At 35.0% G+C, this 72089-nt stretch overlaps 4 protein-coding genes across 11 annotated transcripts; all 4 read left to right on the top strand.

The window, feature by feature from the left end:
* The first annotated feature begins 29140 nt into the window (after nucleotides 1–29140).
* On the top strand, nucleotides 29141–30796 carry LOC140982111 (uncharacterized). The gene has a single exon (XM_073448528.1). The coding sequence runs from the start codon at nucleotides 29141–29143 to the stop codon at nucleotides 30794–30796; it is 1656 nt and encodes a 551-aa protein (XP_073304629.1).
* Nucleotides 30730–36649, top strand: LOC140983474 (uncharacterized). Of its 7 annotated transcripts, none has more exons than XR_012176440.1 (10): nucleotides 30730–30760; nucleotides 30870–31500; nucleotides 31602–31883; nucleotides 31973–32724; nucleotides 32831–32890; nucleotides 32983–33303; nucleotides 33451–33592; nucleotides 34586–34652; nucleotides 34814–34921; nucleotides 35068–35191. XR_012176440.1 is itself a non-coding variant. In XM_073450540.1 (10 exons), the coding sequence occupies exons 4-10, from the start codon at nucleotides 33217–33219 to the stop codon at nucleotides 36591–36593; spliced, it is 1170 nt and encodes a 389-aa protein (XP_073306641.1). In that variant the 5' UTR covers nucleotides 30730–30760; nucleotides 30870–31883; nucleotides 32831–32890; nucleotides 32983–33216; the 3' UTR covers nucleotides 36594–36649. The 7 variants fall into 7 exon arrangements, 3 of the variants coding, with proteins under 3 accessions (XP_073306641.1, XP_073306640.1, XP_073306642.1); XM_073450540.1 differs by lacking the exon at nucleotides 31973–32724 and adding exons at nucleotides 36099–36215; nucleotides 36306–36649 and having other exon boundaries at nucleotides 30870–31883; nucleotides 33380–33592; nucleotides 34586–34678; nucleotides 35003–35266; XR_012176437.1 differs by having other exon boundaries at nucleotides 31973–32890.
* Nucleotides 36650–47698: 11049 nt separating this feature from the next.
* LOC140982609 (TOM1-like protein 9) lies at nucleotides 47699–54433 on the top strand. The gene is made up of 10 exons (XM_073449186.1): nucleotides 47699–48065; nucleotides 48272–48350; nucleotides 49530–49628; nucleotides 49715–49828; nucleotides 49942–50102; nucleotides 51477–51558; nucleotides 51771–51856; nucleotides 52583–52774; nucleotides 52907–53319; nucleotides 53643–54433. The coding sequence occupies exons 1-10, from the start codon at nucleotides 47965–47967 to the stop codon at nucleotides 54245–54247; spliced, it is 1932 nt and encodes a 643-aa protein (XP_073305287.1). The 5' UTR covers nucleotides 47699–47964; the 3' UTR covers nucleotides 54248–54433.
* A 1832-nt stretch (nucleotides 54434–56265) lies between these two features.
* On the top strand, nucleotides 56266–59987 carry LOC140983396 (protein PEROXIN-4-like). 2 transcript variants are annotated; one of them, XM_073450441.1, is made up of 6 exons: nucleotides 56266–56380; nucleotides 56550–56615; nucleotides 57672–57791; nucleotides 57894–58022; nucleotides 58728–58857; nucleotides 59582–59987. In XM_073450441.1, the coding sequence occupies exons 2-6, from the start codon at nucleotides 56610–56612 to the stop codon at nucleotides 59668–59670; spliced, it is 474 nt and encodes a 157-aa protein (XP_073306542.1). In that variant the 5' UTR covers nucleotides 56266–56380; nucleotides 56550–56609; the 3' UTR covers nucleotides 59671–59987. The 2 variants fall into 2 exon arrangements, with proteins under 2 accessions (XP_073306542.1, XP_073306543.1); XM_073450442.1 differs by having other exon boundaries at nucleotides 56276–56376; nucleotides 56546–56615.
* The last annotated feature ends 12102 nt before the right edge of the window (nucleotides 59988–72089 follow it).

The raw sequence follows: 72089 nt of genomic DNA, 5'->3' as shown, positions 1-72089 counted from the left end.
AAAACATCTGACATTGAGGAAATGCAATCTTTGCTGTCTGCTGATGGGCGGAAAATTAAAGTTTCCGATCCTAAGAAGGAACTGAAGCATGAGGTTCAGTTATTAGCCGACATTGTGGCGAAGGGCATATTGGCTAAGGCCGGCTCTTATGCTGCCCTTACTCTTGAGAAATTCCAAGCGATGACCATCATCATGGGAGAGAAGAAAGCTAACTGGAGGCACATTATTTTCAATATTCTAATNATTGGAATGGCAAAGCCTCTTGATTGTTTGGTAGATTGAAGCATATTCATTAGAATATTGAAAATAATGTGCCTCCAGTTAGCTTTCTTCTCTCCCATGATGATGGTCATCGCTTGGACTTTCTCAAGAGTAAGGGCAGCATAAGAGCCGGCCTTAGCCAATATGCCCTTCGCCACAATGTCGGCTGATAACTGAACCTCATGCTTCAGTTCCTTCTTAGGATCGGAAACTTTAATTTTCCGCCCATCAGCAGACAGAAAAGATTGCATTTCCTCAATGTCAGATGTTTTGACTTCAGAGAAGCTGACGTACCCATCAGTTGGCAAAGAGAAAATTTCTCCGAAGGTCTCTTCAGATAAGATCAACAGCTGATCATTGACAGTTACAGAGATCCTTCCATCAGTAGTGACAAAACCCTTCAGATAGAATTCATTTACTTCCTTGGGGTATATCTCCTGCGAAGATTGTCCCAAAAACATCCTGAGACCAGCAGATTCAATCTTCAGAAAGACGTTCTTAACATAAGCTTCTTGAACTGATAAAACTGAGTCAAAATCAATGGCCATAGCGTTCAACACGTGAGCTGGGATTTGATTCGCCATTTCGAAAGATAAAATAGTCTGAAATTCGTAAAAGATAAGCTTTGGAATTAGTATGCTCTTAGGAACTGATTGTATGCATAAGAAAGAAAACTGAATTGAAGCAGGCATAGTACATTTGTTCGTGACTGTTCAAATTCGGGACACGTGTTAGTCCAAAAAATTTGAATAAAAATATGTGTACGTGTGCTGTAAGGGTGTGTGCAAAAAGTGAGCGGTTTAAAATAGGCCACGTTATGAAACTGCAGTCACGTCAGTTGATTTGGAATATAATGAGTTTTTTTAATTTGTTATCTTATGTGAGAAGATTTGTAAAATATCCAGCTGAACAATCAGTTGGGAAACTGATTCATTTCAGTTGAGAATTCACAAACAATTGTCCTCTCAGTTAACATTTTCAAAAACTGATATTCCCCCTTAATCGGTGCATAGAATAATTAAAGTGACGATATAAAATAAATTTAAGGGTCAGAAAGATTATCGTTTGCTGAAACGTTGACGGCCCTTCAGCTTCCATGATTTTCGGCTATAAATAGAAGTAACACGGTTAGTTTCAGTCATATTGGTGAAAATATTCAAGACAAAAAGAATGGCAGATACGAGTAGCTCAAGTGCTTAGCCGTTTGCTCTGGAGACCAGGAAGGCTGTTATAGAAGATGAAGTCTTCTATAAGAGTCTTCACTACTGGGAAAAGTTACAGAAGCCTGAGTACTGTATAATACTGGGGAGGCTACCACTCCTAAACGGGTGGCAGAGTTGAAAAAATTGCGGGAGCACTTGAACATAGCTGTGTGGGTGGACGTTTTTGAGGATGGTCATATCTATCAGCTAATGCTTCGAAATGAACTGAAAATCCTTAAGCGCATAGCTGTTTCTCAGAGCTTTGTCAAGACATCTATCGCACCTTTATCCGCTTGGTTGAAAATGTGGATAATTGTTGTAGAGGAAAAATATGATGATGTCATCCGTGCAAACGTTTATGGTTGAATGAAGTATTTATATGAGCTTAACTTTGTTTTTCTCTTTCTTTTATCAGTTGACTATGAACTGAAATCAGTTAAGCATTAAGTAATAAATGACAAACTGATATCAGTTGATAATGAACAACTGATAAATAAGAAGAATGGGTAAATGAGAAAAACGCTTCGGTTGACTCGAGACTCTTTAGCTTCTTCAATATTTAATGTCATCTGTCTATAAGAAAGACGATAGAGATAAAATGTGAGATAATAACAGTTCAATATGTCGGATTCAAGTAATTCTGATGCATGCAGCAGTACGCATATTCAAGTTACTGAACAATTAAGTCCTTATTTCGAAGAGTTGAAGAAAACGATGGAGGAATATGTCTTGATGAAAGTGATGTCAACATGGTTCAAAATTCATGATTTGTAGAGGATAAGTAGTAGTGGTGCTGATCCTTCTCGTGCTCAAGCAGCAACAGCAAGAAAATACATTGATCGATTTGAAGTTAGGCATGTTACAGACCTGGTTGATGGCAATGTTCTGTTAGATGCAATGCTATGGAAGGAATGACATGTAATTGAGAAGATTTCTACAACTGAATCATTTTCTAGAATCCAAATTTATGAGTTGAATAATTTGATTACAGAATGGCAAGATTCAGTTGGTTCTAAGTTATCTTCTGTAAGATGGAATCGATTTTATTCTTAATAAAGTATCATTTTCAATTTGTTGTTGTATTCTGATTTTCTGCAAATAATTTTAGTAGTAAAACAACATCAATAATAATTTTAAGACAAGTCAATTAAACCAAGAATATTGCGAAAGTAAGAACACTTAGTCTCGGGTAATGGTTTGGTGAAGATGTTAGCTGCTTGTTGCTTAGTTGAAATATACTCCAGTCTGATGTCCTTCTTCAAAGCATGATCTCTAATGAAGTGGTGCCTGACATCTATATGCTTGGTCCTTGAGTGAAGAACTGGATTATAGGTGATGGCAATTGTGCTCGCATTGTCACAAAATATGGGCGATTCATTTGTAATTACTCCATAATCTTTCAGTTGTTGTTGGATCCAGATCAGTTGTGCACAACAACTACCAGCAGCAAGGTATTCTGCTTCAGTTGTTGTGGTAGCTATGGATGTCTGCTTTTTGCTGAACCAAGAGATCAGTCTGTCTCCTAGAAACTGTCAAGATCTACTTGTACTTTTGCGATCAAGCTTACATCCTGCATAATCTGCACCTGAATATCCAACTAAATTGAAAGTAGAGTCTTTAGAATACCATAACCCAACATTTTGTGTTCCCTTAAAATATTTCAAAATTCTTTTAGCAGCTGAGAAATGTGATTGCTTAGGATTTGCTTGAAATCTAGCACACATACAGACAGCAAATACAATATCAGGACGACTGGCATTTAGGTACAACAATGAACCTATTCAACCTCGATATAATGTCGTCTCGACTGATATTCTCCCTTGATCAGTTTCCAATTTTACTGATGAGCTCATGGGAGTATTTGCAGCTGAACATGATTCCATGTAAAATTTATTCAGCAGCTCCTTTGTATATTTAGTCTGACTGATGAATATACCAGTCTCCAGTTGCTTCACTTGCAGTCCAAGAAAGAATGTCAGTTCACCCATCATGCTCATTTCAAACTTATCCTGCATTAACTTAGCAAAATTTTCGCATAATTTGGGTTTAGTTGACCCAAATATGATATCATCAACATAAATTTGAACTAATAAAATGTGATCATTCTTAGCAAATTTGAACAAGGTCTTCTCAGCTGATCCAACAGAAAAATCATGATCAGTTAGAAATTTTGAAAGATTTTTCGTACCAAGCTCTGGGAGCTTGTTTAAGGCTATATAAGGCTTTGTTCAAATGATATACATGATCAGGAAAGTTGTGATTTACAAAACCTGGGGGGTTGTTCAACATATACTTCCTCTTGTAGTTGACCGTTCAGGAATGCACTCTTTACATCCATCTGATATACCTTGAATTTCTTGTGTGATGCATAAGCAAGAAAAATTCTGATTGCTTCCAGTCTTGCAACTGGAGCATACGTCTCATCATAGTCAATTCTTTTTTCTTGCCTATATCATTGTGTCACTAATCTTGCTTTGTTGCGTACAACTGAACCATCCTCGTTCAGTTTATTTCTGTATACCCATTTTGTACCTATAATAGTTTTTGAAATTGGTCTTGGAACTAAGTTCCAGACATTGTTATAAGTGAACTGATTTAGCTTTTCTTGCATTGCATTTACCCAGTTAGGATCAGCAAGAGCTTCATCAGTTTTCTTCGGTTCTAGTTGTGAAACAAAAGCTGAATAGATAAATAAATTTAGCATTTGATTGCGAGTTCTTACTGGATCAGATGGATTTCCTATTACCAGTTCAGGTGGATGTGATTTTCTCCATCTGTACTCAGTATTTTTTGTATCAGCAATTTCTTCAGTTGGTAACTGAACACAGTTTTCAGTCTCAGTTGGTGCTTCGTCAACTGGTATTTGAATGTTATCATTATGCTCTGTCAACTGATCATCAGCAACGACTTCCTGCACATCTGATTGGTCCAGTACTTCTGGTTCAGGTGTTTGAAGTATGTTTTGATAGCCATGACTTTCATTTTTGTCATCATCTTCCAAACTGATATCTGTAAGTCGATCAACTAGCTCAACTTGATCAGTTGGCTTATTAGTTAGTTCAGTTTCATCGAAATCAACATGAGCAGATTCTTCAACATTTAGGGTTTTCTTGTTGAAGACTCTATAGGCTATACTAACTGTTGAGTATCCAAGAAATATTCCTTCTGCAGATTTAGCATCAAACGCTTTTAAATAATTTTTACCATTATCAAGAATAAAACATCTGCAACCGAATATTTTGAAATAAGTAATTATACTTTTTCTTCCATGCCAGATCTCATATGGTGTTTTCATATGATTCTTATTAATCATTGATCTGTTCTGAGTAAAACATGCAGTGTTTACTGCCTCTTCCCAAAATCTTTGAGAAATACCAGAATCAGCAAGCATTGTTCTGGCAGCTTCTTTAAGAGTCCGATTTCTTCTCTCAGCTACACCATTTTGCTGAGGAGTTCTGGCTGCTGAGAGCTCATGCTTAATTCCAGCATTTTCTAGGAAATTTGAAAGAGTTTGATTGATGAATTCAGTTCCTCGATCAGATCTGATTCGATCAATTCCAACTAATTTTTCACTTAAAAGTCTTTTTAAGAGCTTTATTAGTTGCGAAGCAGTATGGTCTTTAGATTTTAGAAAAATAACGCAAGTAAATCTGGAAAAATCATCTACGACTACTAAAGTGTATTTCATTCCTCTTAAGCTCTTGACTGGTATAGGACCAAAGAGATCCATGTGCAACAGTTCTAAGCATCGGGATGAAGATTTACATCCCCTGTTTTTAAAAGAGGATCGTACTTGTTTACCATACTGACATGCAAAACTAGTTACAAGTTCATGTTTACTCAGATAGGCAATGGATTTAAAGTTTAAATGATTTAGTCTCTTATGTCACAACCAGTTTTTAGATGATTTGGAAGCAATAAAACAAACTGGTGCATAAGTTTGATCATTCCAACTGACTTTATATGTGTTTCCACAACGTTTGCCAGTTAGTATGATTTCATCAGTTGAAGTTTTGACTAAACATGAGTTTTTGTCAAATTGTACTGATAATCCACTGTCGCATAACTGACTGATGCTAATCAAGTTATACTTCAGGTTTTCTACTAATAGAACATCTTTAAAAGTAATGTTACCATGGATAAGCTTACCCTTACCCACAGTTCTACCTTTGGAATTGTCCCTGAAACTGATGTTTGGACCAGCGTATTTGATCAGTTGGGATAACGCACTTGCATCTCCTGTCATATGTCGCGAGCATCCACTATCCAAATACCATATTGAATTCTTGTTTGTACCTGTTACCTACAATCACACATATAATATAACTTGGTACCCATATCTATTTGGGTCCTGAACTGATTAGTCCCTTAGGAATCCACACTTGGATTAGTCTAACAGACTTTCCAGTAGCTGTATTCCAAATGGTTTTTCTCGGATTTTGTGTGCTTGGTGTGTAGTGTACAGATGATACAATATTTGTTTTAGCTTTATTCAACTGATTGTTCAGTCTATATCTCTTCTGAACTGGCTTGCAGTTATAGTAATTGAAATAGCTATTCGAATAGTTCTTGTGAGACCTCTTTGATGACTGACTTCGTGAATCAGTTGAGAATGTTTTACTATAACCAATCTCATATCTTCTAGCCTTGTTCATATTCTCAGTCGGTTGCTCAATCAGTTTACTGGGCTCAATTTGTTCTTGTATCAATTCTGTTTTGACAAAATGAATATACTTCCCTTTGTCTATTTTTGGCTTTGGTTGAGTATCATTTGGATATATTTCTCCTTGAGTGTTGAACCCTAAACCAGTTTTATCAGAAACTGATTTTTGTGAATTCTGCATCTCATTCAGTGCAGTAGATGACTTGTTCCAAGACTGAATGAGCTCAGTCTGTTTTGAGTTTTCAAGAATCAACTTCTGGATTAATGACTGATTTTCGTTTCTCTCTGCTTTTAACTCAGCAATTTCCCTTTTTAGACTCAACCCATCAACCGGTTCATCAGTTTTTGTTTTATTGTCTGTGGGATCAGTTTGCTTTGCTTTGATTTTTTCAGATGATGATGCAAGCTTTTGATACTCATTTACCATGTCATGTAGTGTTAGAATGAGTTCTTCTCGTGTGGAATCAGTTGAGCTGAAATCAAATACATGTTGGCTAGATGATTCTTCTTCTGCATCATTAGCCATTAAGCACTTGACTTCCTCATCATCACTAGAGCTGCATGAGCTTTCTGGTTCTGACTTCTCACTGTCACTTTCTGCCCATTTAGATTTGTTTTCTTCAGCTAAGAGTACCTCATGTTTCTTTCTGAAGGACTTCTTATCTTCCTTGGGTCTTCTTTTGTGCTCATGTGATTTCTTTTTTCTATCAATTGAGCCTGGACCGTCCTTCTTGGGTTTAGGACAATCAGCCATAAAGTGACCTGATATGCCACAGTTGTAGAAGACATTTGATTCATCTTTGGAACTGTTCCTTTGGTATGGCTTCTGGAAGTTTCCTTGATTCTTTCTCATGAACCTTCCAAATTTTTTAATGAACAATGTCATAGCATCACTGGTCAACTGATCAGCAGATTTCTCGACTAAACTGATTGGTTCTGTTCTGACAGCAGCTAGAGCAGTTGTGGCTGCAGGGGTAGATGGTTCTCCTTCTCTGGTCTGCAGCTCAAATTCATAAGCCTTTAAATCAGCAAACAGATCATGAAGTTCAATCTGGTTCAGATCTTTGGACTCCCTCATTGCCATGTCTGGACATCCCATTTTTTGGGAAGACCTCTCATTACCTTCAGTGCAATCTCTTTGTTGGTATGCACTTTTCCAAGTGCATTTAACTCATTGATGATACTGCTTACTCTTTCATCATACTCGTGCATTGATTCTCCTGCTTTCATTTTGATGTTATCAAACTTTTGAACAGCAACAGAAAGTTTATTTTCTTTGGTTTGATCATTTCCTTCACACAGCTGGATCAGCTTTTCCCAAATTTCTTTGGCTGACTTACACATCTTTATTTTGCTGAAGGTTACTTTGTCCAGCGTTTTGTACAGAATGTCTTTAGCCACATTATCAAGATTTTCTTTTCTTTTATCTTCAGTTGTCCATTCATCTCTGGGCTTTTCTATTCTTTGTGGTGCCCCTTCTGTTATGGCAACTGCTGTATTTGTTTTTAGAATCTTCATGGGTCCATCAGTTATGACATACCACATGTCATCATCTTGTGCAGCTAAATGAGCCTGCATTCTGATTTTCCAATCATCAAATTCTTCTCTGGAGAACATAGGAATTTTGTTGAATGAAGTCATCCTAGAAAGTTTATAGATCAAGAGTATTCAAGAACAAGATTCAACGGCTCTGATACCACTTGATAGGATCGATTAACGTAGCAAGAGTGTTTAGAAGGGGGGTTGAATAAACACTCACAATTAAAACTGATCTTTTCAAGTTTTGAGTTCAGTTTGGTGAGAAACTGATTCTTGGAATCTTGCTGGTCAATGACAATCAGTTAAATTAAAGTAGTTGCGGAAATTAACTGACTGAAAGATAGAATACAAAACTGAAATAAAATACACAAGGATTGTTTCTGGATGTTCAGAGATTTCAATTACTCCTACGTCACCCCTTCTATCTCAAAGATAGGATTTCCACTAAAAGACTTTGATCGAATTCAATATTTGTACTGACCCACTTCAGTTTGGACTTATCACTGCCAAAAGCTGAAACTCTTAGTATTACAAAATGTTCTCAGTGCGTAACTGATCTTAGCACTATCGAATTTAACGATTATTACAAAGTGATAGTGAGCTCAAATTGTATCCTTGACTGCTACGAATAAATCAAGTAAGGGTGAGCTAAGATTTTGACAGAGTGACAGTAAGCTTTGAATAGAGTGATCTGTGTATTTTTTCATCTGTTCTTCTGTCATATTTATAAGCTTCCCTTCCAACGGTAACTTGACATATGTTTGAATCTTTGTATCCGTTGATTGCCACTTCATCATTCCTTGGGCATTGTTTGCTTCATTTATTGTAATGCGGCGTTTTAATTGCTTTAGCCGAAATGCGTTGTTCTAAGCTGTATTGATTGAAGTGCGGCATTTAATATTCAGTTGCAATCTTCTATGTCTCTTTGTCGGTTGAATGTTCTTTCCCGAGACATGTTTAGTTGAAGGAAGCATACGACTGAATATATCAACTGATCGGTTTCCAACTGATCAGTTTTCTTTATTAGATCTGCTGGTTTCAGTTATTAAGTCCAGTTGCTGAATATAATTGCGCGTATCAGTTGGTTGATCAGTTTGTCAAACTCCAGAATTTAGAGTTTGGTTCATATTTTGTCAAAAGCCGGAATTTCGTTTCCAACACAAAAGATGAGAAGAAATCATTTAAAAAGAAACATGATCAAAAGGTGTTGATAAGTGATGAAAGCAAGTCAAAATGTGCTAACTCAGACTCTGATATGTCTGAATCAGAAGACCCAAGCAGTTCCAGTGATGATGAGAAAGCAAGAGCTTAATGGCTAATAATACTGAGCTGGAATCTACAAGTGAACATGTATTTGACTTCAACTCAACTGATTTTACATGAGAATACCTTGTCAACACAGTTTATTACGTGGTCAATAAGAACCAAAGACTTTCTCAATCATTCGAGAAAATTAAGTCTAAGCAAATTGACTTTCCAAACAACAGAACTGAAACTGACTGAGAATAATCTAGTGAAATGTTACGCATGAAGATATAGATTTCTAAACTGAAAATTGAGAATGAGAGAATACAAAATGAGAACCAGAAAGTTAAATCTAAGAATATGAAGCTAACTAAAATAGTTTCGTCCTGGAATAAGTCTTTAGTTACTCTTACTAAAATGCAAGAGTTACAGAAACATGTTGGAGACAAAACTGGTCTCAGTTTCAGCAACAAAGAAAGCATTCTCGAGATAAGTTGTAAGGCCAATATTAAGACGACGTAATTCAACTGCATGCAAATCTAGGGAATATGAAAAATGGTTAATTAAATGATTTTTATTGCTAAATTGATTACATGACATGTTTATATGATGTTTTAATAGTTTTTATACTTATATGCATTAGAATGTATTTTTAAGGGTTATTCGAGTTGCGATCGAGGAACGGAGACCGATGGCTGAAAAATGAAAAATGTTTTTATTAAATAATTATTTTTATTTATTTAAAATATGATTGATTGATTTTTCTTATGTTAGAAAATAAGGGGTTTTGAGGTGATTTTATACGTCGGGACATAAATTTTATCGGTGTTGGATTTTCAACAAAAATACGAACATGTTGGCAACCCGGCTAATAAATTCACAAAATTTTATACTCAAAATAATTTTTATATTTTAATTAAGCACTGATGGGCCTAATTAACCTTCTTAATGGGCCAAGGCTTGATTAGTGTCTTAATTAAATTATATAATATACAAAAAAAAAAACCAACCCTAAACCTCATATCATCCCACGCCACTTTCCCCTACACTTTCAAACTCTCCCTCACAAGCAAACACACGGCACACACATCATATTCCAGAGGAAAATATCGAAGCCTTCAAGGTAAAATTCAAGCCAAGGTCGTTCGTCGCAATCGTCAACGTTTAATCGTGCGTAAAATACGCAAAGACACGCCATATTTATTTCTTTCAAACATCTATCACACCATAGTAATTTTTTAAGCATATTTTGAAAGAAAACATGACACACAATTGTTATTTTCGTAACAATGCATGAACATGTGTTAAACTCTTGTGTTTTGGTTCAAAAATCATGTTTAATATGTGTTGAGAGGCTGCCATGAATTAGGTTATGATCAAGCATGTTTTACACGAGTTAGGGTCCTAAGAACACACCTAATATGCTACACAACATGAAAAATAAAAGTTGGAACCGATCATGTGTGTGTGTGTGTCTTGGGGGCTCGGTTTTTGGGAAGTGAAGGCTGGGCTTGGTCTCGGCTTGAGGCCAGGGCTTGCTAGGGTCTGATATGAGTCAAGGAAGGAGTCCTAGCCATGCTAGGACTCGAGTTAAGGGCTAGGGAAGGAGTCCTAGCAAGTTAGGACTCCCACCCGAGAAGAAGCTTGCATCACGTGCTGGTTGCACAGACTTGCAAGGAGTCAGGGGCTCGGCCAGAGGGCTCGGGGCGGGCTAGGTCAAGTGGTTAGGGTCCTATGATGGTGCTTGAGGGGCTGGTTTAAGGGCTGTCTCGGTTGGCTAGGTCCTAGGAACGATGGAAGAGTCCTATGTCTAAGGGAGTTTTCGGCCACTTCATGTGTTGGTCTCAGTGGGTCGGTTTTGGGGCTAGGGTCAAGACCTTTGGGTCAACACGAGTTTAGTAGGTTCCTAGGTGGTCTGGATCGAGGTCGGCTCATGATGGCTCGAGCTTGGCTCGATGAAATAACAAGTTGGCTCAAGGGTAAGTGTTCGAGGGTCCTAGGGTTTTCTTGTGGTAAAATAAATCGAAACATGGCTCACGGGGGTCGAGTATTGTTCATGAGGGCTACAACAATATAAAAGTCTATGTTTTGAATTTAGAAATTTGATAATAAAGTTTGAAATTTTTCGGCATTAAAACGTCTTAAAAACGAATAATTAAAGATTAATTAAAAAGTCTAGTATTTAAGCTAAATAAAATTTTGGGAAATTTAATTTTAGGTTAAATAATTATTTGAGACATGTTAGAGTCAATGAAATTAAGAAAAAGTAAAAAACGTAAAATTTTACGTCTGGGGTAAAAAGGTAATTTTACACCCGAAAATTAGTAAACGTCATGGTAGTTCTCTTAATGCTGTTTTATGTGCTAATATGATTATTTTTAATGATTATGGATGTTTATGAACTTTTATATGTTAAAATATGATTTTTAAATATTTATGAATTTTTATGATTTAATATGGATATTTAAAAGATATGTTGCATGCTTGGTTTAAAAGAAAAACGATATTATATGCATGTTTTTATTAAATGATGAAAATACGAAATGTTGAAGGGCGTGAAGGGATTGTGACTAATACGATGATATGTTGGAGATGTCGTGAGGGTAAAGGTCCGAGTAGGAGCTCGACGATCGTGTTTCCATGGATACGAATTTGATGATATGTTAATACGTTGGCCAAGGCTCAGTTGACTGGTGAGAGTGTCGCTGATGTCCCCACCGTCCAGTACTGTGGTTATATGTAGATGGACCCATCGCCCAATACGAATACGAATACGAGTCACAATCACGATCTGAATTCAACGAACACGAATATGAACATGAATATGCTTTATGATGAATATGAATATGAATATGTTGATATGAAAATGTTTATGTTTAAAGTTTATGCATTATTATGAAAATGTTATTTTAAGTACAAGTATTTTTCACTGTTGTATGTGATCTGTATACGTATTATGTTGTTATCAAGATTATGGTGTGTTGAGTCTTTAGACTCACTATGTGCGGCTGATGCAGGTGATTATGATAATAATGTTAATTGAGGCCTTGAGGGTTGATCTGACTGGACTGAATGTACACATAACCCGAAGACCAGCGCTTCTATTTTTCCGCACTTATGATTTTAAGGTTACGTTAAAATATTTTACGAATTTTTATTTATGTTTTGAGAGGTTTTTGAGAGGTGTTAGTATGTGCTATACTTTTCAAATTATTGCTTTTTAGGTTTTTTTATGTTTAAACTATTTCCTTTGATTTTTCAAATATTAGTTGGTTGTTTTATTTTAAAATGATCCAAAAATATTTCATATATTTATTTAAGTAGTTCGGCCGAATTAATGGGAAAAAAATTTTCTAGTACTTTTAAAACAAAACGAATATCAGACGTTTCATAAGTACTCGACCAAAACTGAATATGTGCAAAGAAAAATATATTTACTTTGAAAGATTCAGTATGGTACATTAATTTCAAGAACATATCCATCAAGTTATAAACTCTATTAAAAATATGAGAGAAGGTGGAAGTTTGGTGTTGGTTACGTGCCTGAGTGTTTCAAGGCTAAGCCAAACTGGAAGCCCATTCAAACCAATCTAGCTAGGCATAACTCGATGAAAGGAAAATCTGACCGATACTTTAACAGCAAGACTGTTCAGAAATGATATAGGCTGACCAATGAAGTTCGAAAGATTAAACAACATTTGGTTTCTATCGCACATAGACACATCACACACATGCATACGCACAACCTATTTGGATAACAGCAAGTGGTCAGTCAGTTAAACTGATCCAAGTTTGGGTTTCAAAAAGACAAATCTCATCTAGACCCAAGTAGGTATGTGTACCAAGAGTTACTCGTAATTTGTGATTGAAGGGCACAACTATACTAAATAGATCAAGAAGTTAGTTTGGTACTTGGACAGTCACTACAAGAAATTCCACGTTCAACCACACTCAAAAGACAATGGTTTTAACAAAAACCGTTGTCTTTTGACTTTCACAACGGTTTTAACGAAAATCGTTGTCTTTGTGAATTTTTTCCTTGTCAAACACAACAGTTTTTTAAAAATCGTTGTCTTTTATGGGTCAACGACAACGGTTTTAGCAAACCATTGTCTATGGACGTGCTTTTTGGTTGCTAAGACAATAGTTTTCAAAACTGTTGTCTTTGTGCTGGTTTTTTATTTAGCTAAGACAACGCTTTTTTGTTAAAACCGTTGTCTTTTATGGGTTACGATAACGGTTTTTATACTGTTGTCTATGAGCGGGTTTTTTTAGCAGCTACGACAACGGTTATTAATACCGTTGTCTATGAGCGCGTTTTTATGTAGCTAAGACAACGGTTGTCTTAAATTGTTGTTATATTTAGCGACGGTTTTGCTTAAACCGTCGATAATTTTAAATTAGCGACGGTTTAATAAACAATTGTCGCTACTCGCGACAGTTTTTGCATAATAGCGACGGTTTAATAAAACACCGTCTCTATTTAACCGAAAACCGTCGCACATTGTCTATAAATATCCGAGTTTTCAGTCCATTTTCCTCCAGATATAACATTTAAAATTTTTCTCTCTTTTCGATTTAGGGTAAGTTTTTTCGATATAATTTTTGGTCAATTTTTAAATGTTAGTTAAGATCATGAATATTATTAGTATAGTTAGATTTTATGTTTTTTTTTTTGTAGATTTATTAAATTATTAAAGTAATTTTTTTTATTTTACTAAAACATTTAGCGACGGATTATCTCTAAACCGTCGCTACTTAGCGAGGTTTTATGAGACACCGTCGCTAATTAACGACGGATTTGACAAAAACGGTCGCTAATTTTAGCGACTGTAAATTAGCGACCGTTTATTCTAAACCATCGCTATGTAGCGACGGCTTAAACAAAACCCCGCGCTAATTTTAGTGATGGTATATTATAAACCGTCGCAAATTATAGCTACGACAACGGTTTTTCACCGTTGTCTTCGAGCGCACTCTTTAACCACAGGACCTTTAACAACGGTTATACAAGACCTACGACAACGGTTTTTCACCGTCGTCTTTAGACGTCTACGACAACGGTTTTTCACTGTTGTCTTTGAGCGCACCGTTTAACCACATGGACTTTAACAATGGTTTTACAAGACATAGACGACAACGGTTTTTCACCGTTGTCTTTAGCTTTTTTTTTTTGTAATGAGTGGATGTTCAAGGCACATGATCGGTGAAGCTAAACTTTATCAAAATAGACTTAGTTTACTGGACCCAAGATCACAGTTGTAGGTGCTTCTCAAGGTAAAACAGTAGGTAAGATTAAGCTTATCCATGGTAACATTATCATTAAAGACATATTACTTGTTGAAAATCTTATATAATTTGATCAACATAAGTCAGTTGTGTGATCATGATTATTCAATTGAGTTTGGTTAAGCATGTTCGTACTGTCAAAGATACTTCTGGATGCATTATAATGACAAGTGAAAGGTGTGGCAACACGTACAAAATCAGTTGGACTACTCAACCTAGTAAACCAATGTGCTTCATTGCTTCCAGCTTATCAATGAATTAGTTGTGAATAAGGTTAAGTCATTTAAATATCAGCGCCATTGAAGATTTGAGCAAGAATGATTTGTTTACTAGCATGTAAAAAATTGAATTTTCTAAAGACAAAGTCTGCTAAGTGTGTCAGTTTGAGAAGCAAGTTAGGACATCTTTTTTTTTAAAAAAAAAAGGGTGTAAATCATCAACCAGAAGCTTAGAATTGTTACACATGGGCTTGTTTGGTCCTATTACAGTTATGAGTTTAGGGAGAATGAAATACACTCTGATCATTGTTGATATTTTCACAAGGTTCACTTGGGTAATTTTTTTAAAATCAAAAAACCAAATTACTCAACTGATCAAAATTTAAAAAAGATTTTTAAATGAAAAATCAAAAGGTATTGACAAAACAGATCCGATAAAGGGACTTAATTTGCCGACCAAACTTTGTCTACCTTTTTAGAAAATCATGGAATAGAGCATGAATTCTCATCATCCAGAACACTTAAGTAAAATAGAGTTGTTGAGAGAAGAAATAGGACCCTTTAAGAGAATGCTAGAACAATGCTTGCTGATTCTGGAATTTCTCAGAAATTTTGGGATGAAGCAGTAAACACTGCATGTTATACTCAGAACATATGAATGATTAACAAGAAACATGAGAAAACACCTTATGATATCTGGCATGACAAGCAACCCGTTATATCTTACTTCAAATTTTTGGTTTCAAAATTTTTATCCACAACAATGGTAAAAATCATCTGAGTGCTTTAGATGCTAAGACAGATGATGATATATTTTTTTGGATATTTTTCAGTTAGTAAAACTTATAGAGTATTTAACAAAAAAGCTCTGAATGTTGAAGAATCAATGCACATTATATTTGATAAAACAATGTTGACTGACCAATCAACTTATCCAACCAAACTGATCAACCGATTTGAAGAAATCAATCTGGAGAACGAAAGTGAATATGAAATCTATAAAAGAATACCTCAAATTCCATAACCATAGCTGGTTAATCAATCAGTTGAACAAGATGGTGCTCCAGTTGAGCAGTTTGCTGATGCTCAGAGATCTGATTGAATATCAACTGATGCCAACCAAACTGACATCAACTCAATTGAGCAGACACTACAAAAAAAAGGCCTACGACAACGGTTTTTCACCGTTGTCGTATGTATTGAAAAACCGTTGTTAAAGCCTTTGTGGTTAAAGAAGTCGCTCAAAGACAACGGTTTTTCACCGTTGTTGATAAAATTAGCTACGGATTTACGTAAACCCGTCGCTAATTAGCAACGGTTTATTAAACCGTCAGTAAAATTAGCGACGGTTTATTTAACCGTCACTAATTTTAGCGACGGTTTTCCATAAAGTCCGTCGCTACTTTTAGCAACGATTTTTTCATGATTTCCGTCACTATAATTTTCAGTAAAATAAAAAAAATTACTTTTAATAATTTAATAAATCTAAAAAAAACTTGCAATCTTACTACGCTAACAATATTCATGATCTTAACTAACACTTAAAAATTTAAAAAAAATTAAATTTACTTTAAATCGAAACTAAAATCGTGTAAGAAAAAAAAATTTTAAGTGTTGTGAAGTGGTGTGGAGGAAAATGGAACGAAAACACTGATATTTATATACAATTTGCGACGGTTTTTAAATTTAGCGACGGTTTAGGCAAAACCGACCGTCGCTAAATTTAGCGTCGGTTTTTAGCAAAACCGTCGCTTTTTTTAAATTTGCCACGGTTTTAGCAAATATAGCCACGGTTTAAATGAACTGTTGTTGTTTGTCCAAAAAACACGCTAATCGACAACGATTTTCTAAAACCGTTATCGAATGTCCAAAAAAACACGCTAATAGACAACAGTTTATAAAACCGTTGTCGTTGACCTATATAAGACAACGGTTTTTAAAAAACTGTTGTCTTTGACAAGGAAAAAATTCACAAAGACAAAGGTTTTCGTTAAAACTGTTATTAAAAGGATAAAAGACAACGGTTTCTGATAAAATCGTTGTCTTTTGAGTGTTGTTGAATGTTGAATTTCTTGTAGTGAGAACGAAATTGAACTCGACCTAATTGATTCAGTTCCACATAACATTATTGATGAACCCAATTACAGATTGTTGGATGCAATAATTGTCCCTGCTTGGTGGAGCGATCGAACCGTGGTGCTTGAGTTGCTGTGCGATTTAAAAGATTTGAGTTGCACCATTACCACCAGCTATAGCTTTTGGTAAAGCGGTAAGCGCTCGGTCCTACAATTGGTATCCGAGCCAAGGTCACGGGTTCGATTCTCATTGATTGCAAGGAGTGCAATTATTGAGAGGGAGATTGTTGGATGCAATAATTGCCCCTGCTTGGTAGAGCGATCGAACCGTAGTTCTTGAGTTGCTGTGCGGTTTAAAAGATTTGAGTTGCACCATTACCACCAGCTATAGCTTTTGGTAAAGCGGTAATCGCTCGGTCCTACACAGATGGAACAAAAATCACCCACTGGCTCGGTAATAATTAATCCGACTACACCTATAAGAACCCAAGATGTACATATTTTCAGTGTAAATGATAAAACAAAGTATTAGCAGTCTAGAACTATATGTGACGTTCAGTCATAATAAAAAAATTTAACAATCGAATTCAATATTAATAGAAGTCAAGATCTATTTATATTCAGTGTAAGGTCACACTCGATTTTAATATCACTATTAAAGTTCATACAATATTTGGCGTTCCACTTTATCTATCACTCCACCTCCGGCCAATCGCGCCAAACCCTTTCCAGTGGAGGAATGTCGTATGTGACACCTTGAAAGGGGGTCGACACACGTGATGATTTTAGCACCCTTTCTCTTGCGATCGGGTGTTACATGATTAAATATTATCAACTTTGGCTCATCCACCGCAAAGTATTCTTAAACATATTGTATTACATAAGTTTTCGAAATAATCAAGTACTTGTCACATATCAATATGTAATTCAAATTGGAACATAGCAGATGAATTTTATATTGAAAGACATAAACATACCGGTATGTGGTGGCCCTTGTAATTTTCCTTCACCTATGTGTAAGAAAGGAATGGATTTAGAAATATATTGAGAAGATATGGTATAAAAAAAGTTCCAGAATAAGAAAACCTTTACATTGCTCTGGTTGAGGAGTGTGGAGTGCTGTGGGATGTGGATCATGTGGTGCTTCCGCTTCATTCTGTTCTTAAATAAAAAAATTATTTTACCAAACTTGGACGTGTCTAAGGAGGTGTGTCGGTTGTGCATCATATGCTATGATTAATATACAAAAATGTATATTTATTAAATGTTTTGTACAATATTTTATATTTTAAAGTGTTTAAATATTTAAGTTTTATANTATATATGTGTGTGTTGTATAATTGTATTATTTTTATTATTTTTACAGGTTCAGTAAAACAAGAATAATTTTGGCTAGAAAAATGAGAACGAGATTATTCTTAAAACTGTATAAAGTTGATTTCAACGTCCATAATATTGATGAGAAACATGAGATAAAATTCTTCACACATTTGAGGTCAAATAGAAAAATAAGTGAAAGTGGTATTAATGGAATTATAATTTAATCAAGCTTGAGTATTTTGACCATAACTGTCAAAAAACTTGGTAAAACAATATGAAAATTCACCACAATTCAGAAAACTAAATTATGAACAATATTTGTTTTATGTGAAATAATGAAATCCGTCGGAAAGATTGTCAAATATGCAATAAAGATTTGGGTCATTAATGAAGAAATATTGCACCAATTATATGTACAAAATAATATTTTTTTTGCTTTTGTCTCCCCAAATTAGCCTATAAATAGGAGTGTATTGTGAATGTGATGAATGAAATCACCCCTTATTCTAAGAACTTTGAGTTCATAATTTTTCTCTTTATTTTATCTAAATTTTTTGACTTAAATACAATTATCATGCTAAGTATATTTCAATTTCTTCATTTTTGACTTAAATACAATTATCATGCTAAGTATATTTCAATTTCTTCATTTCTATCATGACTAGCTAATCTTCCAAAATCGTATAATAATAAAATAAAATTATTTAATATTTATTTATTATTTATGTTATATTTAGTTTCTTTTATTTAATCATTTTTGTACCCTATTTATTTTTGAGAGTTTTGATTTATTGATGTTATATGTTATACCAAATTCTTGGTATCACTTAAATATTAGTTTGTATTACCAACAATTTAAAATGGTTATCTTGATTTATTATATATAAATATTATCATAATATTGAATTCTTGATACTATTTAAATGTTAGTTTGGTATTAACAACCATTTAAAGTGATTCTCTTGATTTGATGTTTACAAATATGTAGCTTAATAAATAATTGACAACATGTATAATATATGAATAAGAAAATAATATAAAACAATAATATAAATAATGATTATTCAATATATTGAAACAATTTTATCAAGTGGATTCCAATTATGTTCATTAATTCTAACTTTATTAAATACCAAGAGTAAATCCTCAAATCTCAAGTGTTTAATTTAAAATTTTGAACATATAAAAATCATCATTTAAGGCTAATAATTGAAAAAAAAAAATAGAAAGACATCATATTAAACTTATAATTAATTACCTCAGCTTCCCTGTGGATACGATATTCGAACTCACTGAATTATACTACTATTGGACTACCTGATATTGAGAGTGTAAATCAAAATTGTGGCACGGTGCTTCCGTCAATGGGACTTCATCTGTGCACAAGGGAAAAATCAATTGAACATATATGGTTCAGAGGATAACAATGGTAGGGCTATGGGACATAACCAAACCTGAACGTGTCTCAGGAGGTGGTGTGGGTTGTGCATCATGTGGTGCTTTCGTCAACCAGATTTCATCTTTTCATAAGGAAACAATTAATTTAACATATATCTAATGCAATGCTACAATTGTAATAACTTGTCCAATGCTATGAGGAGTAACAACCTTCGGTCGGACGAGGAGTAACAACATGTCCCGTGCTACGAGGATAGACAACAAGAAGTACTGCTCGCAAAAACTCTTCCAGTTGTGTCATCTTCTGTCTAATCTCAACAACCTCGCCTCGTATCTCATTGCATGAACGTCTGCATGAAATCTATGGATGTCTGCATGACATGTATCATTTTTGCTATAATTTGAAGCACATTTACTTTACTTACACTTTCAAATGATTTGAAGCATGAATCAATAGCTTCCTTAATTCGTAGGAGCATTCTTCATGCTCCAGTCCTTAGTGGTCTAACGACACGTACATGGAACTGGTAGACCAACCTCATCTAATTGAGTGGCAAATTCGTCTGGAATTATTCGCGCTTATATATTAGGTTACCAAAGTTTGTTCTGCTCACCATGAAATCCATCTCCGCGGCATTAAAATATTTCACTATCTTTTGTGAGACGTCTGTATAGCATCCAACTGTTGTCAACTTGCAATTAAAACAATCAACTTTTAAGACTTTCTTTTTAAGAACGACTAGAAAAACGTAAAAACAAATAAAAAAAAATAACACATAGATCTAAATAATATGGGTATAATCAGATTAAACAAGCAGTCGAAAGGAAAATATCATACAGTCCACATTACAAGCAAACAAGTCGACATAACTGGCACACGGTCTACATTTCATATTATGTATTGCAGTCGGAAATCAAAATGAATATAGTCGAAAGGGAAAATAACTAAGTCAGACAACAGTCGATATTTACTAGGACGAAATGAACTATGGTTGAAATGAGTACAAAAGCATTCAGAATGAAAACAGTTTGAACTTCGATATTGAAAATCTAACTATATTTGTTTCATCATTATTTTCAGACGACATGGCTTGATTCTGTGTAACCCAACGAAATCAGAAATTATATAAAATAGTAACTCGATCGGTGACTTACAGTAACGTTTTCCTCTGCCATTTTTCACACCGTAGAAAGATCAAAACTTGGGTCTGAGCTTGCTTTCCGACAATGCAGGAGGTTACGAGGAGGATACGAACGACACGAAGTGGATGAAGGAGTGACGGTTCGGTTTCATTTGAGTTTGAGAAGAAAAAAAGGAAAAGTGGGAAAAAAAATAATTTTTATTGAAAGAAAACATGATCTTTGATGCCCATTTTCTGAAACGCCAACGACATGGAGCTTCAATTCCCAAGTCGCCATTGCAATTGAGTTCCTTCATGCTTATTAATGACAACCAAATATTCTATTCTAGATTAGTGTTCCATGGCATACATCTTTTATGTGTTTGATAATTTTTGTGTAAAAAAATATATTATTTTATTATAATATGATACTTATAAATTAATAATTAGACAAAATTCACTGAGATAGTTTGGAATTTTAGATGAATTAGAGTTAAGTTAGAGAAAAAATCAGAAAAAGATAGATAAGTACAAAAATTACTAATAAAATCACCTTAGCAAAGTTAGCTAATTAATAATATGAAGGGTAACACCGTAAAGAAACTGCTGTAACATTGGTGTACGAAAGTTGGTTAGTATGAAATGTTCAAGTTTAATAATATACTGTAGATATTATTATAATAATTATATTTTTTTACATTAATTTTTTCTCGAGATTCTTGGGTAATTGAATTTATTATTATTACATAAAAGGGAATGTCATTTTTCATTTATTTATTTATTGAAATAAAGAAAATATATGGACAAATTTCAAATAAATCCTCAAACTCTAGTTTCATTTAGAGTTTACTCCCTTCTCCATAAAAAGTTAGTTTAATCTCTCTAATATATTTAAAATTTTGCAAAATCATCCTTGAACCTTTTTTCGGTACGTATCATTGTTATACCTATCGATAATGCCCAAAGACATAGGGTTACACAAGGTTTCCAACCTATATACCATGAATCAAGTGTTTTTTTAATAGCCTATCATGTTATATAATAAATTAAACATTTTACCTCTTTGACCGGAATGTCGTTGAGTTGTATCTACCAGGTTTTACAGACCGTTTCTCACAACCTAACCACGCAGTTACAACATATGGTTCCTGAAGTAGATCTTTTCAACAACACTTAGCACAACCCTGTATCATTTTCTACCTCATGGTGTACAGTAAATAAGTTTAATTTTGAAAATAATAATTTATTCATCTTTGTGAGACAGAACTTTAATCCTCATGCTCGTCTAGTGGAGATGTCATCTTCAATGAGTGATTAAACAAGAGGTGTTTCATTTTCTGGAGGATCCTTGATAAATTTTTAAATGTTTGTGTCTGGTTTTCTCAACTTGATGAAGTGAAAGATTTCATGTGAGCCTTTTCCACTAGTTCTGGTGATGTACTAAAAAAAAAGTTTCAGAATATCTCCTCTTGACAAATAAATAATGATTATTTGTCCATGTTTCATGAACAATTTCCAGAATCCATTTTAGTATTGCTGAGATTTCTCGGAAAATAGATGAGCCCCAAACTCATATCATGATTTTACCTACTTGGGATAGGAATTTGATTTCATCCATACCCAAGGATACTTTACTGCTACATCAACTCGGATTGTGGCTGGGTTGATGCCTATTCTTGTTTACAATTTCTCTCAGTTATGTTGATATGCCTGAAATTGAGAAACTATAAGCTCGTTAATACCAACCTTAGTTTTTCCCTTGTTAGTTTGAGGACAAAGGTCGATCTCTCCCTTTTCAATCCTCGAGGTAAAGGGTTGACTTGAAGGCTCAAGATAAGGACCAGGAGACTCAATTTTTGCTTTGGCCGATTAATCTAAAGATGATCCCGACTTAGTACTTGTGCTAGGAGTACTTGAATCCCCTGCTCCAGATATAGAGTCATGTACTCGAAAACTCTCCATTTGGAAACCAGTGGCTTCTCAATAGCCTGAAGGATCGGATTTTGTAAAACAGACAATAACTGAGTATAAGCTTGTAAACAATATGTTATTCGATCAGAGGCAGTGCTCTTATCAACTTGTTGTAGCATACCCACAACTTCTCTATTTAGAGCAAGCTTATTGAACTCGATTTGAAGCATTTCAAAATGTTCCCTCAAATTCTTTTGCATTTTCATGGTGGCATCGACCTCAGCACTGTTCATCTCTTGTTAAAAAATCTACAAAGATATTTTCATGAGATTTAATAATTACAATATCAAAAATATAGTTTTGAGATAAATTTTTCCACTTTAATAATCTATCATTCTCGGGTTTAAATTAAATTCTATTTTTTAAGAAAGATTTTACATGCATGTTAACAACCTTTAATATAAATTTCTTTACAAGTAAAAATAATAGTCATTTTTATTGTATAAAATTCATTTTCTTTTACATGCCATCGTATGACTTCTCATCTGATAAAAGACTAATAAAATACTTGCATGGTTTTTATATATCTGGTGTGAGCTTTGTAAGAACAACTTTCCACCAATGATCGCTAACATCTATATATAATATCAGGTTCTTAATGAACATTCTAGCAAAATTAACGACTCCTAAGAAACTTTGAAGTTGTATATTCTCTTTTAGCTCATCTAAAAAACTTTGTACCTTTCCTACTATGTGTTCTTCCAAAATTATTCTAGATTCATCTTTTTCTACTCATAGAAATTCAATCTTCCTTGTAGCATAACTGTCTTTTTCAGATAGAACTAGTCCATCTTTTTTTAAAAAAACTTTAGAGAAAATTTATAAATGTTTAATATGTTCATCCATATTTTTGATGATATTAAAACATCATCACTATAAAGAAACATTATTTTTAATAATCTTTGAATATATTATCTATTTTTCTTTGAAATATTTGGGGTGCATTAGCGAAATCTATCGGTAATACTTCCCAAATATAGGGAATTTGTGGCGTAGAGAAAATTGTGAATTTCTTGATTTCTTCCTTCATCCGGATTTGATAAAATCCTGACTTACAATCGAATTTAGAGAACATTTTTGCGTTGTGTATACAACTTATTAAATAATATCTACTGGGTATATAATACCATCAAACTCTAGAATTTTATTAATTTCTTGATAATTAATTACTAACCTTTCTCTTGATTTCATCATGGTTTCTTACAAGAAAACTTGGACGGTTGTATGGTGATATTCTTTATTTGATTAATCCAATGTTCTAATGTTCCTTGATAATAATCTGCACATCATTTTGATCAATTATGTTTATCGGGATAGACTTGTATCTAAAGAACTCATATTCCTTGTCTTCCTTAATTTTAAGGGAGGCTTGGAGTTGGTTCCTTTCCCACCATGTCAATGAATCTTCATTGAAGTTTTCTTTGATAATTTTCTAGACATCTTCTAGGGATACTTTTGATTCAAATTCTATATCCTTTTCGTGTAGAGATATTTTGAGGAATTATATTTCTTTTGGTTGGAGGTTTTGATATGATCTTAATTGAAGCATTGTTTCTTCAAACCATCTAGAATCTTTCATTTTTAGGCTTAGAATTTTTCCTTCATCACCACTTTTGTTGCGAAACTGGATTGACAATTTTCTGTAAAATTCCTCTTTTAACCTCTGGACTATAATTTTGTGATCACATGGTGTTGTGAACACTAATATTCTAGTATCATTTTTTTGTGTATAGAATTTAAACATTTAAAAGAAATTATTTCCTAGCAAAATGAATGCCCTTGTATCATGAAAATAAATCAGCGGTTTTTTTTCTTTATCTCGTACAAAGGTGTTTATAAAACTCCTCCAATTAATATTTTTGCATATTAACCCCTTTACACAAGATTAATATTTTCTTGGAGAAATCTTGTCCAACAATTTGAGGTAACTCTTCTTCCAATTATTTTGAAAAAACTCTTCTTTTTGTTGTACATATTCCAGCTCTTGAATCAATATAAGAAGCAAAATATTCTTATATTGTTCATATAACATCTCTACTGGGATGTAAATCGAAAATAGACTCGTGGTCATTGAATTTTCCACATTCTATCATCTGCATGAGTTCTATTTCATTCTCTAGGCATTTCTAAGGTTTGTGTTCATCGATAAACTCTAGCCCATTAATCAATTGATCTGGTTCTTTTACTGAGATTCTTTTGATGTGAACTTTCAATTCTAAGATATTGATCATTTCTTGGTAAGTTCTTATCATAGTGTTAGGATCTGTTGGAAGTGAAGAACTGTTTAGAAGGAGTGTTTAATGAACACTTTATAATTTTTACAACTTCTTCGATATATGAATCAGTTTGGTGATAAACTGAATTCACGAATCTTGTTATCAATGTCAATCAGTTAACTTGATGAAAGTGCGGAAATAACTAAAAGACAGATAGAATACAACTGATAAGGAAAGAAAACAAGATTTTTGGATGTTCGGAGATTTCAAATACTCATACGTCACCCCTTCTATCTCGATGATAGGATATTCACTAAAAGACTTTGATCTATACAATGAATTGTACAAAACCACTTCAGTTTGGACTTAAACACTGCTAAAATTGAAACTCTTAGTATCAAATATAACTTATTAGTACTTAACTGATATGTAACTTTCTTAACACAACTTATCTCTACAAGATCGAATAATATAACAATAAGTGTTTGTGCCTTAAGCTCAAAGTATAGCCAGAAAGCTATGAATGTGAATAATAAGTGAGCTTTTGAAAACTTGTTTGCAAACTTTATAACTCAGTAACTTCGTAATTACTTTCTTCAGTTGATCTTCTCGGCTATTTATAGGCTTTGCTTCCAACGGTAACAATGAATGTGTTTTGAATCTTTATATCCATTGTATAGCTATGTCAACATTCTCCTGACATTCGTACATTGTAGCTTTTCTGAAATACGACGTTCCTACTACATGTTGCAGTCTGCTTTTGTACGATTTTTGGTTGATAGGTATGTTACTAACTGATGACGTGTCAAGCTGATTCATCAATTGTCATAGCCGATGGAATAAATTGGTTGTTGTGTAAATGATCAGTCTTAACTGATCGTCTAGTTGACTACACAGTTCAGTTAGGTTAGCTGAGTTTAGTTGCCTTTGATTATGCACTCATTAATCTTCAGTTCAGGCAACTATCAATTTACGAATCTTCAGTCACGTTACTTTCAGTTTTATCGATCAGTTGTTCAAACTTTTTACGCTTTAATTTGTCAAACTCCGAAATTATGATCTCAACAATTTTTCCTTTTTGGTGTTTGACAAAACTTAGAATATATGAACTGATCAAACTGAACTTCTCGTAGATAAAATAATCTTTTATTGATAACTTATTCAGTGTACAGATTCGTACAAAGAATAAAATAATGAAAGAATATCTGAATAAAAGAATCTTCTACTAGTTGACTGAAAATCTGCCAAAAACTCTCAACTGAATGTAAAGACTGTCTTCTAACTGATTCTGGACTTCTTCATTTCTTTGCTTTCTTATCAGTTGGTCCTTAATCAATTGGTTGACTTGGTCTTTTCTTGGATAGCTACTGTTGTTCCTCTTCCCCCTTTTTGTCAAACCTATCAACCTTGCTGGACAATGCACGGACTTCCGAGGTGACATTAGATATAGCATTCATTAATTGCTCTTACATCAGATCCATTCTCTTTGTCACTGTTGTTTCCAAAAATTCAATGCGATTTTTCACTACAAGAAAACTGGTTTTTTGCGGCATGACATTAACGGCGTGCATTAAAAGCACGCCGTTAATATAATTTTTAAAGGCGTGCTTTAAAATGCACGCCGTTAATGTGGTTGCACCTTACACCAACCACGACGTGCAGAACAAGAACGCTGTAAATATATTTATCAACGACGTACCGGAAAGTGTGCTGTTAAAGTATTTTATTTCAACGGCGTGCATTTAGTAAGCTGTTAAAAATCATATTTACGGCGCGCCATGCATGCTGTTAATATTGGCAATAAAATTAATACTTTACAATTGAGGTGCCAAATCCCCAAATAATCGCGCCTTTCTTTTTTTTTCCCGATCAAAACCCTCCAATATTCTTCTCTTATTCCCATCGTTCATCGCCAAATTCTCTCAATCATCGTCCCTTAATTTCATCGTTTCAAAATTATCAGAATTTTAACAAACTTCTTCGTAATTTTTCATCGCTCCTCTACCTAGCTTCAGTCATCGTCGGCTCCTTCTACCAGCGCCGTCTCACCGTCCGCCTACGGCCAGCCTCTTCGCGTTCTGTTTACACGACCCATCCAACCTCCGTCGCTGCTCCATCTGCTATCCCATCAGACGCCGCCCAAGCTGCAACCGCGAGCCACTGGCCGCGACCCTCCATGGTCGTGTGTTTGCCTTGGTTACGCCTTTCCAAGCACTTTGCTTCTTACAATCATTCAGTTGTGTGTCGTTTATGTTTATTTTTTTTCACAATTAATCATATCGATTTCGCTCAGAATCTCGCATTCTCTCAGGTTCTTTAGACGTTTCCCAGAAAATATTTGTTTTTCTCTTGAATCCTTGTGTGCAAGATTGTTGTTTTTGGTTTAGAAGATTTTCTTTTTAGATGTGGTCGAAAATCATAGATCCTTCAGTTTTATGTTCTAACATGGTTGAACATGCTAAGTGGATTAGTTTTTAGTTTTAAGTTCTGTTAGTTAGTAATGCTAAGTGGATTAGTTTTTAGGTTTCAGTTCTGTTAGTTAGTAATGCTAGAAGCCATTGCCCGTGGAGATTGTTCAGTGGATATGAATTCATCCGTTTGTGTTGGGATGAATCACACTAAAAGTTTAATGCTACATTAGATGACAGCGCTGCGCTAGTACTTGACGTTCATCTTACAAACTTGTATACTCCTTAAAAAAATATTTTGCACTGTAATCCCTTTAGTTGTAGATTGTGATCTTATTTCAGTAGAATGGCTCTAATTTCAGCAAGTGTGCTTTCAATTCTCGAGAGAGTACAAGTTTTCTAATGCATATTGCCCCCATTAAATGTTGAGCTGACTGTAGTTTGTTAAATATTTTCACCTAATCCATCCCAATAACTCGAATGTGTTGAAATTTTTTTCCTGTTAGTCTGTACATGAAGGGCGAATATACCAGTTGAAGCTCTTTTGCGACAAGGATTATCCAGGATTGGCCCAGTGATCTTTACCTGGGGCTCTATTGTTATTTGCATCGCTTGTGTGTCACGTAGATAATTTCATATCATTATATGTTTTTGTCCCCTCCCATTTTAATGTAATCCTCACAAAAATATTTGCCAGCCAATCTAGTCTCCTTCCCTCTGCCACATATTTGCATCACTTGTGTGTCAGGTAGATATTTTACATGATAATAATTGGGAAAAATTTTAAATTTCATCTTTAAAAGTGGTTGTTGGGGTTGTTGAATAGGGGTGAAATATAACTATGAAAAATGATTAATTATTGCCTAGATTCATTGATGTAGTTACATTTGTATGAGTTGTTAGTTCGATCAAGAAAATTGTATGAGTTGTTAGTTCGATCAAGAAAATTCTTAATTCTTGATCATAACAGTATCCTTCCACGATAATATTTAACATTACTTTTTACATCAAAGATGTATTTTTTTAAAAAAAAAAAGAAACAAAATTAATTTAAATCTCATCCACTTAATTAATATTGAAATTGGAGACAATCACCTATCAAGAATCAAGATCTTACAAATCATAATTATAACGTCTATTTTGGTGGGTCGAGTGGAGCCCCCATGTCTACAATTTTAAACAAGTGTCGAGTGGTTTAGATTTAAAAATCATAATTATATCCTATATGTTGTTTCCTCTTTCAAGATATTTCTTAAATTACATGTGAGGCTATAGAAAGGTTTGGAAATTATCTAGAAGTGACACAAAAATTGCATATTAATATGCATGACTACGTGGTTTTAACACATATTTCTTAAGCATAAACAAATTTCTTAAGCATCCTTTAATTTGTGTGTTTCTCTTCTTTTTTTCTCAAGTGACACAAAAATTTTGGCTTTTCGATCAATTGCTTTGTTTGCTTGCATTATAGTTCTAGTTCAACTCGTGGCAGCGCATAAGATCAACGAGAACAAGCTGCTCTCCCAGAAACACAGGTTCCATTCTTTTTTATTGCTTACTTTTCGCTGATTTATGAATATTTAATTAACTTTTGTGGTGTAAATGAAATTTATTGTAGTAAAAGAGAAAAAATGTTTCGGACAACATTAGATTCCTAGATTTGGTTTTACTGTTAAAATTGGATGCATTCTTTTTCACGTAAGTTAATGAAGTTGAAAAAAATAGATTTCCTAATCATAAAAGCATGCACTTCCCATCCCCTGCCTCCACAACCTATGGGCCAATTAATGATGCATGTTATTGAAAGAATTTATTTTTCTTATCATAAAAAAATAAAAATAAAGACAAATAAAAAAGAAGCATTCCTTTCATTTTTTTGATTCGCAATATTAATTGTCCTTTTGAAAAATCACATTTCTTGGTGTTGGTGCTATTCCTTTTCCATATATTAAGTGTATTGCTTGATGAATCTTTAGGTTCTAAATTTTACATTATTGGTCTTGAATTTATGTGGCTAATATTAGAGCTAGATGACAAGTAATTTTTTTTGGATTTGAATTAAATCTACTTTAACAATTTTGTGGCTAGTTTTTAATATTTATGGTAGAAGTTGAGGTTATATTTTTATTCATTTTCTCATTTTATTTATGAAGTAATGAAAATTATTTGAAGTCATATATTAATTTGAATGTTAAGGTTTGGGTCATTTACGAAATGGATAAAGAATGGATTCATTTGCCTTCAAGACTTCTACCCGAGTATGAAGAAGGGGTTAAAAAATTTCTTGCACAAGCCAAGGACTACGCCAAAACACGTGACGTAATATTATGTCCTTGCATACGTTGTAAAAATAAGAAGTATATGACATTTGACAAAGTGTATGAGCACTTAATATTCAAGGGGTTCGATCCGTCTTACACGATTTGGTTCTTCCATGGTGAAACTGATACCTCACCATTTGAAGGTGAAGGTAGTTTAGGAGGAGTTCAAGAAGCGGATGATGAAAGTAGAGAGGCATTTCACTTATATAGGGATGCATTTGTCTCAGATGAAGAGGTTGGACACACTACGTCTGACGCAAGAGATTATGAGTTTACTGATTTATTAGAAGATGCAGAACCTCCTCTCTTCCCCGGATGTACGACTTATACAAAGTTGTCAGCATCTTTCACATTATACAATTACAAGTCTACCAATGGTCACACTGCCAGTAGTTTCAATGAGCTCCTTAAGATCTTAGGTGACATGCTTCCAGAAAAAACCACACTTCCACAAAGAGTTTACTCGATGAAAAAGTTGTTGAAACCATTTGATTTAGGATATGAGAATATTCATGCTTGCCCAAACGATTGTTGTCTATTTAGAAAGGAGCTCAAAGAATTAGACTCATGTCCAAAGTGTGGTTCCTCAAGATGGAAGGTGGACAAAGTTACCTTCAAAGTTCGTAAAGGAGTTCCTGAAAAGGTGTTAAGGTATTTTCCTGTGATACCAAGATTTAAAAGGATGTTTAAATCAGAAGAAATGGCTGAAGATTTGATTTGGCAACCCAATCACAAAAGTCAAGATCATATGATGCGTCATCCAGTTGATTCAGTAGCTTGGGATACAATAAATCACAAGTGGCCTGCATTTGCATCAGATCCTAGAAATCTTTGTCTTGGTCTTGCAACAGATGGATTCAACCCTTTTGGTGACCTTAGTTCCAGATATAGTTGTTGGCCGGTTATCTTGGTCAATTACAATCTTCCTCCATTGAAGTGCATGTCGAAGGAAAATCTTATGTTAACATTACTAATACCAGGTCCAAAGCAACCGAGAAATGATATAGATGTGTACTTGGAACCTTTTGTGGAAGATTTGAAGGAGTTGTGGGACATAGGTGTGGAGGCATTTGATGCATTTAGCAAGTCAATGTTCAATCTGAAGGCTATTTTGATGTGGACAATCAATGATTTTCCAGCTTATGGAAACCTAGCTGGATGTGCCACAAAAGGAAAATTTGGTTGCCCGATATGTGGTGAAGACGTATGTTCTGTGTGGCTTAAGTACAGTAGAAAGTTTTCATACTTAGACCACCGAAGATTTCTTGCTCCTGATCATCCATTTCGTGAGAAAAAAAAGTTGTTTAATGGGAAAAAAGAGAGAAAAGGAAAACCGAGGCCTTTGACTGGTTTAGAAATTCTCAATGCTGTAAAAGTCATTGAAAATGACTGGGGGAAAAAAAAAAGAGTCAGACTATCAATAATGCAAAGAGAAAGAGAAAGACGCATGATAGTTCAAAAAATGAAATCAGATCAAATGTGGTCAAGTTTTTTCAGTTTGCCATACTGGAGTGTGAGTTATTTTGCACTATATGCATCAAGTTTTTAAAATTTGTTTTTTTGTTCATAAATTTTATGAATCATGAACTAATACTATGAAATGTGTTAATTGTTACGCGCAGGGACTGCTGCTACGTCATAATTTAGATGTGATGCATGTTGAAAAGAATGTCTGCGAAAATATCATAGGCACATTGTTAAACGTGAATAAAAAATCCAAAGATGGTGTGAATGCTCGCAAAGATTTGATGCACTTAAACATTAGAAAAGAATTACATCCTCAAGAGAAAGGGGAAAATATGTATCACTTGCCTGCTGCACCTTACACATTGTCTAAAAAGAGATGAATGTATTTTGCTCTAGATTGAAGAAAATAAAGTTACCCGATGGCTATAGCTCAAATATTGGTAACTGTGTTTCTTTAGAAGATCATAAGATTATTGGGCTGAAATCTCATGATTGCCATGTTCTAATGCAACAATTGCTATCAGTAGCATTGAGAAGTCTTTTACCTAAAGGTCCAAGTAGTGCTCTGTTTCTATTGTGTGCATTTTACAATGAATTATGTCAAAGAGTGTTAAACAGGAACCGTTTAGAACAACTCGAGGAGAATATTGTTGAAACTCTATGCATGTTGGAAAGGTACTTTCCACCCGCTTTCTTCAATATATCGGTTCATTTGACAATTCATTTAGCAAGAGAGGCTCGCTTGTGCGGGCCTGTCCAATTCCGTTGGATGTATCCATTTGAAAGGTAATAGATATTAATTTATTTTCAGACCAATATTATGTTATACAAATAATTTAAATTTGCTACAAACACTAGTTTCATGTGAAATTTGTTTTTTTCTTTAGATTTATGAAAACACTTAAAGAGTATGTGAAGAACCGAGCAAGGCCAGAGGGTTGCATAGCTGAGTGTTACCTTGCAGAAGAACGAATGCGATTTTGTAGTGCCTATATAGAAAAAGCGGCTGGTATCGGTATCCGTTCTAATCGGAATCAGGATTTGGAGAATGGATTAGTGGAAGGTCGCCCAATTTCTCAAGGAAAAGAAAAAATGTTAGAGGACCATGTGCTGCAAGCTGCACATCGATATGTGTTTTTCAATACTGCTGAAGTTGAGCCTTACTTACAGTGAGTATAGTTAATTACATATCATATTAGCCTTTGTCTATTACATAATTCATATATTATAATAATCACCCTTTAATGATTTTAAATAGGATGCACATTGAGGAGCTGAACCAAACAGATCGTCGTTTCTTAATTAATGAAACATTATTACAGAAGCGACATATGGAAACATTTGCTCAATGGTTATCAAAACATGTTTGTGATAACTCATCAGACAGAATTCAATGGCTAGCCCATGGTCCAAGAAAACATGTCATATCTTATATGGGTTATATTGTAAATGGATATCGATTCCACACAATTGATGTTGAAAGGTCGACACAAGATAGTGGTGTTTCGATTGAAGCAGATACTGTTTGTCAGTCTAGTGCGAATGATTATTCACATACTATTGGAAGAGTATTATACTATGGAGTTATACGAGATATTGTTTTACTAGACTACTATTCTTTCAAAGTTCTTGTTTTTTGGTGTGATTGGGCAAATCATGAAAGTGGAATCAAAATGGAATATGGTTTTACACTGGTCAACTTACACCAAGGTCTAAGAACTTTTGAAGGCGATCCTTTCATTTTAGCATCACAAGCAAAACAAGTATTCTATTCTAGAGACAATGACGAATCAAACTGGTATGTGTTGTTGAAAGTGCCGCCTCGGGGTATGCATAACATGAATTTGCTTGAAGAGGAAGCCTATACATCATTCACACCTCTTGATGTGTCCACACTTGAGATTAACATCACTGAGAAAAAACCGTATGCGAGAAATGAGTGTGAGGGAATTGACGTGACTGATCTGTGATTGAAATTTTAGGTTGTCGAGTTTGTAGTTAATTTAAAAGGTTCCATTACACTTTATTTACTGTTGCAATATATTTGTCTGTTTTCTTTTTATTTTCAGCGAATTATCATGTCATATTACATGTTTGACTATATCTTCATATGCAGCATTAAAAAATGAGCAGATTGGGCGAAAAACGCAGCAATGTATCTGTAGGTGAAGTTCAGGTGATATTTTATTATTTTGTAGATTTTGGTTTGTTTTAATTTTAACGAAGTCTCAATTTTACATGATAATATCTCTTTATGCTATTTTGTAGGAAAATATAGCTAATAAGCTATCGAGAGTGGACTCCAACACTCCACCTAATTCATCAGAATATTCGCGTGATAAAGAGCTAGTTGATGACGCCAAAACTAATAAGAAAAAAGGACGAGGTCCATCAAAGTTTAATTTGGTTAGTGGCCAACAACAGCCCAAAGATCTGGAACGTAATGAGTTTTGACAGGCAATTGGAGATAATTCGGTCAAGTACGCCACTTTTCTAGGTTGCATGGTAAAAGAATTTGTGCCATACACATTAGATCGATGGAATGACTTAGACAAGGAAATGAAGAATAAGATGTGGTGTTGTCTTCAGGTAATACTTATAACTGTTTTTTTATTCCTATTTTATTACAAAATGTAGAAATATTTTTATGCTTGTTAATGTGTAGTTGAACTATAAAGTTGAGGAGTGGGAGAAACATTCAATCTTTCAAAAGTTAGGTAAATTGTGGTGTGATAGAAAGTCCAAACTCCAAATACTTATACGAGAAGTTGATGATGGTCGAGTGGCTTCACGAGATCTTTGTCTTTTGAAGCCTGAATTTCTGTATCACAACCCATGGGACTTGTTTGTAAAGAAGACACGATCATCACCATTTCAAGTAAGTATCAATTCATTGTTATGGATTTTTTGACTGTTTGATACATGCATATAATTGTTATTATTTTTGGGCTTAAATTTAATAATTCCAAGAAGTAATGAATCACAAAACAGATAATGCCTTCGATTTTGGGGCCTTTTTCTTCTGTTGCTTCCTCAAAATTGAGTTATTCATTCCCAAGAAAAAAAAATAATGCACCAAGAAATGCCACACACTGCCAAAACTGCTACCTAGAACAAATAAAAGACCTCCAAATCCCTTCAAAAAAATACAGGTAGCAACAAAATACAGATAGCCTTCAGGTTTCCTTCCGAGTTATGAGGGTTTTTCAGACCTGCTCGTATTTTGTTCATTTCGGATAAAGACCCTGCTAGCTCGGAAACCGAGAAATCGAGTAGTTCTTTGCAATCCTCAATGGCGATTTGTTCACGATAGCTGATGGATAAGGTGTTGAACCTTGTGATCATGTCAATGGCTGATATAGCCTCGTTGAGTGTGTTCTCTATAGAGGCTTTGAGAACCGACGTGGGGTTCAAATGGCCGTGACTTATGGTACGAGAATGCATGCTAGAGAGGCACGAGTCTTGGTTATTAACTTTGTCACATGCTTGAAGCATCATGGATTCAATTGTTTGGTTTTGTTCTATTAATGCATGGGAGAGAATGTGGTAGGATGATAATAGGATGTAAATTATGAGAAAAGTGGAAAATGGCATTGTCAAGTTTATGTGCTAGGTGCGTGCAGGAAGGAATTGATCCGGCTCTCGTGCTTATCTTTGGATGAATATGCATCGGTGTATTTTCCCGATTTTTTCTTCGATGGACTTCTTGACAATGTGATGTTGTAGAGATTCTGTTTTTGTGTTGTAAGGGCCTTCATTTTTCATTTATACCCATTATGTGACATTGATGCATTGGATCAATTCTTTAATTTTTAGCAATCATGTGACTAATCAATTATATATGAATATGTTATATGTTTTCTATTTTCAGGAAAAGAGTGAAAAATTTATGGCAATGAGGGGAAAGCAAATACACAACCACACAATGAGCAGGAGAGGTTATGCCCGTTTGGCTCACATAATGGTAATTATTATTTTTTGAAAAACCTTATGAAAAGTTCTTCTCAAAGTTTTTTTTTATTTTTAATTGTAATGGTACATTTTTTGAATTATGTTCCTAATGAATTTTTCATATATTTCTATATGCCTCTTAATCAAGGAGAAAACAAGTTCTGCTGATATACCAATTACAAGAACAAAAGTATGGGTGGAAGGCCATAAGAAGAAAAATGGACAACTTAGTGGTGAAGCTGTTGGAGAAAAAATTGTAATAAAATTATTTCTGTAAAAAAAAATTGTCAACTTAAATTCATTATTTTCTCAAAAATTATTTTTTTGTTATTTGCAGAAAGAAATAGAAGAATGTGCACCTGAATCTCAAAACACTACTAACATTGTTGAGGATGCAATTAGCCTTGTATTTGGGAAGGAAATTCGAGGTAGAGTGCGTGGAATGGGCTTTGGAGTTACACCTTCAAAAGTTGGAGCATCTTTGCAACAAAATGGAACTATTAAACAACTTCAAAGTATGATGCACAACCTTCAACAAGAAGTGCAACAAATGAGGTCCATTGTTTTCCAAAATATAAGGGAAGGAAATGAACAAGAACAGGTTAGTAATTAAATAACAATAGATAAAATAATTTGTATTGATGCTGTTGAGAATTTTTGTTTAGTGATCTATGATTTTGTCTTGATCATTTTTTTGTTTTATTGTTGGGAAGAAAAATGGTTTTAGTTTCACTAGTCTTATTTAGTTTACTTTGTAGCTTTAATGTATTTTTTATTTTGCACTTGAATTTTTATGTTTAATTTGGTTGATGTGGTCATAATAATTTGTATATTGGCTTCCTTACTAAATAATGAAATTATAATGAAGCTTCTTACATTGGAGATTTGTTGTTTGAGATAAAAAAATTATTATATTGGCTTCCTCTGGACTAAAATTTAGTATATTGGCTTCCGTACCATATTTCCTAGCTGAATTTCTTTGGATGATGTATAATTTCACCATAAGAACTCATACCTCTGGACTAAAATATATTAAATGATATATTGTCTAGCTGATTAAACTTTTTCTTGTATAATTAAATATTGAAAGTCACTTATAAGAAACATTTCATTGTATTTGAGAAAACAACATTCGATTGGTGCACCTCTTGTGATTTCAGAGTATTTTTAATTTAGTTGTGTTTTTATGGTCATTTTTAGATTGTTAGATTATAAAAATGAAAGTAAAATGAGTAATAATAGGACTCATGGATGTGGAAGAAGCTTCATTATATTTTCATTATTTAGTAAGGAAGCCAATATACAAATTATTTGGAAGAGCTTCTTCCGCACAGTATATTTTCTAGTGACCTCACAATAGAAGTAATCTAATGAAGCTTCTTACATTGGAGATTTGTTCTTTGACATATTTTTTGCTTTATCTCAATATGTAGGTTGGTAGTGGTGGTAGAATTGGGATTGAGAATGATATTGGTAGTGGCTGTGATATCAATCGTCTCAAAAAAATTGGTACTGTTGATAATGTGAACCAACATCACGTTGCATCTCGGGTAACTATCTTAAAAGTTTCTGTTATCTAAACCACATTTGTTATAAAAATAGATATGACATAATTAACATTTTGTATTGTTTATATGCAGTCAAATGTAAAGAATGTGATTCATGGAGATATCCCTGAAAATACTAAATGTAAGTTGCTTCATTGGTGTGGTGATGGAGTTGTTGCTGAAGGTCGAATTGCATCCACAGATCCAACGGTAAAAGTGCATCACGTTCCTCTTGGTGGATCTTGTTGGAAAGTTTGGGTTGATAGAGTTCTTGTGGAGCAGGTAGACTTAATTCGACCGAATTCTGAAATGATTTTTCTAGATGATGCAGTTGGAAGCACAATAGCATGGTTTTCTAAATTTATCGTTTTGTGTGACTGATACAGATCCTATTGGTTCTAGGGTTAGAGACACTGTTGCATCAAACCATTATATTACTGAGTATTTTGTGTAGTTTATCAGGTTTTTTGTCTTATTGGATAAAGGAGAATTGACATTAATTACTTATAAGTTTTTATGTTATCTTATTATTTTGCTTTAATTCCGGTGATTGGTTGGATGTGGTGTGATAAATCTTTTGAGTTTCGATATGATTGTTTAAATTTTGGTTCATAATAATATAAATAACGTTGCTGATAAACCAAATCGACAGCGTACAATAATATATCGATTACAGCTTGCATTGCACCCTACAAAAATATCACTACTTTTAATTGCAGTGTGCTGCACTCTGTCAATAGCTCACCTTATCAACAACATATTGTGCATGCCATGGTTACTTTTAACCGCAGCGTGCAGTACACGCGGCCAATGAATCATCAACATCATATTACGCACGACATGGATACTTTTAACCGCGGCATGCAATGCACGCTGCCAATTTGTCAACATATCAACAGCATGTTTTGCACGACGTTGAAACTTTTAAGCATAGTGTGCGGGGCAAGCTGCCGAAAGAAAAACTATCAATAGCACACTCCGCACGCCGTTATTAGAGTAAACCGCAGCGTAAACCGCACGCTGTCAATAGTTTCAAACTTAAGAAGGCTTTGAACTTTACAGCGTGACTCGCAGCGTGCCATGCACGCCGCGGATATCTTTCCGCGGCGCATATTGCACGCCGCGGAAACCCTCTTTTCTTGTAGTGTTTAAACATGTCTTGAGTCTGGAAATGTGCTTGAACTGTCACTCGGTCTTTCTTCAATTGGTCTAGTTGAAAGAATAATGAAGTGATATCCTTTGTAACCTGTTGAAGGTTTTTCATTGTATTCTCCTTCATAGAGTCCATCTTCAAAGTGTACAGAAATTGGGTTGACTTTATATCAAAAATCGATGAAATCAGACGATGAAGGTTAGACTGAATGTCTTCTATCATAGATTCAGTAGCCATTGGTATCCGAGGAGACAAAGCTTCAGATGATTCTGGTTCTTGCTCGTTGTCTGCTTCATTAAAAACTACCAATGCACTATTTGGTGATTCAGTCTCAACCATTTCTGAAACAATTTCTTAAATCATTTTCTGTAGAGTCCAAATTCAGTACACGTAAAACCCATGCAATCATTTAATTATTAAATCATTTATTTAATTTTTAAAATGATTTTAGCGATGCGTGTTTTATGAAATTGCATTATTTTAAATTATTGATGTTTATGTGATGCACGTTAAAATATTTTCTCGAGTTTCATGTTTCAGGTGATTATTCGATGCGGGATCCCGGAAAAGAGATCGGTGACGATTTTGGCAATTTTAAAATGTGGTAACTTTTTTTAAAGTTAAGATTTGGGGCGTTTTAATTAATTTATTAAGTTTCAGTATTTTAAAAGCCTAAATTATTTATTTAGGAATTATAGAATTTTAAAACTTTTAAAGTTTTGACACTTGTGCAAGTTATTTTAAATTTAGAGATTTTTATTATAATTAGAGGAGAGTTAGTATTTTTAAATTAGTTGCTAATTACTAATTAAGCAAATTATTTCCCTAATTTACTACCTAAACACATGCACACACCTATTTTCACACACACTTACACGACACAACACACACACACATAATTCAATTCAGATTTCATTATTTTGGAGAAGAGAAAACTTAGGGTTCTTGAGAAAACAGCAGCCGCCCCATTCCCTTCAGCATTCCAGCGAATTTTCGTGAGTTTTATTGCAAGATTATAGTGCCACATTCGTTCCGGATCAACCTCGCATCTTTCCCCGCTTCGGTATCGTCGTTCGGTAACGTTAAAGATTTAAAGGTACGTATATTCTTTCGTTTATGCATCGATCTCGTCATATTATGCGTTGTGTTGTTTATTATGCATGAAAATACATGTGTGATATGTAGAAGTTTGAGCAATTATGTTTGGATCACTTTTGAAACCGTTTTTGGGATCTCAAATCACGTTTTTACTGTTCTTTTAAATACTGCGATTTTTCGGTGGCTTTTATGGAAACTCTTTCAACATATGAAACATAGAATTTTTTGATACCTTCGATTTGATATAAAATTTGAAATATTTGGATAAGACTTAACTGAGATATGATCATTTTTGTGAGACTGCTCAAACTGCGTTTTTCTGAAAAATTATGTTATTGATGTGTTCTTGAAGTTTAATTGTTGCAGGCTTCGTTGGGAATCAACGAGTGATCTTTGCTGCATTTAGGTACGCTTAATATGATGTTAGGTTGATATTTGGTATGCCGGTTAGTGTCGATAGGCACTTGTATTCATTAGAAGCCGTAGGAACCGATTCGACGTAAACTTCCGTGTTTTTGAGTTGTGTTGTGTCGTAGGTTGGATGTCGTTGTTTCGGGGTGTTCGTACCGGTGTTGCCAATGTAGTAGTATCCTAGGATGGGTCTCGAGGTGTCGGTTCACAGTCCGTACAATCAAGTTTAGAATGTTAAGCGACACATGTATTGAATTTCCGTGGGTTTTCTTTTACCGAGGGTACACGGACCCTGGCACGGGGGCCGTGCCCTTGTTTCTTTCGAATGGTCAAAATTTTGAGCCTACACGGACCCCTAGACGGACCCTAGCACGGGGTCCGTGTCCTCACTTCTTTTCGAGCATTTATTCTGCGAGCCTACACGGACCCATACACGGACCCGGGCACGGGGTCCGTGTACTTCATGTTTTGGGAAAAAAATTTTGGTTGCTTTGGGGTGTCATGTCATGGTTTAGTATGATGATTGAAGGAGGTCGAGTCCCGAGTGATTTAGAATGTCGTAAGCTATTTATGCACTTTGGTGGTGAGCACGATTACCTACGTCTAAGCTATGCAAGATAAGTATTTAAATTCATGTTAGTATGTGCACCAGTGGCCCCAAGCGAGATCCAACGAATCCCTCAACGCCAAGTATGTGTGTTCGACATGCAAAGAAAATAATTTTATGTTTTTGAGGTATGCTAAATGTCTTGTGACCAAATTTATGTATGGGATTGGAAAGCGGAAAAGTATGACCAGGGACCAATCCACCCCGTTAAATTATGAACGGGTTTAGATCAGGATTGAAAAGCGGTAAAATATGACCAGAGACCAATCCACCCGTTAAATCATGAACGGGGATCTCATGTATGTGGCAGTGGATCTTCTCTGTCAGCCCAGTACTGTGGTTTAGTCTGATCAGGCGCATTTATGTATGGGCCACTTGCTTTGAAACATTCCTCTACGCAAAATGATGAAGTTTATGTCTGTTCAAGTATGTACAAGTATGCAACCATGACTAAGAAGAGTTTCACGTTATGGCATGTCTATGTATGTACGTAAGTTCAAGCTTTTATATTCAAGTTCAAGTTTCAGTATGTACGTCCTATTTTAAAGTTGCATGTGATTTTATTACGTAGTACTCGTTATTTCCAGTTTATACTTATTGAGTCTTTAGACTCACTAGACTTGATCGATGCAGGTGAGGATGCATTTGAGGAGACGAGGGGTGAGGACCAGTGAGCTGACTTGGACTGAGCGGGAGGCTGAACCCGAGGACCGCCATATTTTAAGAATTTATGAAATGTCAAATACTCTGATTTATGTTACTGGTTATGAGATTTTAATCAAATACTTTTGGCAAACTTTATTTTTAGATCTTTTGTTGCAACCACTTTTGGGACGTACAGTTTATCTTATCGAATTTTGAAGGTTCACGATTTGTTTATGAAAATTTTTATTTTTCTGCAAATTTTAAGTAGTAAAAAGTACGGTACGTTACATTTTCTGTTGAGGTTCTTGAGAGGAAGTGGGAATCTGAACTGCAGTTGAGCTGGTAGGCTCTTCAGTTGGTTTGGCAACTGATACTTTAGTAGGCTCTTCAGTTGACACTGATTGCAACTAAGCCACTTCAGTTTCAGTTTGGACTACTTGTTCAGTCGTGGCAGGCGACTGAACTGTTGCTTTAACATTTGATATTACATTCTCTGAGGTTGGCTGTTTTGTTTTTCTTGGATCTTCAACTGATTCTTCAGTTATCACATTCAGATGGATGTCATCTGCAACTGACTGTATCACTTCATCGATATTTGCTTGTGACAACTCAACATCGGTGTAAAGTTGAAGACATGCTGGAGGAGATTGAAGAGCAGAAGATGAAGGTTGACCATCCTTTAGAGAAGGAACAATTACTTGCTCAGTTTGTGCAGCAACTGCCTCCTGGGATGGCTTTGGCTGATGTGTTGATGGTTCAGCCTGCTCTTCTGAGGAAGAAATTTGGGAATGTGTTGGAATAGTCAACTCTTGACCCATTTCCCAATCTTTGATCTTCATCTGCAATGAAGTGAGATCCATGTCCAACTTGTCATAAACAGCTTTGTCATTGAAGGCAGTTGGACTGGTAGGATCATAGTTTTTGAGCAGCTGACCTATGACTTGAGCCAGCTTCTTGGCGCGCATCAGATCAAAGATGTAATTCCTTCTCTCCAGTGCTTGAAAAATCGTGGTAGCTTTGACTACCCTCAGGACCATATCTTCCAAAGCGATGAATTTATTCAAAACTGATTTCTTCTGCAATCGTTTGGCCAACACTTCAGTCCTAAATCTGACCCATTCATTGTAAGTTTTCAACTTCGATTTAGAAAACTCATTTACCTCTTCCCATATTAAATAAATATGAGTCTGAATCGGGTTGGTTGGTCTGAGCTCTTCAATCATCTTGACCTTTCCTTTCGATCAGTGAGGGCATGAGAAATTCTCAGCCTAAAACAGTTGCATCCATTTTTTCTCTTATCACCACTCTCTTTGGTCTAGCAAAAGGTATTGCAGTTGGACCGGTGATAGTGATCAATGGTGCTTTTACTCCAACTTGTTTCTGTTTATCACCAAATTCGGTGATAGTCTTCTTTGAAGGAGCAGTTGGAGGCGGTAACTGTCAACTAGAACTGCCTTGATTGGTATTGCTCTGATAGGTTGTTCAGCTCCAGTTTGCCTCAATCTGTCGGTTGGAATGGTTTTCAAAGCAGCTACTGGTTTGGTTTTTTGAGTCCTTGGCTTCTTCATTATTTTCGGAGATGGAGTTTTCTCCGATTCAGTTTCAGTTTCGCTAACAATCAATTTCCTTTTGATTGTTTTCTTCTGAGCCAAGTCCTTGGTCTTCTTGACTGAAAGCTGCCTGCGTCCCAATCTCCTTCTTGATTTTGACTAACTGCTCAGGAGATATGTCCAGCTTGGTATTTGGTGGCTGAACATTCTTGGCAGTGAAGACTTTGTATTTGGATGACTTCTCAGAAGAGTCATCCACCAAACCTTTACTCCTCAAAATGAAGCTAATTGGCACTGCATATCCTTTGGACTGTTTGGTCGACTGAACCATGTTCTTCAGAACGTTGAACAAGATGGCTGACCAGTTCAGTCTTCGACCATTTACCACAGCAGCCATGACTTGGAATTTCTTGAGATTGAGAGCAGCAAAAGAACATTCCTAAGCTAAAACACATTTTGCTACTATATCTGCCAACAATTGATATTCATATTTTAACTCCTTCTTGGGATCGAAAACTTTTATCTTCCTCCCATCAGCAGATAAAGATGTGAGCTTCTCTTCCACTTCAGCAGCTTTCACTTCAGAGTAGTGAAATGTCATCATACGGCAGTTGGAAGATGGAGCTAAATGATTCTTCATCAATAGTCAGCAACTTGCTGCTGACGGTAGTTGTAATCATCCCTTCAGCTGTGATGAAGCTGTTGCTATAGAAATCTTGAATTTCTTTGGGATAAATTTCTTGAGTAGATGACCCAAGGAATTTTTTCAAACCAGCTGCTTCCAGCTTCAGAAAGATGCTTTTAACAGCTTTGTCCTTAACAGAGAGGACGAAATCGAAATCAATTGACATTGCGTTTAGCATGTAATTTGGAACTTGGCTTGCCGTTTCTGATTTACTATTTGCGAAGATGAAAGAACTTTGTGTGCTTGATAAGCTCTGGGAATTGAAATGTTCGTGAAGAAACTGAAATGAGACGGTTCAATTACTTATATTAGTGACTATTCAAATTTTCGGACGCGTGTCAGTCCAAGATAAATAAGAATAAAAACGTGTGTATGTGCGGTGAAAACGTGAATATAAGTCTAATGGACTACGTGAGACCACGTTTACTATTACTATTCAATGAATGACATAAATTAAGTGCGTAATTTTAACAGTCACATCACTTAATATGTAATATTTTCGAATAATCAGTTAACTTATTTGAAAAGATCAGTTAGGTCAGTAACTGAGTGATCAGTTAAAAAACTGAATCAGTTCAGTTGAATACCAACTGATGATTGTCTTATCAGTTAACATTTTAAAATCGATATTCCCCCTAAATAAATGCATATAAGTGAAAGAGAGTAAGAGAATATCATTAATTGCATTCTATCGACTGATGTCTCTTCATCTTATTTTGATCCTTAAGTTAGAATCTATAAATAAGTTCAAATTCATTAGATACAGAATATTTAAGCAGATAATATCAGTTAATCACATATGGACATAGCAGGCAGTTTCAGAAGGCCTAATCTTTCAGAAAGGCTGTCATTCATGGAGACTTGGAAGCAAGATATTGAAGACTTTCTCTTTGATAAAGTTATTCCCACCTGGACAAAGATACATGAATTGCAGATTATCCAATGGGATGGATTAGTTGCCACAGATGAACAGAAGGCAACTGAAATCAAGAATAAAAAGTATCTTGATGTCATTCACACTTCAGACCTAGTGACTGATGAGTGTCTCTATTACCTTATGCTTAACAAGGAATATATGAAACTGGAGAAAATTACCTTCACAGAAGATTTTAGAAAAATTTCCGATGAAATGTCCTTGTGGTTATCTGATAGGCTAAATGTAGTAGAAATAGAACTAAACTGTGTAATAATAGCTAGGTATTATCAATAAAATTTCTATTCCAATTTATTTTTGCTTATTTAGTTTACTGCTATATTCTTTGCAACTTAACTGATAACAACTGACTTAACAATATTAACTAACACGAGATAATATAATTAAGACAAATCAATTAGACCAAGAATATTGCGAAAGTAAAAAAACTTAGTCTCGGGTAGTGGCTTGGTGAAGATGTCAGCTGCTTGTTGATCAGTTGGTACGTACTCCAGTCTGATTGCTTTCTTTAGAGCATGGTCTCTGATGAAGTGATGTCCGATATCGATTTATTTGGTCCTGGAGTGAAGAACTGGATTATATGTAATCGCAATTGTGCTTGTATTATCACAAAGATTGGTGATTCTTCTGCAATGACTCCATAGTCTTTCAGTTGTTGCTGAATCCATAGCAGTTGAGCGCAGCAGCTTCCAGCAGCTAGATATTATGCTTCAGTTGTGGAAGTTGCTATGGATGTTTGCTTCTTGCTGAACCATGAAATCAGTCTGTCTTCTAGAAACTGACATGATCCACTAGTGCTTTTACGATCAAGCTTACATCCTGCATAATCTGCATCTGAATAGCCAACTAAATTAAAAGATGAGCCCTTAGCATACCACAAGCCTACATTTTGTGTGCCTTTAAGATATTTCAATATGCGTTGTGTAAAAATTGATGAAAGTGCGGAAATAACTGAAAGATAGATCAGTCTTAACTGATCGTTGTGTAACTGAGTTTAGTTGCCTTTGATTATATACTAATTAATCTTCAGTTCGGGCAACAATCAGTTTACGAATTTTCAGTTATGTTACTTTCAATTTTCTCGATCAGCTGTTCAAACTTTTTACGTTTTAATTTGTCAAACTCCGAAATTAAGATCTCAACACATAGGTTGTTCTAAATAGTATATAATATTACAAGAAAATTGATTTATTTGTTTTGTAATATCAAATATTATTTTTTTGTAATATCAAATACTATTTCAACTTCTCTCCACCCTTTTGGACATCTAAGTTTTTCTATTATCGAAAATATTTTTAGTACATGTTGGGCTTCCTGGACGGGTGTTTTTCCCCACCTATGACTTGTTTTTCTATCTCATTGAAAATATAATCTTATTAGTTCCAGTCTAAGACTTTAACTCTTTCGTAGAATTGGTTTGTCTTGGATCTGGATATTTGTTTCCTATATTAAAGGAAACTTGATTATTTCTAGATAAATTTTTTGAGCAACTTTTCCAAATATTTATGGTATTTCAGTAAACTCATTTTTAATAAACATTTATGAATGATGTGTGTTAAATAGAGCATATGAAATTTGATAGGTAATAGAATACGGTCTACTACCATCTTTCATCAGCTTCTTTTCTTTAAAAATTTTTTATGTAATGTTAAATCTCGGCTGAAATCTCGATCTGCTAAGTTGTAGGCAATTCGTAGGTAAATTGCTCCTATAATTTTCCCTACGCCCAATATTGAATCTTGAAGATTATCTATTCATTTATTGCATATAGCAATGCCATTAGGTGAATCTATTTCTTTTTTAAAAGTAGCTTTTATCATAATCTAGATTGCTCTGATATGAATCCAGGACTTGTTTCATACTACTTCTCTCTTGAGTTTTTGAAATTCTTCCATAAGTCTTAAGAAAGAATTAATTGTATCTCCATCCGGTATCTCGTAAGTTCCATTGGGGTTGTTATTTTCCTTCTGAAAACTTTATATAAGAGACGATGCTTTATGTTTCTTAGGCAAAGATTTCTTAAGAACTTTTCTACATGTCCTGCAAAGAATCCTTAATATCTTTGTAGGCTAGGATTTTCCATCATGATCATTTAGATCATGTTATGAGATATTATTATCTGGCTAAAGAAATCAAACAAATTTTCATGTGTTCGTGTCGAAACACCTCGTCTTCAGTGAGATTCTGATTATGTTCTATCAGATTATTCCTGACTCAAGATTTCTTGTTCTTTTCGTATATACTCTATTCTGAAGGAATATCTTCAAACTGATATACTTGATAATAAACCAATTCTTCAATATCTGGAGATGGTTCGAAGCGTTTTATTCATTTTCTGTCATTTTTGAACAGTTGATCGATTATGACCTCTTGCTCCCCATTTCTAACAATTACAATCTTTAAAACTTTCACTAGCTCAGTTTGAGATCTTCTAAAAGTTTTCTTTGCTAGTGTTTGTCTCGTGCTTCGAGATGAGTTCGATGCTTGGAATGACATCCTAATTCTTGATGGTCAACTTCTTTGCTCAAATTTGTAAGATCTAAATTTTTGTCTAGACCATATTATTATTGGTTTTCAAGAACTACTTCCTCTTCTGGAATAAGGATGAGATCTAAAGCTCTTCTTTTTTTGCTTTTGAGGCTTACTTCTAATGATTAATAAAAGATTATTTTCTTTATAACATAAATGAGTACGTTTATTTGTACCCCTTAATCGTTTGTAATTCTTTTGCAATGTTGCCATATGACACTATTCTGCCAGATTTTCTTTGAGAAAAGAGGCCCTTCGTGCCAAAGTATCTATATTTTCAGGGACATATTCCCTAATTAGTATTTCTCTAGGGACTTGACATTATGGTGAATAAAAGTTGTATCTATATTTTCTTCGACCACTGAATTCTATCTATATTTAGTGAATACGATAATATATTCATCAACTAAACAGATGTCATACAATTCAAGACTATACAGAGCTTGAGTGTATTTATTTTTCTTTCTTGTGTCTCGACTATTAAAATAGTCTACTCCTATCAATTGTGCTTTAAATAAGATATACATTCTCTCAGCTATCTTACTAAGAGATTCTCCTGCTAGGACTTACTCTTTGGTTTCCGCCGAAGTAATGTACTAAGCGATTTTAATTGATCCCGTCATACTCATTTCTAAAAGTTTAATGCAACTTTCTTTGTTGAGATCAAGTGTGCCAGCTAAGATTCTCATAGCTGATGTCTAGTCATCTATGATAGCTTCTCTGTTTTTGAAACTAGTACATCAAGGTTATGCATGACCCCATAAAGATGTATTGGTTCTAAAACAGTTTTCTCATAGAGTATTTTGTGCAAGATAATTTGATTTGTCCTTGATCTTGTTCCCGTTGGTTATGCTTTTCCAGCTACATGAAAATTTGTTTGGGGTTCTCTCATATTTGTATTATGAGACCTTATAGTTTCCCTTGATGATTCATTGGAAGATGACCAAGTTACTGAGGGAGGCTCGCCCCCTGTTGTATTCATCTTCAGAACTGCGACTTTGAGATTCGCAAAAGATTCTACGAGATCTTGAAAATATTCTAGATCAATCATTTCTATAGTTGTCACCATTTTAATTTCTTTTATGAGATAATTTATTCTGATTCGTATTTTTTCTTTGTCGGTTAAAGATTTTGACATTACCTTGGCTTTCCCTCTTTGGTATAATAAGAGTTCAGTACCAAAGGATGATAATAACCTTTCTTCCGATGTCCTTTTACTAGAACTTGGTTGTTGTTCTACAGTTTTGATTCTTGTTTAAATTTCTTTTAATGTTCCAAGAATTTCTTCTTGTTTTTCAAGCATTTCCTCAATTTTATGTGGTACATAGTATAACTGATTGTATGTCATATTTTTGTACCATCTTTTGGATCTCTTTAAGTTCTCCCGAAAGTTTAGAGAAATCAAATATTATCTTATTTCTACGAACCTATTATTTTGAATCATAAGTGTATCTTATGACTCTGATGTGTTACTCTTTGCTCCTGATGTATAACCTTGGTTAGATCTTCTTGTAAATATTCAAAGTATTGAAATAAGTTATGTAAATCTTTAATCTCGATCATATGTTGGGATTCATAATTTGGAGAAAAATCTCCTCCTCAACCACGATGATAATAATATTGTATGGTTGAAATAAATTTTATCTCAACTCTGATATCATATCTAGCTTGATTATAACATCAAAAATATTTTTGATCAGTTTGTCAGAATTAATAGTTCAAACCAAGATTTTAGATCGGATGGATTAAATTTTATGTTGAAACTTGAATAGGGATTGTTTTTCCAAATTTATCAAAAATATATCTCAAAAGGAATAAGATTGAGATTATTTAACAATGATTGGTCAACAATGAACACACAGATTGGTTAAGAACCATAAAAAAAAAGGAGAGGAAAGAAAAGAAAAAAGGGGTACAATACCTATTCTACCATAGGGACCAAGAATTGTCAAAGCCACCGCCATACCTAAACGGCGGCGCTCCCACTTCCGCCGCTGTCAACCCGTTTTTCTCCGCCTATGAAAACTTGCTGAAATCTGTAGAGGAAAGTTTGGAGGGGATTTCTGTAGATTTCTCTGTGGGAGGTTCCAAGTCTGATTGATATTTTGCTACAGTTTGTGGAGGTAAAAAGGGGGAAATCATGGTGAATTTGATGGTGGAAAGAGCTACCAGCAATATGCTGATCGGTCCTGATTGGGCAATGAATATCGAGATCTGTGACATCTGCAATCACGATCCTGTGTAAGTTATTTCAATTCTATTTTTAGCTTGGATTACTTGATGGTCCGTCTTTTTACCGCAGTTGCCCATGACATGAATGCAGAAGTATATCAGCTTGTTTCTTTTCTTCATGCTGAATGCTGGCACTTTTTGTACTTGCCGTAGATTCCTCTCTTTCAAAATATCACTGGTTTTGTGAAATTATGATGGTCTTCTTTTTTTATCAGACAAGCAAAAGATGTTGTAAGAGGTATAAAGAAACGTCTTGGCAGCAGAAATCCAAAAGTCCAGCTTCTTGCTTTAACAGTAAGCTTGAATTTCCTTCCCTAACAATTTTTTGCCCTAGCCTTCGTTATTTGCCCGCGAGATTTATTTTCTTTTCACTTGATACTTTCTGGGTGTTTATACTCGTTCAACAAGAGGTTTTAAAACGTCCTCTCAATGTCAAAGGTTAGACACAAAAACCTTAGCTTTTACCAAAACTTTCCAAAATTTAGCAAACTTCATTACATATGTTACCAACAAATACCCCTTAGATTAACCTTTAAAATCATGTTGGAAGCTTGAGGAGACGAAAACATTAGACATGGCAATGAAGCCATATCTTGACCAAATTAGTTTGATCCATATACAAAACTTCACACAAGCTTGGGAAGCCATAACGGGGATAGATTCATAGATGAGTTTCCAAACATTGATTATAACGTACATAAACTTGAAGCTCGTTGCAATGATCAAGAAGCAGCAATGAGACGTTGATACGAGATGTTTTGAAAGTTGAAAGTAACAAAGAAAATGGAGAGTTTTCTTCCAACCTAGGCTATCTAATTTCTGTGGTGAAAAACTTTGAAAAGACGATTATCAAGCCATTACATCATCTTTAAAGTTATTTTTTGAAAAAATTAGAAAAATCTCCTGAAATTGTGGCTGGTCCTTACCCCGTCCATTGCCATATTTGTGTCTTTATTTTTTTGTAAAAATTAGCGAGCATGAATTCATGGGCCTTAAATGGCCCTGGTCCATAACGTGCTTTCTAGCCTTCCCATGTTCAGCTACACCCAACATGCATGAGTTCCGTGTCTAAAATCCAAATTTAGAATGCAACGATGGACTAGTGGCAACCTCAGTGCCTAGTACGAGGTACATGCAAAAACCACTGTTCAAACCACTGTTTTATGTACGTTCATATGGGTCGTGTCTGCTTAACTGAACCAACTATCATGGACCTATGACCTTTACCGTCAGTTCCGTGGTGTGCAACACATCTACTTCCATGTCTAGAACACGACATTAAGAACGCAAGCATGTGTGAGTCTGAACATGGATGAACAAGAATTAGAAAGCGAGGAATGTACAACCGTGGCTCTGTGGTCACATTCGCGGCACTGTGGTCTATCGGTGGCTAGCATAGGAACAAAAACATAATATGGCACGTGCTTAATTTGGAAGCAAGTGTGACACTTTGGCTTGTATTTTGTTTTCTAGCTATTAGAGACCATTGTGAAGAATTGCGGGGATATTGTGCATATGCATGTTGCTGATAAAGATTTACCTCGTGAAATGGTGAAAATTGTTAAAAAGAAGGTAACATGGTCACATATGTTGTTGCTATTCAGCATTTTCTCTTGATCTTTTCCTTTATTTTTAGTAACATTCATTTTGTTGTGCAGCCGGACTTTCATGTAAAAGAGAAGATTTTAATTTTGATAGATACATGGCAAGAAGCTTTTGGAGGGTCAAGGGCTAGATATCCTCAATACTTTGTGGCATACCAGGATTTATTAGTATGTCTTGCCTGGATCATCCTGTCTTGTTCCTCCATTGTTTTTCGGTTTTTTATGGAATACTATGGTTGTGTTTATCCTAACCTTCCCATATTTTATTGCTTATTTACCAGCGACTTGGGGCAGTTTTCCCTCAAAAATCCGAGAGTTCAGTACCTATTTTTACACCAGCACAAACACAGCCATTAACATCTTATCCACAAAATCTTCGTAATCCTGATTCTAGACCGGATGCGGCTGAATCTTCTGCAGAAGCTGAATTTCCAACATTGAGGTACATTAAAACAGTAAAACTTTCCTAGTTTGTCTTTAATAACTTTACATTTCCCTGTTTCATTTAAATTGTTGAGGCATATTTTTCAAAGAATTGATGTTTATTACCATACATAATTTACTTCAAATTGATTTCTTAAAATTTTCCTCTTTTTGCACTTCACATTATACAAAGAATATGCTAAATCATGGATATTTGCAGTGTTTTAAAGCTCGGGCTAGGAGGTGCTAGGCGCCGCCCGACCGCACCGAAAAGGTGCTAGGCGGCTAACCTTGGCGGTAAGGACGCCTAAGCGCTCCTAGGCGTTTAGAGTTTTTTAGGGAATTTTTTTGGGCTTTTAATTTTTGAAACCCAAAAAGCCCAATTAAACCAGAACATGACATAAAAAAAAATTATAGGTTTCTGCTTTTAATTTTTTGAGATTAAAAGCCCAATTAAAACCATTATATGTTGGCTTGCGCTGGCCCTAACACACCACTCACATCTTCTTTGTCTGCTTACTTCTACACTCATAAGAAAATTGAATCAGACCTTAAAGATAATTTTTTTCTTTATTTTGATATCTTTTGCATTGCATCCCGATCCGCCTTAAGCAGAATAAGCTGCTATAGCAAAAGAAGTAGGAGGAATGATCTAGGTCTCAATTGGATTTTAGCAAAGTTTGGACTGAAATTTATTCTAAAAACCATTACAAGTCTCTTGATACTTTGGAATTTTCCTAGCAGCACTTAGTCCTCGCCTAGGCGGACTAGGCTCTAGTCGATGGTCTGGCGCTCGACTATCGCCTAATGAAGTTTAGAACCTTGGATATTTGGAGTTATGATTAATCTTTTATTTGGGTTTTTGTGTATTACTAAATTTTTGGAACTTCTAGCTTGGAAATCCAGCCTGTAGACACCTTGTCAGTGCTTGAATATTTATGTGAACGCAGATTTGAATGGTGTCTCTTACTCTGGTTTATGAATAATTACTCCAGATGAGTTGCACACTTTTTCTTCATATCATGTCTACAGAAATTTTTTCAGAAAGTTAGGTGATCTATGGCTTAAGGTTAGCGACTCACACTTTGGTTGATACCACCACCTTCCTCTATATGTCTCAGAGCTGATAGCATTTAACGTCTGACCCTATCTCTTCCATTACTTTTAGAACTCTAGCTGTGAGACATGCAATTATGCGAAGTCATGTTTTAAGTTTCATCTTGTTTCTCTTTCATAGGAACCATATTTCGTTCTTCTTGTTTTGCAAGTGTCAAATAATGAACTACATTAGCTATTCCTTTATACCTTTACTTGCCTTACCTTCTGATTTGAGTCTCTAGTGCTGGTTTGGTTGTTACATTGCTGTTTGGTTTTGATGGAAGATTTTTTTCAGCTTGACAGAACTTCAAAATGCTCGAGGTGTCATGGATGTCCTCTTGGAAATGCTGAATGCCTTAAATCCTGGTGATAAAGAGGTAATTTTGCGCTGACATATGTTTGAGCAACATTGTAGTTCTTGTGGATCCTCTATTCTTGCATAATTATGTGAAGCAGTCAAGCAGCATGGAAAGTTGGAATAATTTATCTGATTGGCTATGGTGGAACTTAAAATAATTTACTTATTTTACTCTGATTTAATAAGTTTTCCCATCAAATTCTTGCTAAGAAGTTATTTTTTTGGTTGCAGGAACTCAGGCGCGATGTTATTGTTGATCTGGTGGCGCAGTGCCGTACTTATAAGCAAAGAGTGGTACACCTAGTTAACTCAACTTCGTAAGGACTTGTTTCACTTCGACTTGTGCTAATAGTATTTGTTTAATGTAATTGTCGTTGGTGTTTATCCTTATATGACTTTTTAAATGTTTACCTTCCATATTATCTTAACATTAATAAAAAAAACTAAGAAAGATGCATCTTAGTTGATCAAATGTCCTATGATTGTTGACCAAGGAAGGCACATCGTGATGTTTCAGTTTTTCTCATTTATTTCTTTCCAAGTGGTCTGCATATTCTGACAGGAACCCAGTACAAATTGAATGTTGTAATAGCTGGACATGCTACAACGAATCACTTAGATCTTGGTGGATTTTTGCGAATCTAAAATGCTGATATTTGTCGTGAACCTTCTGGTATAAGAATTGCTTCTTGTACTGATAGATTCAAGTGTTTGAAGACACTGAGTGCGCAGTTTGAAGCGAAATTTCTTCTGGTTGAGTAACAGAATGGAGATGGCCCACTTCATAACTTTTATATAGGTTCTCGGTTAAGTTAGGTTCTGTGATTTATGATTGCATTTGACAGGTTTCATGGGTGAAATTTTACCTTTGTTGCTCCCCTGTTCTCTGCTATTTGTGTGGTTTTTGAGAATCTGATCACAATATTGATGTAATATAAACTAGAATTCATCATAAATCAATCTAATATCACTGAGAAATTGTAATTATATTTGGTCAGAATAATTTGGAATTTAAAGCAGTCTTTTAACGTGTTCTGACATAGGGATGAATCACTGTTATGCCAAGGACTGGCGCTGAATGATGACTTGCAACGTGTTTTGGCTAAGCACGAGTCAATGTCCTCTGGAGCCATCTCCGGTCAATCAGATAACCCAAAACCCGAGCCAACTCAAGCCTTGGTAAAAGTTGATGCTCCTCTAATTGACACTAGTATTGCCAAACAATCAGAAAACGGGTAAATTTTGTTTCTGCCACTGCAGTATGAAATTTATTAAATGCCCCCATCATTTTTGCATGTTCAGAAAAGTGACCTAATGTGAAAAAGATTGTTCCTACTTCCTAGCCGTGAAGTGAATGTATTTTGCAGATCCACATCAGGTACTATCAAACCAGCACCTCCAGAAACTAATGCTCAATTAGCAACGCCAACAAAGGCTGCTCCTATTATAGATCTTCTGAGTGGAGACACACTGGCCCTTGTGCCTGTGGCAGAACCTCAGCCAGCGAGCCCTGTTACATCTCAGCAGAATGCTCTTGCTCTTGTTGACATGTTTTCACCAAACAATAACAATCAATCTTCCAACACCATTGGACAAGGATATTCATCATCACCTCAATTTCCGCAAAATGTACAAATTCCGCAGCCTTTGTTACACTCAAATGGAAGTGTGTCTGGCCCTGGATTACCCCAATATGGACAGCCACTTTACCCTCAGGGCTCTTCTTCTGCGTGGAATGGTCAGATGACCCAACAACAGCAGCCACCTTCACAAGTATACGGTACTTCTTTGATCTTTCTTATATATTTAATATCTAATAAAAAAACCCTGTAGAAAACCAGAAAAGAAAAAACATAAAAAAAGCCAAATTAATTAATGAATTGGAAACAAATTTCAATTACTTTGTCGCATGTGTGATTCTTGGGAAGATTTGGCCCTTCTTCTTTCTTCATAAATATGTTCTTCTGATGGTTTCTCCTTTCTCATCCTGAATCAGGTCATTGCTTGATTTATTGAATTTTGTAGTCTTGTTCTACTCTAGAGCTCAAAGTGATGACTCATTAGAATGAATGTCTGATGTATCCCTAATTTTTCAAATCATAGGTGCTCAAGATGGTGGTGCGCTTCCTCCTCCACCATGGGAAGCTCAACTGGATAACACTCAACTACCCATAAGCCACCCCACTCAACAAATGCAAGTTGCATATTCCCTACCATCCCCCAGTGGCACATATCTTCAAGGATCGCAACCTTTGGCAAATAACCAACCGTTCAGCACATACACTCAACCAATCTCCAGTGGCCATCATGCCCTTGGAAACAACCAAGTTCTGCAGAGCAACCAAATGACTACTGGGTTGTATTCACAACCTTTTCAAAACCCACAGGCTATGGGTATGTTTCCTCAGCCAACACAATCTGTTCCAATGGTTTATATGTATCCTCAACAGGCGTACGGGTACCAAAATGCTGGCTATGGCTATAGCTATAGCTATGGTTATGGCCAAGGTGAACGACAGAACACACAATTTCTTGATCAAAACATCTCCATATCATCGAGGGACCATAGCTCCATGAGGAATTCTTCTAATATGGTTTCCAATTCCTCATATGTGTCGTCCGGGAAGCCCTCCAAGCCAGAGGACAAGCTATTTGGAGACCTTGTTGATATTTCTAAATTCAAAACGGGAAAAAACCATGCCAGTTAGAGCAAGGAGTATGTGATAAACATCGTGTCGTGTTTGTATCATTACCAGCTTTCTTATTCGCTTGCCTACTTTCTCTAGGTACCAGATGTTTGATTACTTGTTTGTGATCTTTGCACATATGTTATGATTGTACTTTTCATGTTGAAAAAATGATTCCCGCGTAAATAAAGAAACATTTTTACGTTATTTCAAATTATTGTTGTTTTAAGATTGTTATGCATACGGGTGTTCATCGGTCGGGTCGGTTCGGTTTTCGGTTTTTTTATTTCGGTTTTTTCGGTTTTAGAAATATATAATCCGATATCTGAATCATTTTTCTTCGGTTCGGTTCTGTTTCCTACCAAAACGGTTCGGTTATTTCTATTTTGGTATAATTATTTAAATTAATAATATAAATATATTGTAAAATGTAATATGTTAACTTTCTACCTGTTTTCTTAGTAAAATATTTAAATATGAGGTCTAAATTATTTAAACAAACAATATTCAACTAAAATTTGTTCAAAACAGTTTTTCATTCACTAAATATCATATCAAATTATATAATATAAATAAAAATATAAAAAAATTATTAATTTAATGAAATTTCGGTTTTTTCGATTTGTTCGGTTTTGACATATATAATCCGAAACCGAACCAAATAAACTTCGGTTTTAACATTTATATACGAATTACAAAATTCGGCTTTCGGTTCGGTTCGATGTTCGATTTTTTTCGGTTTGGATTTTTGGTTTATTCGATTTTATCTGAAGTTTGAACATCCCTAATTATGCACTCTCACGACTTTGGTCATCGCTTTTACTTGTGCAACGAATTTATTCATTTGATAGGTACAAAGTGTCGTCATTTCTCACAATGGAAGTTCAGGAAAATACCGATATAGATTGATAGATCGATAAATAGCATTGATTTGTTTGACGTCAACGAAATCTTTTTGAAAAAATTAATCTCACACCGATTCACTGTCGGAAAATTAGAAGTTTAAAAAATAATAATAATAACTGCATAATTTCTTTTATATTTCATCATATTAATATGATCTTCTTGTATGTTTTTTTTTGGGAACATTATAGACAATATCCCATTATTTAAAAATACTTGCTTGCGAGATCATTATTGGGTTTAAATGTTTGTTTGACATAATGAAATATATAAAATTATTATTGGCCACCTCTCCAAAAAAAAAAAAGGGTTTTCTAGAATAGTAATCACACGTTTTGATATTTGAAATTATGTTAATTATAGAGTAAAAGCTCATTTTAGTACACAAAATTATTGATAAATTGACAAATTGATATATGAATTATTGTTGATGCTTAATTAGTATATTATCCAAGTAAAAAAAAAATCTACTTGACATTTAACCTAATTGCTTTTAGATCCAATTACTTTTATTAAATTCAATTTAATCACATTTTGTTTCCAAAATTCATTAATTAATTAGTTTTTTTTTAAAAAAATATATTCATTTAAATATTATATTATAATAATAAGTATCATACTAATTATAATTATAATTAAATAAATATGTCACTGTAGCTAGACGTACTGCAAACCGCTAAAACAAATTTAATCTACATTTTAGTTTTTCAAAATCTAGTATTAATTGTTTTTTAATTTGAAAAAGTGTTTCAACCTCAAAGTTGTACATCATGAAAAGATAAATCTCTTGAAAAATTTGGTTGCACGTGACGGCCGGTGCATCGATTGTCCTAATTTGCATGATTTCGATGGTCGGAAATTCATGCACATAATATAGATCTTTCTGATATTTTATGGCTTTAAAACTTGTAAGTTATTTTAAATATAAATAAAAATATATTTATATTACTTGGCCGCATATAGCTTTTGATAGTCATTTCAAAGTTATAAGACTTTCAACTATATAAACCGAGGTTCGGTCCTATTTCATGTTTTGCCCTAAAATGTTAAACAATAAACTAAATGGACCAAATTGTAATTATACAAAGCTCTAGGGGAATATGGTAAATTTTACAGCTCAGGCTTAGATGGATCGGACGACATATCAACGGACAAGATTTGCGGGTATCATTGAGCTGCGGGGCAATTGCTATGTTAACGAAAATCGTTAAAAATCCATCGCTGCGTGTAAATTGATTGAATTTCTGGTGAGTTTCTATTTCTGTGATAACTCATAATTTGTCATCTTTTTTTTTAGGTCCTCACGTTTTGCCCACTTCGTATTTTTCGTTTTTATCACTTCCTTTACCTCTTGCTTTGACATTTTGGTGGTGGGATTACGGTAAATTGATTGAATGTTTCTTTATTATAATCAAGGTAGCTCGTTGTTAACTGATTCAGTTCTCAGCCGTGTTTAGGTGGATTTTGATTGGTGTAGAAGATGCAGGTTAGTGTATTTTTCCTGAAAGATTTTGTTTTTTCAACTTGTGTTTTTCTTGGTTTCTTTTTCTTTCCTTTTTCATGATTGATCGTCTGCGGTCATACCTGAAATGAGATTTTTATGTTTTTTTAAGAAATTGTAGAACGATCATATGGCTCTTTGTTATGTGTGGTTAAGCTTTATGATTGTGCTTCATAGTTGTGGAATATGAAATTAGTTGATGGGCGATTCAGCGTATTTGTGATTTTCTTTTCTTTTTTTGCATATTTTCCGAAAATTTTTAATTGTTGGCATCGGCGGCTTCCTCGAAATTGTTTATTTATTCTGATGTAAAACATGGTTCCTCATTAATTTAAGATGCCATGTTCATGTTAAATAAATTGCTGACATTTAGTCCAACTGCAGAATACCCCTTCCTTCTCCTGGAACTGGATACCATTTGAACTATGTTAGCATTATATGCTTTTTGATACCCCTGATAGATGGCATGAGTGGAGGTTGATTCTAGACAGCTCAAAAATAAAAATGACTACATTTTGAGATAACGATGGGGTGCACAAAAATTTTCTTAAAATGTTTTAACATCCGCATCACACATTTCCAATTTATCGCCTTTTTGAGATAACATTTTTTCTTCAAGAATGTCTACAGTTAACACCTGACATCTGGTTGTTATGGTATGTTATATCTAATTTCATTTTGATTCTTTATATCATGTAAAGAGATCATGGTCCTTTCTTTGCCATTAATCAAATCTTGAGTCATTGTATTTGGAATGTAAGATTAGGACTTTATGGGATGTCATATCTAATTTTAATTTGATTCTCTGTATCATGTTAATAGATCATGGTCCTTTCTTTGTCACCTATCAAATTTTGAAGCATTGTATTTGGAATGTAAGATTTGGACTTTTGAAATTGGATAATGATTGATAACTTTCACGAGATTATAGTGTAATGTTTTAGCGGCAATGATATAACAGTAGTGGCTGTATATTTTATTTGATTAATGAGTGATTTGTTGTTTGCTTCTGTATATGAAATGATTTTCTTGGGTCCGTAGGCATCAAGGGCTAGGCTTTTTAAGGAGTACAAAGAAGTTCAGAGAGAGAAAGTAGCTGATCCTGACATTCAACTCGTCTGTGACGAAACAAATATCTTTAGGTGGACAGCTCTCATAAAGGTTGGTAGTCTTTTCTACGCGTCATTATCGTATTGTTGTGATGTTTGGGAAAATATGAATCATTCTTTTGTGTTGCTGCATTCCTTCCGTGCTTTTATGTAGGGGCCATCCGAGACACCGTATGAAGGGGGAGTTTTCCAGCTCGCTTTTTCTGTCCCAGAGCAGTATCCCTTGCAGCCTCCGCAAGTGCGGTTCTTGACCAAAATATTTCATCCGAATGTACACTTCAAGGTGTTGATTTATGTCTTTTAAGTTCTTTTTTCTGGAGTGTGCTTGTTCTAGTGAAAAGTCAAGAGATCAAAGGTTAAAATATGTGAGGACATGTTTGGTTTGGTTTTGTTTTGTTTTAAGAGTTAATATGGAAGAGTTTTGGGGAAAGAAATATATGTTTGGTTTTGTTGATGTCAGATCATGTAAAAATTGTCTGGTAAAAATGTTTTTTGGGTTAGAATATAATATGCAGGTTTTGGAAGTGATGAAAATTTTTGTTAAAATAACGATTATATTGGAAATCTTAAGCAGGAAGAAAATATATGTTAAAGGAAAAAAATAGAAAATTATGATGGCGTTTTTATTGGGGGGATGAAACATCGTTCCTAGGAAATAAAACCTGACAAACCGTAACTTTTTTAAAATAGATTTAAAGAGAAGCTGAAGTAGAAATTTTAAAAGTCAGTTTGTGGCTTCTTCATTTTGGGTTTTTTAGGTGTTTTGAAATTATGTACTTTCAGCGAATATCATTTTTCTTATAAAACGATTTCAGAAAAGCTTCTCGATTCAAGTTCGCTCTTAACTTTTGATTTTATTTAGTAGCTTATCTTACTCAAGTACTTGTATTATTTTTTTTGAAAGCTGTTATTGTAAATCTGCTTTTGATATGACAAGGCTGATATGTTAACGTAACATGAAATACATGCAATCTGTTTTTATCTGCAGACGGGTGAGATTTGCCTAGATATTTTGAAGAACGCATGGAGTCCGGCTTGGACACTGCAGTCTGTTTGTAGGGCTATAATTGCCCTGATGGCTCATCCAGAACCTGATAGCCCACTAAACTGTGATTCAGGTGTTAATATAGCCTCATCGCGATATACTTGAAACACGCATTTTTGTCTGTGAGAATAGAAAAAAATGGATGTGATTGTTTGCAGAAAAGATATTTTTTCTTCAGGTACGGTAATGTGGGGTGTTCTGTGACTAGCTAACACTGAACTCGGGTAAATTATGACAACTATTGCAATTTTTATGTCACGTTGCTTTTTCTTTGCACGGACACATGTATTTTGTGCGACTTGAATTTATGATTCTGAGTTCTAATGGTAATTGCTTCACTTCCAGGCTAATAATTGTCGGCCACAGATGGTTCATTCCCCTATAAGAAACTATCCTTATACTTCTCCTGGCCCATTTTAAAAATCTGATTGAAATGGAGATATTGAAACTAGGTTCAGAACTCTTCAGTAGTTGGGAAATTATTCAGAAATGGTGCTGTTTCTCGGATTTTCGACGTGAACAATACAACACTGAGACATATATCAAGAAATAAATCTGATTAGGAAATAACTTCGTTCACATTTCCAACAAATTTTGGTGTCATGATAATGAAATCAATATTACAGTGCAGACGACCAGTGTTTCTTTTCCTTAAAACGAACGATCAATCCCTATAATTCATGTCTTTTATATCTTCTTGCATTGATGTGATTTTTACAGCTATGAGGCGAATATATATCCTCACTTGGTTTATAATTTTGAGTGAACTGAAGGCTAATCTTTTTGATGTTGTGTAGGCAATCTCCTGCGCTCTGGAGACATCAGAGGATTCCAATCCATGGCCAGGATGTATACTAGACTTGCAGCCATTCCCAAGAAAGGGTAAAGTCGACTCATCTTCATGACCGTGTTTTGCGAGCCAGTCATCCGTTGATCACTCTTGGATAATCACTTGTTATTTTGTGCACGAAACATGTTCTTCACACAACGTGATCGGAATTATGTATTCTATGTGATGTGGGAAATCATCTTTGATGTATTTCTTATTTTATCTTTTGACCCCATATTCAAATGATTGGTTGCATTTTACGGACTTAGTACATAATGTACCATGTAACTGCTTGCTATCTCGATGACTCAATCCACCGGACTTTGTGATATTGATATCCATGGGAGTGTAAAGCTGCTCAGAAAGTTTAGTACCCTGGATGGATCTTCACCATCCGTTGGGCATCAGCCCTAGTGAATGCTACCATTAACCAATCTTCAGGTAATTTTGTAAACATCTTGGAGTGCGATTATGAAAAAAGTAGTCAATATTGATGCTATTTCAAGAATTCATACTGCGAGTATTATAGTATTTTTCACCATATTATATATATATATATATATATGCACACACACACGGACACATAAATATATCTATCTTAAACCTACGTACAATATTAATAATCATTTTCGACATGCATGCTACAACATATATGAAGGGTACGACGTACACGTCATAAACAATCCACCGAACGATATACTGTTCTCAGTGGCAGAGCCAGAAATATGGCTATACCTATATTAGAATTTTAAACTCTATAATTTTTTAATATTTTAAATTGATCTATCCAGACTAATATCATATTATTTTAAAATTATACAAAATTTACATATAAATTTTTAAAAAAATTGGGTCACTCTGGCTATGCATGCATGTGGCTCTGTCACTTACTGTTCCTTTGTGGATCCATTGTGCGTCAGGAAACCATGAGCTAGGCGATCACACACTTCATGTAAAGGGCGATTTCAACTGGAGTTTTCGGGTGAACTACGGGCTTTCGACCATGTTTTTCTGTGGATTTCACTGGGTTCCGAGGGACAGAGCTTATGAAGTTTTTAACGAACATGTTGCCCTCTATTGTGAAGGGCCTCATGAAAAAGAAGTCGGGAATATATGCTACTGGTCAGTAAGGGAAGATGGGTTTTGGATTGGATATGCTATATATTCCTCCACCAGCGCTAGAAAAACTGTATGATTGGTAAATTGATATAATTAATACTTAATAAGAAACAAAAAATTTCAAAGAATAATAAGAAACAAGAATTATTGATTTTGAGTTGAAACATCTGAAAAGAATTAAACTTGAGCTCCTTTTCTTTATCCATAAGCTCTTCAAATTAAACTTGAACTCATTGTCTTTATCCATAAGCTCAGTAAATTTAATATGATGCAATCATTAGCATATCTTCAAGATAAAATCCCAACATATTTATCTATATAAAGATAAGAATCCACATGATCAAACCACAAATTCAATCAAACACATATCATATCCACACATGCAAAGATACACGCCAACAATCTAACAATCTCCTCTTTGGCTTGTTTTGACAGAACCAAGTGATTTGAGCTTGTAATTCTTTAAAACCACAAAGAAGAAAACCTTTTTTTTGCCCGATGATTACACTAGAGTGAAGAAAAAAACAAAGAAAATATAATTACGAAAATCTCATAAATGAAATCCAAACTTTCTGTGCAAGAGATGAAGATATTTAGGAAAAGTCGATCGAAATAATGTTGTAACGTTTGACAGGAGTGAGATATGTTAGAATTTTTCTCAAAATTCACGTTTCTACACATTTATAAATATGATAAATAATATGCGGAAGCAGAGCAAGCATTACTTCCGACCATTGAATAATTTATAAGTTCTCTGCTTTTCCTCCGATTGAAGCCTTCTAAGCACTCCAACACTCTCTGTAGATTATGTATTTTTTTTTCTTATGAGGAGTGTGCTTAGAGATCTCAATCACTGCTATTTATAGGCATCTCATATCATCAATGAGTGATTGCAGGAGCTTGATTGTCAAAAGAAGAGGCGTATGTGCGTGTCAATTTTCTAAAGTTGTGGCGGCTTGTACCGTTTGTCAAAAATGTAGGCTATGACCGTCGCTATTTTCTACACGTCTTTTCTTCTTTTGATAGATATGGTCATTTTTCTTACATTCTCCCACTTGACACATATATCTAATTTACAATAGAAAAAAAATACATGAATCATGGCGATAAGTCATCTAAAAAACGATTATTATCTTCCATGTATCACAATGTATTATATCTCTCAAATCTATATAACTTAATGAATAAACCCTATGTTTATTCGAGATCCAACTTTATTAATAATTCTCAAATGAATTAATGTGTGCACAACAAATATGAGAAAATATCACATCATAGTTTCATTAAATTTAGTCTTACAAAAAAATTACATAAAGAAACCAAGTCCATTCTTTCTGTATAATCCTTAAATTTCAATGGTGGCATGCTTTTAGTCAAAGGATCTGCAATCATCAATTCAGTGCTTATGTGCTAGATAATTAATTTTTTATCTTTAACACGTTCTCGTATGGCTAATTACTTAATGTCGATGTGCTTGATTCGACTACCACTTTTGTTATTTTTAGTCGTAAAAACAGCAGCTGAATTGTCACAATATATTCTTAATGGCCTATATATAGAATCCATAATTCTAAGCCTCGAAATGAAACTCTTCAACCATGTATCATGTGAGGTTGTCTCAAAACAATATACGAACTCAGCTTTCATAGTGGAAATAGCATTCAATGTCTGCTTTGCACTCCTCCAAGATACAGCTCCACCATCTAGCATAAAAATATATCCTGAAGTGGATTTTCATGAATCAATGCAGCCATCGTAGTCTGAATCAGAGTAGCTAATTACTTCCAACTTCTCAGTTCGTCTAAATATAAACATATAATCTTTGTTCCCTTGAAGGTACCTCATCATTTTCTTTGCAGCTTTCCAATGATTTAAACCTAGGTTACTCTGATATCTTCCCAACATCCCAACAACAAATGCAATGTCAGATCTAGTGCAAACCTGAGCATACATCAAGCTTCCGACAGCAGAAGCATAAGAAATGTTTTTCATTTGTTCCCGCTCTAAATCATTTTTTGGGCATTGACTTAAATTGAACTTGTCTCCTTTCATAATGGGAGCTATACTTGGTGAACAATCTGTCATCCGATATCTTTCTAAAACTTTGTTGATGAAGGTTTCTTGAGACAGACCTAGAATACCTCTAATTCGGTCTCTATGTATCTTAATGTCAATGACATAAGATGCATCACCCATATCCTTCATATCAAAGTTTTTAGAAAGAAATTGTTTCACATCATATAATAAACCCTTGTCATTGGTTACAAGTAAATATATCATCCACATATAGAATAAGGATACTAATCTTACTCTCACTGACCTTATGGTATATAAATTGATCCATGGGGTTCTCTACGAATCCGAATGAAGAGATAACATCATGAAATTTTAAATACCATTGACGGAAAGCTTGTTTCAATTCATATATAGATTTCTTAAGCTTACATACCAAGTGCTCACCTTTAATAGAGAAGAATCCTTCCAGTTGTTTCATATAAACCTCTTCCTCTAATTCTCCGCTGAGAAAAGCTGTTTTCACACCTATTTGTTGTAAATCTAAGTCAAAATGTGCAATTAATGCTAAAATGATACGGAGAGAATCTTTCTTAGATATAAGAGAAAAAGTCACCTTGTCGTCGATTCCTTCCCGCTGAGTGAATTCTTTAGCTACGAGTCTTGCTTTATCTTTCATGGTTGCCTAGTGAGTCGTTCTTTGTTTTGAAGATCGATTTACATCAAATTGCTTTTACACCATCAGAAAACTGAACAAGATCCCAGACTCCATTAAATGCCATAGAATTCATCTCTTCTTTCATAACATTAAACCATAATTTTGACTAATTACAACTCATGGCTTGTAAAACGTTTCATGATCATTTTCAGCTCCAATGTTAAAGTCCGATTCTTTTAAAAACACAACATAATCACTAGATATAGCTGATATTCTTATTCTAGTAGATCTCCTTAGGTTGTTTGGCTGATCAAAAATTTCTTGTTGTTCTTCATTAACAACTTGATATATTGGATTTTCATCAGCGATTTGTGGAACTTCAGTAATCGATTGTCTAACACCCGTTTGATCTTGAGGGGTGTGAATAACGAGTAATCTATCATTTGAATAGGAGGGTTGTGAATTAATGTGATCTTTCTCAAAAACTATGTCATTTGAATAATATCCCCCTAATCAAGTCATTCTCAAGAAATTTTGCATTTCTTGATTCCACAATTTTAGTGTTGTGAGATGGACAATAGAATCTATACCCTTTGGATTTTTCTGCATACCCGATGAAATATCCACTTATTGTTCTTTGGTCTAGTTTCTTTTCATGTGGGTTGTAAACTCTTATTTCTGAAAGACAACCCCAAATACGTATATGTTGTCCAATCTTTTAATAATTCAAATGGCATCTTTGGGACAGCCTTAGTTGGAACTCGATTTAATATATACACATCTGTCTTAAGAGCTTCAGTCCACAAGGATTTAGGAAGTTTGGAGCTACTAAACATGCTCCTCACCATGTCCAATAATGTTCGATTTCTCCTCTCAGCTATGACATTTTGGTCCGGAGAACCAGGCATAGTATATTGGACAACAATCCCATGTTCCCGGAGAAACTTCACAAACGGACCAGGTGCATGTCCATTATCAATGTATCTACCGCAATGTTCTCCACATCTATTAGTTCCCACGATCTTAATTTGTTTTTCACATTACTTCTCTACTTCAGCCTTAAAAATCTTAAAGGCTTCAAGTGTTTCGTCTTTGTTATGAAGCATGTAGATATACATGTATCGTGAGTAATCATCAATGAAAGAGATGAAGTATTTCGGACTTTGCATGTCCATATTTGGACAACAAATATCTGAATGTATGATTTCTAATATTTTTGTACTCCTCTTAGCACCCAAACTTATTGGTCTGCTTTCCCTTTATGCATTCCACACAAGTTTCAAAATCAGTAAAATCTAAAGTACTAAGTACTCCATCATTCACTAATCTTTTAATACTCTCTATGGAGATGTGTCCCAATTTCCTATACCACAATATAGAAGAATCTTCATTTATAACACATATTTTAATACCTCTCTAAACATGCATAGTGGTTTTGATAGGAACGGATAGAGGATAAGGAGTGTTTAGAAGGGGGGGTTGAATAAACACTGACGGTTTTTAACAATTTCTCGAAGGTTTGAATCAGTTTCGTGAGAAACTGATTCTCAAAATCTTGTCAGTGGATCACAGTCAGTTAACAGTTAAGTGCGGAATATAACTAACTGAAAGATAGAATATAGTAACTGAAAAGCTTGTAAAAGATGCACAAGGTTTGTTTCTGGATGTTCGGAGATTTCAATTACTCCTACGTCACCCCTTCTATCACGAAGATATGATTTCCACTAAAAAACTTTGATCAATACAAGACTTGTACAGACCTACTTTAGTTTGGACTTAACAATGCCAAAACTGAAACTCTTAGTTTACAACTCAATTTACTCGATTGAAAAACTTAGCACAACTGATCTCTAGGATCAAGTTTCACAGTAATCAAAATGTGCTAAAATGCTCGAAAGATAGCCTAACAGCTATAAACGTATATGATAAGTGCGAGCGTAAATTTCAGCAGAGTAACTGTAAGAAAGATTGCTAGTTCACTCTTCGCAACTGATTATAAAGTTTCTTTATAATTCTTCAGCTGCTTCTCTCTGCTATTTATAGGCTTCCCTCCAACGGTAATATTGAATGCAATTTAAACTTTCTATCTGTTGATGTGCCACGTCAAAATTCTTCTACCAATAGTACAGTGCGCCTTTTCTGAAATGCGGCGTTCCCACTAACAGTTGCAGACTGTTGTACTAATTGTCGGTTGTCGTTTTCAACTGATGATGTTTCCAGCTGAAAGGTCAGCTGAAAGGTAGAAGCTGATAAAGTTTACAACTGCTGTCAGTTGACTGCGCGTCTAGTTACGTAGATCAGTTGGTTGGATAGTTCAGTTGCTGGATTCAGTTGAGGCGTCCGATTATGTTTATTTTATATGATTAGTTAATTCGATCTTTTAGCCCTTCAGTTTTTCAAACATCTGAAACTTAGTTTCCAACAATTTCTCCCTTTTTGGTGTTTGACAAAACTAAGCAAATATGAACTGATCAATTGAGCTCATTGTAGATAAAATAAGATCTTGAACAACTGAACTTTTTTATAGATAACTCTCTCAGTGTACAGATTTGTACAAGGAATGAAAGAGTACAATAATCTTCAAAAATCTGCTAAAACGAATCAATCAACTGCTAAAAGTTCTTCTGTGAGACTTCTTCTCTTTGTCTTGCTGTTGATGTTGATCTAGTTGAGCTTTAGCTTTAGTCTCTTCCCCCTTTTTGTCAAACGCATCCATCTTGTTAGATAACTTTCGAACATCGGTTGATAAGATCTTAACAGTAGTGGATACGTCTGAAACAGCATTGAGCATAGCAGTTTGCAGCATGTCTATCTTTGTGGAAACAGTTGTCTCCAAAAATTCAACCCGTTTGCCAATTGCATCTTGAGTTAGGGAAAGACTTTCAGCCATACCTCTGTTCTTTTTTATTTCTTCCATTGTAAATGAGAGAGATGTCACAGTAGCTTGAATTTGCTTCAGTCTCCCAGAATTGAATTCATTTGAATAATTCAGCTTTAGAGTATGAGCAAGCTGAGTAGATTGGATGTTTGAAATGGCGGTCATCATATTTGACAGGTTGTGCTGGATGACCTGAATCTCTTCAAGTCCTGAATCAATATCCATTGAAGGATGAGGAGATATAGGTCCAGATATCCCTGGTTCCTGTTCTCTGGTAGCTTGATCAAAGATCACCATAGTCCTGTCAGTTGCTACCGTTTCTGCACGTACCATTTCTGGAGCATCTTCTACACGGGCATCCTGTTGAAGCTGGGGAGGAGAAGAATGATTCAGATCAGAAGAAGTGATTGGTTTATCAGTTTGAGAGTCAACTGGTTTTTCAGTTGAGTGATCAATTAAAACTAATGGCGGCTCTTCAATTGGAATGTCTTCAGTTAAGCACTGCTGAACCTCCATTGTTTCAACAACTACCTGTTCAGTCATGACAGGTGACTGAACCAGCTCTTTGGGTGGAACTTCTTGTTCAATTGGGATGAAGGACTGAACTGGTTCCTCAATTGTATCAAATGTAGCCTCCACGGCTGGTGGATCAGTTGAAGACACATTGGGCTGAAATGCTGCGGCGACAGATTGGATAATTTCATCGATATTTGCCAGAGATAATTCAGCATCAGTGTATATGAGAGGATCAGTAGCAGAAGATGATTGAGGCACATCCTTGACTGGCTCAGTTGAAGTAGTAGCCGGTTCTTTGGATGGCTTTCTGTTCTGAGATAAAGTTTCTGCTTCCTCTTCTGAAGATTCTATGGGATCTGCTGGAATTACCAACTCTTGATCCAGTTCCCAATGTTTTATCTCCATTTGTAAAGCGATAAGGTCCGTATCCAACTGAGTAAACACAGCTCTGTCATTGTAAGCAGTTGGACTGGTTGGGTTGTAATTGCTCTTCAGTTTTTCAAGCAATTGATACAACTTCTTGGCTCTTATTTGATCAAAAAAATAATTTTTTCTATTCAGTGCCTGAACAATGGTAGCAGCTTTGACAAATTTGAAAACTGCTGCTTCCAGTTTAATGAATTTTTCCAGTTGAGACTTCCTCCTCAACTGTTTAGCAAAAACGTGAGTTCTGAATCTGACCCACGCATCATAAGTTTTCAGGTGAGACTCAGCAAAAGCATTGACCTGTTGCCAAATGAGGACAATGTGAGTTTGAATGGAATTAGTTGGCCTGGGCTCTTCGATTAATTTTCCCTTGCCTTTTTGATCAGTAAGGACATGAGGAATGCTCAGTCCTGATTGATTATTATCCACCAGTTCCTGAATTACAACTCCTTTAGGTCGTGCAGGAGGAAGAATAGTAGGGCGATTAATATGGGTCATAGGAACTGAACCGCAGTTGAGACTTCAGCTGGAATATCTTTCATTGGAATAGCCTGAATAGGCTGTTGGGCATCCGATTGTTTCAATCGTTCAGTTGGGATTGCTTCCAGCACAGCTGCTGGCTTGGTTTTCTGAGTTCTTGGCTTCTTGACCATCTTTGGAGAGGGTGTCTTCTCAGAATCTGATTCACTTACAATCAGTTTCCTCTTAGCCATCTTCAGCTGAGCCAGAGTCTTTGCCTTTTTGACTGATTTGAGAGCCTTCTTTTGCGTCCCAATCTCCTTTTTGATTTTTACAAATTGTTCAGAAGAGATGTCCAATTTGGTCTTTGGTGGCTGAACATTCTTAGCATTGAAGACTTTGAACTTGGATGATTTCTCAGCAGTATCACCCACTAGCCCCTTCATCTTCAGTAGAAAACTGATTTGCACGGCATATCCCCGTGACTGCTTCGTTGACTAAAGCATATTTATCAGAATAGTGAAAATAATACCTCCAGTTCATCTTCTTCTCAGCCATGATCACCGTCATGACTTGAAATTTTCAAGAGTAAGGGCAGCAAATGAACCAGCCTTAGCTAGTATCGCCTTGGCTAAAATATCAGCCATCAGTTGAATTTCTGGCTTGAGCTCTTTCTTGGGATCGGAAACTTTGATTTTCCGACCATCAGCTGACAGAAGAGACTGCATCTCCTCAATATCAGAGGTTTTCACCTCAGAGAAATCAGTAGGCAATTGAAACAATTCGCCGAAAGATTCTTCAGAAATGAACAGCAACTCACCATTGACAGTAGCAACGACGTTTCCATCAACATTAACGTAGCCAGTTGAGTAGAAGTCATGAAGCTCATGTGGATAAATTTCCTGAGAGGATTGTCCCATAAATATCTTTTTACTTTTCTGAATACAAACTGGTGTTAGACGAATATCATGCAACTGAAAATCATTCAACTGAAATGTTATTAACTGGAAACTAACTGACTGAGCAATTAACAGATGATAAAAGACTCAGTTACGACTGATAATCAAAAAAATGATAATAAACATGATATAATCAAGTTAAATAAATTAAACCAAGTATATTGCGAAAGTAAGAAAACTTAGTCTCGGGCAATGGTTTGGTGAAGATGTCAGCTGCTTGTTGTTCAGTTGAAACATACTCCAGTCTGATATCTTTCTTCAAAGCATGATCTCTGATGAAGTGATGTCTGACATCTATGTGCTTGGTCCTTGAGTGAAGAACTTGGTTGTAAGTGATAGCAATCTTGCTAGTATTGTCACAAAATATGGGTGATTCTTTGGCAATAACTCCGTAATCTTTCAGTTGTTGCTGGATCCAGATCAGTTGAGCACAGCAGCTTCCAGCAGCAAGATATTCTACTTCAGTTTTGCAGTAGTTATGGATGTCTGCTTCTTGCTGAACCAAGAAATCAGTCTGTCTCCTAGAAACTGATATGATCCACTTGTACTTTTCAGATCAAGCTTACATCCTGCATAATCTGCATCTGAATATCCAACTAAATTGAAAGAAGAGTCTTTAGAGTACCATAACCCAACATTTGGCGTGCCTTAAAGATATTTTAAAATACGTATGGCAGCTGAAAAATGCGATTGCTTAGGGTTTGCTTGAAATCTAGCACACATACAGACATCAAATACAATATCAGGACGACTAGCAGTTAGGTACAATAATGAACCTATTAAACCTCCGTAGAGTGTCATCTCAACTGATATTCCCCCTTGATCAGTGTCCAGTTTTGCTGATGAACTCATGGGAGTACTTGCAGCTGAACATGATTCCATGCCAAATTTCTTGAGCAATTCCTTCGTGAATTTAGTTTGACTGACAAAAATACGAGTCTCCAATTGCTTCACTTGCAGTCCAAAGAAAAATGTTAGTTCACCCATCATGCTCATTTCAAATTTATCCTGCATCAACTTAGCAAATTTCTCGCATAATTTGTGGTTAGTTGACTCAAATATAATGTCATCAACATAAATTTGAACAAGTAAAATATGATCATTCTTAGGGAATTTTAACAACGTCTTATCAACTGATCCAACAGAAAAATCGTGATCAGTTAGAAATTTTAAAAGAGTTTCATACCAAGCTCTTGGAGCTTGTTTAAGACCATATAAGGCTTTGTTCAGATGGTAGAAATGATCAGGAAAATGATGATTTATAGAACCTGGAGGTTGTTCAACATAGACTTCTTCTTGAAACTGACCATTCAGGAATGCACTCTTCACGTCCATCTGGTAGACTTTAAAATTCTTGAATGATGCATAGGCAATGAATATTCTGGTTGCCTCCAGTCATGCAACTGGTGCATATGTTTCATTGTAATCAATTACTTCTTCTTGCATGTATCCTTGTGCTACTAGTCGTGCTTTGTTCCGCACAACTGAACCATCTTCGTTCAGTTTGTTCCTGTACACCCATTTTGTACCTATAATAGTTTTTGAAACTGTTCTTGGAACTAGGTTCCAAACATTGTTATTGGTAAACTGATTTAACTCTTCTTTCATAGCATTTATCCAGTTAGGATCAACAAGAGCTTCATCAGTTTTCTTTGATTCCAGTTGGGAAACAAAAGCTGAATGAATAAATAGATTAAGCATTTGATTACGAGTTTTTACCGGATCAGATGGATTACCTGTTACCAATTTCGGAGGATGTGATTTCTTCCATCTGTACTCTGCATTTGTTGCATCCAAGTTAGCAACTGCTTCAGTTTCCAACTGAGTATTTTCTTCAGTTTCAGTTGCTGCTGCATCAGTTGGTAACTGAATATTTTCAATAGACTCCACCAACTGATTATCAGGAGCAGCTTCTTGTTCAACAAGTTGATCTAACACTTCAGCTTCAGGTGTTTGAAGGATGTTTCGATTGATATGATTTTCTTCTTCATTATCATCCTCCAAACTGATATCTGTAAATCTATCAACTAGCTCAACTGGATCAGTTGGCTTATCAGTTAGTACAAATTCATCAAAAACAACATGAATACATTCTTCAACATTCAAAGTATTTTTGTTGAAGACTCTATAAGCTTTACTAACTGATGAATATCCAAGTAATATTCACTCTGCAGATTTAGCATCAAAGGCTTTTAAATGATTTTTACCATTATCGAGTATAAAGCATCTGTAGCCAAATATTTTGAAGTAAGAAACCACACTTTTTTGTCCATGCCAGATCTCATAAGGTGTTTTCAAATGATTCTTTTTAATCATTGATCTGTTCTGAGTATAACATGCAGTGTTAACTGCCTCTGTCCAAAACCTTTGAGAAATACCAGAATCAGCAAGCATTGTTCTAGCAGCTTCTTTAAGGGTCCGATTCCTTCTCTCAGCTACGGAATTTTGCCGAGGTATTCTAGATGCTGAAAGCTTATGCTTAATTCCAGTATTTTCTAAAAAATTTTAAAGAATTTGATTGATGAATTCAGTTCCTCGATCAGATCTGATTCCATCAATTCCAACTGATTTTTCATTTAGTAATCTTTTGAAAAGTTTGATCAGCTGTGCAACAGTTTGGTCTTTGGATTTGAGAAATATAACCCAAGTAAATATTGAAAAATCATCTATAACCACCAAGGTGTATTTCATTCCCCCTAAACTCATGACTAGTATAGGACCAAATAGATCCATATGTAACAGTTCTAAGCATCGGGAGGAAGATTTACAGCCCTTGTTTTTAAAAGAAGATCTTACTTGTTTACCAAACTGACATACTGAACAAATTTTATCTTTCGAAAAATCCATTTTGGGCAAACCAGTTATAAGATCATGATTACTCAGATATGCAATAGATTTAAAGTTCAGGTGGTTCAGTCTCTTATGCCACAACCAGTTTTTAGATGATTTGGAAGCAATAAAACAAACTGGTGCATAAGGTTGATCATTCCAACTGACTTTGTAAGTGTTCCCAAAACGTTTGCCAGTTAGGATGACCTCATCAGTTGAATCTTTGACTGAACACAAATTTTTGTCAAACTGAACTGAGAATCTATTATCGCATAACTGATTGATGCTAATCAAGTTACACTTCAAATTCTCATATAATAAAACATCTTTAATGGTGAAGTTACCCTGGATAAGCTTACCCTTACCCACAGTTTTACCTTTGGAGTTGTCTCCAAAACTGATGTTTGGTCCAGTATATTTGATCAGTTGAGATAGCAAATTTGCATCTCCTGTCATATGTCGCGAACAGTCACTGTCTAGATGCCAAGTTGATTCTTTGTTTGAACATGTTACCTGCAATCACACACAGTATATAATTTTGGTACCCATATTCATTTGGGTCCTAAACAGATTAGTCCTTTAGGAACCCAGACTTGGACTAGTCTAACTGACTCCCCAG

Source organism: Primulina huaijiensis, chromosome 8 (genome assembly GCF_012295235.1).
Source record: "Primulina huaijiensis isolate GDHJ02 chromosome 8, ASM1229523v2, whole genome shotgun sequence".
Lineage (NCBI taxonomy): Eukaryota > Viridiplantae > Streptophyta > Magnoliopsida > Lamiales > Gesneriaceae > Primulina > Primulina huaijiensis.
Note: the sequence above shows the minus strand (reverse complement) of the source record. Positions and strands in the feature narration are given on the sequence as shown.

Bases quoted from the DNA above. Each gene is read 5' to 3' on its own strand.
- LOC140982111 (XM_073448528.1), top strand. From the start codon at position 29,141: ATGGATAAAGAATGGATTCATTTGCCTTCAAGACTTCTACCCGAGTAT.
- LOC140983396 (XM_073450441.1), top strand. The intron at 57,792-57,893 runs GTTGGTAGTCTT...GCTTTTATGTAG, and splicing joins GGTGGACAGCTCTCATAAAG to GGGCCATCCGAGACACCGTA. The intron at 58,023-58,727 runs GTGTTGATTTAT...TTTTATCTGCAG, and splicing joins ATCCGAATGTACACTTCAAG to ACGGGTGAGATTTGCCTAGA.
- LOC140983474 (XM_073450540.1), top strand. From the start codon at position 33,217: ATGGTAAAAGAATTTGTGCCATACACATTAGATCGATGGAATGACTTA. The intron at 34,922-35,002 runs GTAATAAAATTA...TGTTATTTGCAG, and splicing joins AAGCTGTTGGAGAAAAAATT to AAAGAAATAGAAGAATGTGC. The intron at 35,267-36,098 runs GTTAGTAATTAA...CTCAATATGTAG, and splicing joins AAGGAAATGAACAAGAACAG to GTTGGTAGTGGTGGTAGAAT.
- LOC140982609 (XM_073449186.1), top strand. From the start codon at position 47,965: ATGGTGAATTTGATGGTGGAAAGAGCTACCAGCAATATGCTGATCGGT. The intron at 48,351-49,529 runs GTAAGCTTGAAT...TTTGTTTTCTAG, and splicing joins TCCAGCTTCTTGCTTTAACA to CTATTAGAGACCATTGTGAA. The intron at 51,857-52,582 runs GTAAGGACTTGT...GTTCTGACATAG, and splicing joins CACCTAGTTAACTCAACTTC to GGATGAATCACTGTTATGCC.